We start from the raw sequence: 72,089 nt of genomic DNA, 5'->3' as shown, positions 1-72,089 counted from the left end.
TTTGTGTTCTGTGAAATCATCTCACAGAGTTACAGCTTTCCCCTCAAGAAGCCTTTCGCTAAGACAGTTCCTGTGGAATTGGCAACGTAATATTTAGAAGCCCATATAGGGCTATGGTGAAAAAGGAAATATCCTCAGATGAAATCTGGAAAGAAGCTTTCTGAGAAACTGCTTAGTGTTCTGTTAATTCATCTCACAGAGTTACATCTGTATTTCGTGGATCTCTTTGCTAGCCTTATTTCTGTGGAATCTGAGAACAGATATTTCTGATCCCTTTGGAGACTATAGGGCCAAAGGAAATATCCTCCGATAACAAAGAGAAAGAAGTTTTCTGAGAAACTTCTTTGTGTTCTGTGAAATCATCTCACAGAGTTACAGCTTTCCCCTCAAGAAGCCTTTCGCTAAGACAGTTCCTGTGGAATTGGCAACGTAATATTTGGAAGCCCATAGAGGGCTATGGTGAAAAAGGAAATATCCACAGATGAAATCTGGAAAGAAGCTTTCTGAGAAACTGCTTAGTGTTCTGTTAATTCATCTCACAGAGTTACATCTGTATTTCGTGGATCTCTTTGCTAGCCTTATTTCTGTGGAATCTGAGAACTGATATTTCGGTTCCTTTGGAGACTATAGGGCCAAAGGAAATATCCTCCGATAACAAAGAGAAAGAAGCTTTCTGAGAAACTTCTTTGTGTTCTGTGAAATCATCTCACAGAGTTACAGCTTTCCCCTCAAGAAGCCTTTCGCTAAGACAGTTCTTGTGGAATTGGCAAAGTGATATTTGGAAGCCCATAGAGGGCTATGGTGAAAAGGGAAATATCCTCAGATGAAATCTGGAAAGAAGCTTTCTGAGAAACTTCTTAGTGTTCTGTTAATTCATCACACAGAGTTACATCTGTATTTCGTGGATCTCTTTGCTAGCCTTATTTCTGTGGAATCTGAGAACAGATATTTCGGATCCCTTTGGAGACTATAGGGCCAAAGGAAATATCCTCCGATAACAAAGAGAAAGAAGCTTTCTGAGAAACTTCTTTGTGTTCTTTGAAATCATCTCACAGAGTTACAGCTTTCCCCTCAAGAAGCCTTTCGCTAAGACAGTTCTTGTGGAATTGACAAAGTGATATTTGTAAGCCCTTAAAGGGCTGTGGTGAAAAAGGAAATATCCTCAGATGAAATCTGGAAAGAAGCTTTCTGAGAAACTGCTTAGTGTTCTGTTAATTCATCTCACAGGGTTACATCTGTATTTCGTGGATATCTTTGCTAGCCTTATTTCTGTGGAATCTGAGAACAGATATTTCGGATCCCTTTGAAGACTATAGTGCCAAAGGAAATATCCTCCGATAACAAAGAACAAAGAAGCTTTCTGAGAAACTTCTTTGTGTTCAGTGAAATCATCTCACAGAGTTACAGCTTTCCCCTCAGGAAGCCTTTCGCTAAGACAGTTCCTGTGGAATTGGCAACGTAATATTTGGAAGCACATAGAGGGCTATGGTGAAAAAGGAAATATCCTCAGATGAAATCTGGAAAAAAGTTTTCTGAGAAACTGCTTAGTGTTCTGTTAATTCATCTCACAGAGTTACATCTGTATTTCGTGGATCTCTTTGCTAGCCTTATTTCTGTGGAATCTGAGAACAAATATTTCGGATCCCTTTGGAGACTATAGGGCCAAAGGAAATATCCTCCGATAACAAAGAGAAAGAAGCTTTCTGAGAAACTTCTTTGTGTTCTGTGAAATCATCTCACAGAGTTACAGCTTTCCCCTCAAGGAGCCTTTCGCTAAGACAGTTCCTGTGGAATTGGCAAAGTGATATTTGGAAGCCCATAGAGGGCTATGGTGAAAAAGGAAATATCCTCAGATGAAATCTGGAAAGAAGCTTTCTGAGAAACTGCTTAGTGTTCTGTTAATTCATCTCACAGAGTTACATCTGTATTTCGTCGATCCCTTTGCTAGCCTTATTTCTGTGGAATCTGAGAACAGATATTTCGGATCCCTTTGGAGACTATAGGGCCAAAGGTAATATCCTCCGATAACAAAGAGAATGAAGCTTTCTGAGAAACTTCTTTGTGTTCTGTGAAATCATCTCACAGAGTTACAGCTTTCCCCTCAAGAAGCCTTTCGCTAAGACAGTTCCTGTGGAATTGGCAACGTAATATTTAGAAGCCCATAGAGGGCTATGGTGAAAAAGGAAATATCCTCAGATGAAATCTGGAAAGAAGCTTTCTGAGAAACTGCTTAGTGTTCTGTTAATTCATCTCACAGAGTTACATCTGTATTTCGTGGATCTCTTTGCTAGCCTTATTACTGTGGAATCTGAGAACAGATATTTCTGATCCCTTTGGAGACTATAGGGCCAAAGGAAATATCCTCCGATAACAAAGAGAAAGAAGTTTTCTGAGAAACTTCTTTGTGTTCTGTGAAATCATCTCACAGAGTTACAGCTTTCCCCTCAAGAAGCCTTTCGCTAAGACAGTTCCTGTGGAATTGGCAACGTAATATTTGGAAGCCCATAGAGGGCTATGGTGAAAAAGGAAATATCCACAGATGAAATCTGGAAAGAAGCTTTCTGAGAAACTGCTTAGTGTTCTGTTAATTCCTCTCACAGAGTTACATCTGTATTTCGTGGATCTCTTTGCTAGCCTTATTTCTGTGGAATCTGAGAACAGATAATTCGGATCCCTTTGGTGACTGTAGGGCCAAAGGAAATATCCTCCGATAACAAAGAGAAAGAAGCTTTCTGAGAAACTTCTTTGTGTTCTGTGAAATCATCTCACAGAGTTACAGCTTTCCCCTCAAGAAGCCTTTCGCTAAGACAGTTCTTGTGGAATTGGCAAAGTGATATTTGGAAGCCCATAGAGGGCTATGGTGAAAAAGGAAATATCCTCAGATGAAATCTGGAAAGAAGCTTTCTGAGAAACTGCTTAGTGTTCTGTTAATTCATCTCACAGAGTTGCATCTGTATTTCGTGGATCTCTTTGCTAGCCTTATTTCTGTGGAATCTGAGAACAGATATTTCTGATCCCTTTGGAGACTATAGGGCCAAAGGAAATATCCTCCGATAACAAAGAGAAAGAAGCTTTCTGAGAATCTTCTTTGTGTTCTGTGAAATCATCTCACAGAGTTACAGCTTTCCCCTCAAGAAGCCTTTCGCTAAGACAGTTCTTGTGGAATTGACAAAGTGATATTTGTAAGCCCTTAGAGGGCTGTGGTGAAAAAGGAAATATCCTCAGATGAAATCTGGAAAGAAGCTTTCTGAGAAACTGCTTAGTGTTCTGTTAATTCATCTCACAGGGTTACATCTGTATTTCGTGGATCTCTTTGCTAGCCTTATTTCTGTGGAATCTGAGAACAGATATTTCGGATCCCTTTGAAGACTATAGTGCCAAAGGAAATATCCTCCGATAACAAAGAGAAAGAAGCTTTCTGAGAAACTTCTTGGTGTTCTGTGAAATCATCTCACAGAGTTACAGCTTTCCCCTCAAGAAGCCTTTCGCTAAGACAGTTCCTGTGGAATTGGCAACGTAATATTTGGAAGCACATAGACGGCTATGGTGAAAAAGGAAATATCCTCAGATGAAATCTGGAAAGAAGCTTTCTGAGAAACTGCTTAGTGTTCTGTTAATTCATCTCACAGAGTTACATCTGTATTTCGTGGGTCTCTTTGCTAGCCTTATTTCTGTGGAATCTGAGAACAAATATTTTGGATCCCTTTGGAGACTATAGGGCCAAAGGAAATATCCTCCGATAACAAAGAGAAAGAAGCTTTCTGAGAAACTTCTTTGTGTTCTGTGAAATCATCTCAGAGAGTTACAGCTTTCCCCTCAAGAAGCCTTTCGCTAAGACAGTTCTTGTGGAATTGGCAAAGTGATATTTGGAAGCCCATAGAGGGCTATGGTGAAAAAGGAAATATCCTCAGATGAAATCTGGAAAGAAGCTTTCTGAGAAACTGCTTAGTGTTCTGTTAATTCATCTCACAGAGTTACATCTGTATTTCGTGGATCCCTTTGCTAGCCTTATTTCTGTGGAATCTGAGAACAAATATTTCGGATCCCTTTGGAGACTATAGGGCCAAAGGAAATATCCTCCGATAACAAAGAGAAAGAAGCTTTCTGAGAAACTTCTTTGTGTTCTGTGAAATCATCTCACAGAGTTACAGCTTTCCCCTCAAGAAGCCTTTCGCTAAGACAGTTCTTGTGGAATTGGCAAAGTGATATTTGGAAGCCCATAGAGGGCTATGGTGAAAAAGGAAATATCCTCAGATGAAATCTGGAAAGAAGCTTTCTGAGAAACTGCTTAGTGTTCTGTTAATTCATCTCACAGAGTTACATCTGTATTTCGTCGATCCCTTTGCTAGCCTTATTTCTGTGGAATCTGAGAACAGATATTTCGGATCCCTTTGGAGACTATAGGGCCAAAGGTAATATCCTCCGATAACAAAGAGAATGAAGCTTTCTGAGAAACTTCTTTGTGTTCTGTGAAATCATCTCACAGAGTTACAGCTTTCCCCTCAAGAAGCCTTTCGCTAAGACAGTTCCTGTGGAATTGGCAACGTAATATTTAGAAGCCCATATAGGGCTATGGTGAAAAAGGAAATATCCTCAGATGAAATCTGGAAAGAAGCTTTCTGAGAAACTGCTTAGTGTTCTGTTAATTCATCTCACAGAGTTACATCTGTATTTCGTGGATCTCTTTGCTAGCCTTATTTCTGTGGAATCTGAGAACAGATATTTCTGATCCCTTTGGAGACTATAGGGCCAAAGGAAATATCCTCCGATAACAAAGAGAAAGAAGTTTTCTGAGAAACTTCTTTGTGTTCTGTGAAATCATCTCACAGAGTTACAGCTTTCCCCTCAAGAAGCCTTTCGCTAAGACAGTTCCTGTGGAATTGGCAACGTAATATTTGGAAGCCCATAGAGGGCTATGGTGAAAAAGGAAATATCCACAGATGAAATCTGGAAAGAAGCTTTCTGAGAAACTGCTTAGTGTTCTGTTAATTCATCTCACAGAGTTACATCTGTATTTCGTGGATCTCTTTGCTAGCCTTATTTCTGTGGAATCTGAGAACTGATATTTCGGTTCCTTTGGAGACTATAGGGCCAAAGGAAATATCCTCCGATAACAAAGAGAAAGAAGCTTTCTGAGAAACTTCTTTGTGTTCTGTGAAATCATCTCACAGAGTTACAGCTTTCCCCTCAAGAAGCCTTTCGCTAAGACAGTTCTTGTGGAATTGGCAAAGTGATATTTGGAAGCCCATAGAGGGCTATGGTGAAAAGGGAAATATCCTCAGATGAAATCTGGAAAGAAGCTTTCTGAGAAACTTCTTAGTGTTCTGTTAATTCATCACACAGAGTTACATCTGTATTTCGTGGATCTCTTTGCTAGCCTTATTTCTGTGGAATCTGAGAACAGATATTTCGGATCCCTTTGGAGACTATAGGGCCAAAGGAAATATCCTCCGATAACAAAGAGAAAGAAGCTTTCTGAGAAACTTCTTTGTGTTCTGTGAAATCATCTCACAGAGTTACAGCTTTCCCCTCAAGAAGCCTTTCGCTAAGACAGTTCTTGTGGAATTGACAAAGTGATATTTGTAAGCCCTTAGAGGGCTGTGGTGAAAAAGGAAATATCCTCAGATGAAATCTGGAAAGAAGCTTTCTGAGAAACTGCTTAGTGTTCTGTTAATTCATCTCACAGGGTTACATCTGTATTTCGTGGATATCTTTGCTAGCCTTATTTCTGTGGAATCTGAGAACAGATATTTCGGATCCCTTTGAAGACTATCGTGCCAAAGGAAATATCCTCCGATAACAAAGAGAAAGAAGCTTTCTGAGAAACTTCTTGGTGTTCTGTGAAATCATCTCACAGAGTTACAGCTTTCCCCTCAAGAAGTCTTTCGCTAAGACAGTTCCTGTGGAATTGGTAACGTAATATTTGGAAGCACATAGAGAGCTATGGTGAAAAAGGAAATATCCTCAGATGAAATCTGTAAAGAAGTTTTCTGAGAAACTGCTTAGTGTTCTGTTAATTCATCTCACAGGGTTACATCTGTATTTCGTGGATCTCTTTGCTAGCCTTATTTCTGTGGAATCTGAGAACAAATATTTCGGATCCCTTTGGAGACTATAGGGCCAAAGGAAATATCCTCCGATAACAAAGAGAAAGAAGCTTTCTGAGAAACTTCTTTGTGTTCTGTGAAATCATCTCACAGAGTTACAGCTTTCCCCTCAAGAAGCCTTTCGCTAAGACAGTTCTTGTGGAATTGGCAAAGTGATATTTGGAAGCCCATAGAGGGCTATGGTGAAAAAGGAAATATCCTCAGATGAAATCTGGAAAGAAGCTTTCTGAGAAACTGCTTAGTGTTCTGTTAATTCATCTCACAGAGTTACATCTGTATTTCGTGGATCCCTTTGCTAGCCTTATTTCTGTGGAATCTGAGAACAGATATTTCGGATCCCTTTGGAGACTATAGGGCCAAAGGTAATATCCTCCGATAACAAAGAGAATGAAGCTTTCTGAGAAACTTCTTTGTGTTCTGTGAAATCATCTCACAGAGTTACAGCTTTCCCCTCAAGAAGCCTTTCGCTAAGACAGTTCCTGTGGAATTGGCAACGTAATATTTAGAAGCCCATAGAGGGCTATGGTGAAAAAGGAAATATCCTCAGATGAAATCTGGAAAGAAGCTTTCTGAGAAACTGCTTAGTGTTCTGTTAATTCATCTCACAGAGTTACATCTGTATTTCGTGGATCTCTTTGCTAGCCTTATTTCTGTGGAATCTGAGAACAGATAATTCGGTTCCCTTTGGAGGCTATAGGGCCAAAGGAAATATCCTCCGATAACAAAGAGAAAGAAGCTTTCTGAGAAACTTCTTTGTGTTTTGTGAAATCATCTCACAGAGATACAGCTTTCCCCTCAAGAAGCCTTTCGCTAAGACAGTTCTTGTGGAATTGGCAAAGTGATATTTGGAAGCCCATAGAGGGCTATGGTGAAAAAGGAAATATCCTCAGATGAAATCTGGAAAGAAGTTTTCTGAGAAACTGCTTAGTGTTCTGTTAATTCATCTCACAGAGTTACATCTGTATTTCGTGGATCTCTTTGCTAGCCTTATTTCTGTGGAATCTGAGAACAGATATTTCTGATCCCTTTGGAGACTATAGGGCCAAAGGAAATATCCTCCGATAACAAAGAGAAAGAAGCTTTCTGAGAAACTTCTTTGTGTTCTGTGAAATCATCTCACAGAGTTACAGCTTTCCCCTCAAGAAGCCTTTCGCTAAGACAGTTCCTGTGGAATTGGCAACGTAATATTTGGAAGCCCATAGAGGGCTATGGTGAAAAAGGAAATATCCACAGATGAAATCTGGAAAGAAGCTTTCTGAGAAACTGCTTAGTGTTCTGTTAATTCATCTCACAGAGTTACATCTGTATTTCGTGGATCTCTTTGCTAGCCTTATTTCTGTGGAATCTGAGAACTGATATTTCGGTTCCTTTGGAGACTATAGGGCCAAAGGAAATATCCTCCGATAACAAAGAGAAAGAAGCTTTCTGAGAAACTTCTTTGTGTTCTGTGAAATCATCTCATAGAGTTACAGCTTTCCCCTCAAGAAGCCTTTCGCTAAGACAGTTCTTGTGGATTTGGCAAAGTGATATTTGGAAGCCCATAGAGGGGTATGGTGAAAAAGGAAATATCCTCAGATGAAATCTGGAAAGAAGCTTTCTGAGAAACTGCTTAGTGTTCTGTTAATTCATCTCACAGAGTTACATCTGTATTTCGTGGATCTCTTTGCTAGCCTTATTTCTGTGGAATCTGAGAACAGATAATTCGGATCCCTTTGGAGACTATAGGGGCAAAGGAAATATCCTCCGATAACAAAGAGAAAGAAGCTTTCTGAGAAACTTCTTTGTGTTCTGTGAAATCATCTCACAGAGTTACAGCTTTCCCCTCAAGAAGCCTTTCGCTAAGACAGTTCTTGTGGAATTGGCAAAGTGATATTTGGAAGCCCATAGAGAGCTATGGTGAAAAAGGAAATATCCTCAGATGAAATCTGGAAAGAAGCTTTCTGAGAAACTGCTTAGTGTTCTGTTAATTCATCACACAGAGTTACATCTGTATTTCGTGGATCTCTTTGCTAGCCTTATTTCTGTGGAATCTGAGAACAGATATTTCGGATCCCTTTGGAGACTATAGGGCCAAAGGAAATATCCTCCGATAACAAAGAGAAAGAAGCTTTCTGAGAAACTTCTTTGTGTTCTGTGAAATCATCTCACAGAGTTACAGCTTTCCCCTCAAGAAGCCTTTCGCTAAGACAGTTCTTGTGGAATTGACAAAGTGATATTTGTAAGCCCTTAGAGGGCTGTGGTGAAAAAGGAAATATCCTCAGATGAAATCTGGAAAGAAGCTTTCTGAGAAACTGCTTAGTGTTCTGTTAATTCATCTCACAGGGTTACATCTGTATTTCGTGGATATCTTTGCTAGCCTTATTTCTGTGGAATCTGAGAACTGATATTTCGGATCCCTTTGAAGACTATCGTGCCAAAGGAAATATCCTCCGATAACAAAGAGAAAGAAGCTTTCTGAGAAACTTCTTGGTGTTCTGTGAAATCATCTCACAGAGTTACAGCTTTCCCCTCAAGAAGTCTTTCGCTAAGACAGTTCCTGTGGAATTGGCAACGTAATATTTGGAAGCACATAGAGGGCTATGGTGAAAAAGGAAATATCCTCAGATGAAATCTGGAAAGAAGCTTTCTGAGAAACTGCTTAGTGTTCTGTTAATTCATCTCACAGAGTTACATCTGTATTTCGTGGATCTCTTTGCTAGCCTTATTTCTGTGGAATCTGAGAACAAATATTTCAGATCCCTTTGGAGACTATAGGGCCAAAGGAAATATCCTCCGATAACAAAGAGAAAGAAGCTTTCTGAGAAACTTCTTTGTGTTCTGTGAAATCATCTCACAGAGTTACAGCTTTCCCCTCAAGAAGCCTTTCGCTAAGACAGTTCTTGTGGAATTGGCAAAGTGATATTTGGAAGCCCATAGAGGGCTATGGTGAAAAAGGAAATATCCTCAGATGAAATCTGGAAAGAAGCTTTCTGAGAAACTGCTTAGTGTTCTGTTAATTCATCTCACAGAGTTACATCTGTATTTCGTGGATCCCTTTGCTAGCCTTATTTCTGTGGAATCTGAGAACAGATATTTCGGATCCCTTTGGAGACTATAGGGCCAAAGGTAATATCCTCCGATAACAAAGAGAATGAAGCTTTCTGAGAAACTTCTTTGTGTTCTGTGAAATCATCTCACAGAGTTACAGCTTTCCCCTCAAGAAGCCTTTCGCTAAGACAGTTCTTGTGGAATTGGCAAAGTGATATTTGGAAGCCCATAGAGGGCTATGTTGAAAAAGGAAATATCCTCAGATGAAATCTGGAAAGAAGCTTTCTGAGAAACTGCTTAGTGTTCTGTTAATTCATCTCACAGAGTTACATCTGTATTTCGTGGATCCCTTTGCTAGCCTTATTTCTGTGGAATCTGAGAACAGATATTTCGGATCCCTTTGGAGACTATAGGGCCAAAGGTAATATCCTCCGACAACAAAGAGAATGAAGCTTTCTGAGAAACTTCTTTGTGTTCTGTGAAATCATCTCACAGAGTTACAGCTTTCCCCTCAAGAAGCCTTTCGCTAAGACAGTTCCTGTGGAATTGGCAACGTAATATTTAGAAGCCCATAGAGGGCTATGGTGAAAAAGGAAATATCCTCAGATGAAATCTGGAAAGAAGCTTTCTGAGAAACTGCTTAGTGTTCTGTTAATTCATCTCACAGAGTTACATCTGTATTTCGTGGATCTCTTTGCTAGCCTTATTTCTGTGGAATCTGAGAACAGATAATTCGGTTCCCTTTGGAGGCTATAGGGCCAAAGGAAATATCCTCCGATAACAAAGAGAAAGAAGCTTTCTGAGAAACTTCTTTGTGTTTTGTGAAATCATCTCACAGAGATACAGCTTTCCCCTCAAGAAGCCTTTCGCTAAGACAGTTCTTGTGGAATTGGCAAAGTGATATTTGGAAGCCCATAGACGGCTATGGTGAAAAAGGAAATATCCTCAGATGAAATCTGGAAAGAAGCTTTCTGAGAAACTGCTTAGTGTTCTGTTAATTCATCTCACAGAGTTACATCTGTATTTCGTGGATCTCTTTGCTAGCCTTATTTCTGTGGAATCTGAGAACAGATAATTCGGATCCCTTTGGAGACTATAGGGCCAAAGGAAATATCCTCCGATAACAAAGAGAAAGAAGCTTTCTGAGAAACTTCTTTGTGTTCTGTGAAATCATCTCACAGAGTTACAGCTTTCCCCTCAAGAAGCCTTTCGCTAAGACAGTTCTTGTGGAATTGGCAAAGTGATATTTGGAAGCCCATAGAGGGCTATGGTGAAAAAGGAAATATCCTCAGATGAAATCTGGAAAGAAGCTTTCTCAGAAACTGCTTAGTGTTCTGTTAATTCATCACACAGAGTTACATCTGTATTTCGTGGATCTCTTTGCTAGCCTTATTTCTGTGGAATCTGAGAACAGATATTTCGGATCCCTTTGGAGACTACAGGGCCAAAGGAAATATCCTCCGATAACAAAGAGAAAGAAGCTTTCTGAGAAACTGCTTTGTGTTCTGTGAAATCATCTCACAGAGTTACAGCTTTCCCCTCAAGAAGCCTTTCGCTAAGACAGTTCTTGTGGAATTGACAAAGTGATATTTGTAAGCCCTTAGAGGGCTGTGGTGAAAAAGGAAATATCCTCAGATGAAATCTGGAAAGAAGCTTTCTGAGAAACTGCTTAGTGTTCTGTTAATTCATCTCTCAGGGTTACATCTGTATTTCGTGGATATCTTTGCTAGCCTTATTTCTGTGGAATCTGAGAACAGATATTTCGGATCCCTTTGAAGACTATAGTGCCAAAGGAAATATCCTCCGATAACAAAGAACAAAGAAGCTTTCTGAGAAACTTCTTTGTGTTCAGTGAAATCATCTCACAGAGTTACAGCTTTCCCCTCAGGAAGCCTTTCGCTAAGACAGTTCCTGTGGAATTGGCAACGTAATATTTGGAAGCACATAGAGGGCTATGGTGAAAAAGGAAATATCCTCAGATGAAATCTGGAAAAAAGTTTTCTGAGAAACTGCTTAGTGTTCTGTTAATTCATCTCACAGAGTTACATCTGTATTTCGTGGATCTCTTTGCTAGCCTTATTTCTGTGGAATCTGAGAACAAATATTTCGGATCCCTTTGGAGACTATAGGGCCAAAGGAAATATCCTCCGATAACAAAGAGAAAGAAGCTTTCTGAGAAACTTCTTTGTGTTCTGTGAAATCATCTCACAGAGTTACAGCTTTCCCCTCAAGGAGCCTTTCGCTAAGACAGTTCCTGTGGAATTGGCAAAGTGATATTTGGAAGCCCATAGAGGGCTATGGTGAAAAAGGAAATATCCTCAGATGAAATCTGGAAAGAAGCTTTCTGAGAAACTGCTTAGTGTTCTGTTAATTCATCTCACAGAGTTACATCTGTATTTCGTCGATCCCTTTGCTAGCCTTATTTCTGTGGAATCTGAGAACAGATATTTCGGATCCCTTTGGAGACTATAGGGCCAAAGGTAATATCCTCCGATAACAAAGAGAATGAAGCTTTCTGAGAAACTTCTTTGTGTTCTGTGAAATCATCTCACAGAGTTACAGCTTTCCCCTCAAGAAGCCTTTCGCTAAGACAGTTCCTGTGGAATTGGCAACGTAATATTTAGAAGCCCATAGAGGGCTATGGTGAAAAAGGAAATATCCTCAGATGAAATCTGGAAAGAAGCTTTCTGAGAAACTGCTTAGTGTTCTGTTAATTCATCTCACAGAGTTACATCTGTATTTCGTGGATCTCTTTGCTAGCCTTATTACTGTGGAATCTGAGAACAGATATTTCTGATCCCTTTGGAGACTATAGGGCCAAAGGAAATATCCTCCGATAACAAAGAGAAAGAAGTTTTCTGAGAAACTTCTTTGTGTTCTGTGAAATCATCTCACAGAGTTACAGCTTTCCCCTCAAGAAGCCTTTCGCTAAGACAGTTCCTGTGGAATTGGCAACGTAATATTTGGAAGCCCATAGAGGGCTATGGTGAAAAAGGAAATATCCACAGATGAAATCTGGAAAGAAGCTTTCTGAGAAACTGCTTAGTGTTCTGTTAATTCCTCTCACAGAGTTACATCTGTATTTCGTGGATCTCTTTGCTAGCCTTATTTCTGTGGAATCTGAGAACAGATAATTCGGATCCCTTTGGAGACTGTAGGGCCAAAGGAAATATCCTCCGATAACAAAGAGAAAGAAGCTTTCTGAGAAACTTCTTTGTGTTCTGTGAAATCATCTCACAGAGTTACAGCTTTCCCCTCAAGAAGCCTTTCGCTAAGACAGTTCTTGTGGAATTGGCAAAGTGATATTTGGAAGCCCATAGAGGGCTATGGTGAAAAAGGAAATATCCTCAGATGAAATCTGGAAAGAAGCTTTCTGAGAAACTGCTTAGTGTTCTGTTAATTCATCTCACAGAGTTGCATCTGTATTTCGTGGATCTCTTTGCTAGCCTTATTTCTGTGGAATCTGAGAACAGATATTTCTGATCCCTTTGGAGACTATAGGGCCAAAGGAAATATCCTCCGATAACAAAGAGAAAGAAGCTTTCTGAGAAACTTCTTTGTGTTCTGTGAAATCATCTCACAGAGTTACAGCTTTCCCCTCAAGAAGCCTTTCGCTAAGACAGTTCTTGTGGAATTGACAAAGTGATATTTGTAAGCCCTTAGAGGGCTGTGGTGAAAAAGGAAATATCCTCAGATGAAATCTGGAAAGAAGCTTTCTGAGAAACTGCTTAGTGTTCTGTTAATTCATCTCACAGGGTTACATCTGTATTTCGTGGATCTCTTTGCTAGCCTTATTTCTGTGGAATCTGAGAACAGATATTTCGGATCCCTTTGAAGACTATAGTGCCAAAGGAAATATCCTCCGATAACAAAGAGAAAGAAGCTTTCTGAGAAACTTCTTGGTGTTCTGTGAAATCATCTCACAGAGTTACAGCTTTCCCCTCAAGAAGCCTTTCGCTAAGACAGTTCCTGTGGAATTGGCAACGTAATATTTGGAAGCACATAGAGGGCTATGGTGAAAAAGGAAATATCCTCAGATGAAATCTGGAAAGAAGCTTTCTGAGAAACTGCTTAGTGTTCTGTTAATTCATCTCACAGAGTTACATCTGTATTTCGTGGGTCTCTTTGCTAGCCTTATTTCTGTGGAATCTGAGAACAAATATTTTGGATCCCTTTGGAGACTATAGGGCCAAAGGAAATATCCTCCGATAACAAAGAGAAAGAAGCTTTCTGAGAAACTTCTTTGTGTTCTGTGAAATCATCTCAGAGAGTTACAGCTTTCCCCTCAAGAAGCCTTTCGCTAAGACAGTTCTTGTGGAATTGGCAAAGTGATATTTGGAAGCCCATAGAGGGCTATGGTGAAAAAGGAAATATCCTCAGATGAAATCTGGAAAGAAGCTTTCTGAGAAACTGCTTAGTGTTCTGTTAATTCATCTCACAGAGTTACATCTGTATTTCGTACATCTCTTTGCTAGCCTTATTTCTGTGGAATCTGAGAACAGATATTTCGGATCCCTTTGGAGACTATAGGGCCAAAGGTAATATCCTCCGATAACAAAGAGAAAGAAGCTTTCTGAGAAACTTCTTTGTGTTCTGTGAAACATCTCACAGAGTTACAGCTTTCCCCTCAAGAAGCCTTTCGCTAAGACAGTTCTTGTGGAATTGGCAAAATGATATTTGGAAGCCCATAGAGGGCTATGGTGAAAAAGGAATTATCCTCAGATGGTATCTGGAAAGAAGCTTTCTGAGAAACTGCTTAGTGTTCTGTTAATTCATCACACAGAGTTACATCTGTATTTCGTGGATCTCTTTGCTAGCCTTATTTCTGTGGAATCTGAGAACAGATGTTTCGGATCCCTTTGGAGACTATAGGGCCAAAGGAAATATCCTCCGATAACAAAGAGAAAGAAGCTTTCTGAGAAACTTCTTTGTGTTCTGTGAAATCATCTCACAGAGTTACAGCTTTCCCCTCAAGAAGCCTTTCGCTAAGAGAGTTCTTGTGGAATTGACAAAGTGATATTTGTAAGCCCTTAGACGGCTGTGGTGAAAAAGGAAATATCCTCAGATGAAATCTGGAAAGAAGCTTTCTGAGAAACTGCTTAGTGTTCTGTTAATTCATCTCACAGAGTTACATCTGTATTTCGTGGATCTCTTTGCTAGCCTTATTTCTGTGGAATCTGAGAACAGATATTTCGGATCCCTTTGGAGACTATAGGGCCAAAGGAAATATCCTCCGATAACAAAGAGAAAGAAGCTTTCAGAGAAACTTCTTTGTGTTCTGTGAAATCATCTCACAGAGTTACAGCTTTTCCCTCAAGAAGCCTTTCGATTAGACAGTTCCTGTGGAATTGGCAACGTAATATTTGGAAGCCCATAGAGGGCTATGGTGAAAAAGGAAATATCCTCAGATGAAATCTGGAAAGAAGTTTTCTGAGAAACTGCTTAGTGTTCTGTTAATTCATCTCACAGAGTTACATCTGTATTTCGTGGATCTCTTTGCAAGCCTTATTTCTGTGGAATCTGAGAACAGATATTTCGGTTCCTTTGGAGACTATAGGGCCAAAGGAAATATCCTCCGATAACAAAGAGAAAGAAGCTTTCTGCGAAACTTCTTTGTGTTCTGTGAAATCATCTCACAGAGTTACAGCTTTCCCCTCAAGAAGCCTTTCGCTAAGACAGTTCTTGTGGATTTGGCCAAGTGATATTTGGAAGCCCATAGAGGGCTATGGTGAAAAAGGAAATATCCTCAGATGAAATCTGGAAAGAAGCTTTCTGAGAAACTGCTTAGTGTTCTGTTAATTCATCTCACAGAGTTACATCTGTATTTCGTGGATCTCTTTGCTAGGCTTATTTCTGTGGAATCTGAGAACAGATATTTCGGATGCCTTTGGAGACTATAGGGCCAAAGGAAATATCCTCCGATAACAAAGAGAAAGAAGCTTTCTGAGAAACTTCTTTGTGTTCTGTGAAATCATCCCACAGATTTACAGCTTTTCCCTCAAGAAGCCTTTCGCTAAGACAGTTCTTGTGGAATTGGCAAAGTGATATTTGGAAGCCCATAGAGGGCTATGGTGAAAAAGGAAATATCCTCAGATGAAATCTGGAAAGAAGCTTTCTGAGAAACTGCTTAGTGTTCTGTTAATTCATCTCACAGAGTTACATCTGTATTTCGTACATCTCTTTGCTAGCCTTATTTCTGTGGAATCTGAGAACAGATATTTCGGATCCCTTTGGAGACTATAGGGCCAAAGGAAATATCCTCCGATAACAAAGAGAAAGAAGCTTTCTGCGAAACTTCTTTGTGTTCTGTGAAATCATCTCACAGAGTTACAGCTTTCCCCTCAAGAAGCCTTTCGCTAAGACAGTTCTTGTGGATTTGGCCAAGTGATATTTGGAAGCCCATAGAGGGCTATGGTGAAAAAGGAAATATCCTCAGATGAAATCTGGAAAGAAGCTTTCTGAGAAACTGCTTAGTGTTCTGTTAATTCATCTCACAGAGTTACATCTGTATTTCGTGGATCTCTTTGCTAGCCTTATTTCTGTGGAATCTTAGAACAGATATTTCGGATCACTGTGGAGACTATATGGCCAAAGGAAATATACTCCGATAACAAAGAGAAAGAAGCTTTCTGAGAAACTTCTTTGTGTTCTGTGAAATCATCTCACAGAGTTACAGCTTTCCCCTCAAGAAGCCTTTCGCTAAGAGAGTTCTTGTGGAATTGACAAGGTGATATTTGTAAGCCCTTAGAGGGCTATGGTGAAAAAGGAAATATCCTCAGATGAAATCTGGAAAGAAGCTTTCTGAGAAACTGCTTAGTGTTCTGTTAATTCACCTCACAGAGTTACATCTGTATTTCGTGTATCTCTTTGCTAGCCTTATTTCTGTGGAATCTGAGAACAGATATTTCGGATCCCTTTGAAGATTATAGGGCCAAAGGAAATATCCTCCGATAACAAAGAGAAAGAAGCTTTCTGAGAAACTTCTTGGTGTTCGGTGAAATCATCTCACAGAGTTACAGCTTTCCCCTCAAGAAGCCTTTCGCTAAGACAGTTCCTGTGGAATTGGCAACGGAATATTTGGAAGCCCATACAGGGCTATGGTGAAAAAGGAAATATCCTCAGTTGAAATCTGGAAAGAAGTTTTCTGAGAAACTGCTTAGTGTTCTGTTAATTCATCTCACAGAGTTACATCGATATTTCGTCGATCTCTTTGCTAGCCTTATTTCTGTGGAATCTGAGAACAGATATTTCCGTTCCCTTTGGAGACTATAGGGCCAAAGGAAATATCCTCCGATAACAAAGAGAAGGAAGCTTTCTGAGAAACTTCTTTGTGTTCTGTGAAATCATCTCACAGAGTTACAGCTTTCCCCTCAAGAAGCCTTTCGCTAAGACAGTTCTTGTGGATTTGGCAAAGTGATATTTGGAAGCCCATAGAGGGCTATGGTGAAAAAGGAAATATCCTCAGATGAAATCTGGAAAGAAGCTTTCTGAGAAACTGCTTAGTGTTCAGTTAATTCATCTCACAGAGTTACATCTGTATTTCGTGGATCTCTTTGCTAGCCTTATTTCTGTGGAATCTGAGAACAGATATTTCGGATCCCTTTGGAGACTATAGGGCCAAAGGTAATATCCTCCGATAACAAAGAGAAAGAAGCTTTCTGAGAAACTTCTTTGTGTTCTGTGAAACATCTCACAGAGTTACAGCTTTCCCCTCAAGAAGCCTTTCGCTAAGACAGTTCTTGTGGAATTGGCAAAATGATATTTGGAAGCCCATAGAGGGCTATGGTGAAAAAGGAATTATCCTCAGATGGTATCTGGAAAGAAGCTTTCTGAGAAACTGCTTAGTGTTCTGTTAATTCATCACACAGAGTTACATCTGTATTTCGTGGATCTCTTTGCTAGCCTTATTTCTGTGGAATCTGAGAACAGATGTTTCGGATCCCTTTGGAGACTATAGGGCCAAAGGAAATATCCTCCGATAACAAAGAGAAAGAAGCTTTCTGAGAAACTTCTTTGTGTTCTGTGAAATCATCTCACAGAGTTACAGCTTTCCCCTCAAGAAGCCTTTCGCTAAGACAGTTCCTGTGGAATTGGCAACGGAATATTTGGAAGCCCATACAGGGCTATGGTGAAAAAGGAAATATCCTCAGTTGAAATCTGGAAAGAAGTTTTCTGAGAAACTGCTTAGTGTTCTGTTAATTCATCTCACAGAGTTACATCGATATTTCGTCGATCTCTTTGCTAGCCTTATTTCTGTGGAATCTGAGAACAGATATTTCCGTTCCCTTTGGAGACTATAGGGCCAAAGGAAATATCCTCCGATAACAAAGAGAAGGAAGCTTTCTGAGAAACTTCTTTGTGTTCTGTGAAATCATCTCACAGAGTTACAGCTTTCCCCTCAAGAAGCCTTTCGCTAAGACAGTTCTTGTGGATTTGGCAAAGTGATATTTGGAAGCCCATAGAGGTCTATGGTGAAAAAGGAAATATCCTCAGATGAAATCTGGAAAGAAGCTTTCTGAGAAACTGCTTAGTGTTCAGTTAATTCATCTCACAGAGTTACATCTGTATTTCGTGGATCTCTTTGCTAGCCTTATTTCTGTGGAATCTGAGAACAGATATTTCGGATCCCTTTGGAGACTATAGGGCCAAAGGTAATATCCTCCGATAACAAAGAGAAAGAAGCTTTCTGAGAAACTTCTTTGTGTTCTGTGAAACATCTCACAGAGTTACAGCTTTCCCCTCAAGAAGCCTTTCGCTAAGACAGTTCTTGTGGAATTGGCAAAATGATATTTGGAAGCCCATAGAGGGCTATGGTGAAAAAGGAATTATCCTCAGATGGTATCTGGAAAGAAGCTTTCTGAGAAACTGCTTAGTGTTCTGTTAATTCATCACACAGAGTTACATCTGTATTTCGTGGATCTCTTTGCTAGCCTTATTTCTGTGGAATCTGAGAACAGATGTTTCGGATCCCTTTGGAGACTATAGGGCCAAAGGAAATATCCTCCGATAACAAAGAGAAAGAAGCTTTCTGAGAAACTTCTTTGTGTTCTGTGAAATCATCTCACAGAGTTACAGCTTTCCCCTCAAGAAGCCTTTCGCTAAGAGAGTTCTTGTGGAATTGACAAAGTGATATTTGTAAGCCCTTAGACGGCTGTGGTGAAAAAGGAAATATCCTCAGATGAAATCTGGAAAGAAGCTTTCTGAGAAACTGCTTAGTGTTCTGTTAATTCATCTCACAGAGTTACATCTGTATTTCGTGGATCTCTTTGCTAGCCTTATTTCTGTGGAATCTGAGAACAGATATTTCGGATCCCTTTGGAGACTATAGGGCCAAAGGAAATATCCTCCGATAACAAAGAGAAAGAAGCTTTCAGAGAAACTTCGTTGTGTTCTGTGAAATCATCTCACAGAGTTACAGCTTTTCCCTCAAGAAGCCTTTCGATTAGACAGTTCCTGTGGAATTGGCAACGTAATATTTGGAAGCCCATAGAGGGCTATGGTGAAAAAGGAAATATCCTCAGATGAAATCTGGAAAGAAGTTTTCTGAGAAACTGCTTAGTGTTCTGTTAATTCATCTCACAGAGTTACATCTGTATTTCGTGGATCTCTTTGCAAGCCTTATTTCTGTGGAATCTGAGAACAGATATTTCGGTTCCTTTGGAGACTATAGGGCCAAAGGAAATATCCTCCGATAACAAAGAGAAAGAAGCTTTCTGCGAAACTTCTTTGTGTTCTGTGAAATCATCTCACAGAGTTACAGCTTTCCCCTCAAGAAGCCTTTCGCTAAGACAGTTCTTGTGGATTTGGCCAAGTGATATTTGGAAGCCCATAGAGGGCTATGGTGAAAAAGGAAATATCCTCAGATGAAATCTGGAAAGAAGCTTTCTGAGAAACTGCTTAGTGTTCTGTTAATTCATCTCACAGAGTTACATCTGTATTTCGTGGATCTCTTTGCTAGGCTTATTTCTGTGGAATCTGAGAACAGATATTTCGGATACCTTTGGAGACTATAGGGCCAAAGGAAATATCCTCCGATAACAAAGAGAAAGAAGCTTTCTGAGAAACTTCTTTGTGTTCTGTGAAATCATCTCACAGAGTTACAGCTTTCCCCTCAAGAAGCCTTTCGCTAAGACAGTTCTTGTGGAATTGACAAAGTGATATTTGTAAGCCCTTAGAGGGCTGTGGTGAAAAAGGAAATATCCTCAGATGAAATCTGGAAAGAAGCTTTCTGAGAAACTGCTTAGTGTTCTGTTAATTCATCTCACAGGGTTACATCTGTATTTCGTGGATCTCTTTGCTAGCCTTATTTCTGTGGAATCTGAGAACAGATATTTCGGATCCCTTTGAAGACTATAGTGCCAAAGGAAATATCCTCCGATAACAAAGAGAAAGAAGCTTTCTGAGAAACTTCTTGGTGTTCTGTGAAATCATCTCACAGAGTTACAGCTTTCCCCTCAAGAAGCCTTTCGCTAAGACAGTTCCTGTGGAATTGGCAACGTAATATTTGGAAGCACATAGAGGGCTATGGTGAAAAAGGAAATATCCTCAGATGAAATCTGGAAAGAAGCTTTCTGAGAAACTGCTTAGTGTTCTGTTAATTCATCTCACAGAGTTACATCTGTATTTCGTGGGTCTCTTTGCTAGCCTTATTTCTGTGGAATCTGAGAACAAATATTTTGGATCCCTTTGGAGACTATAGGGCCAAAGGAAATATCCTCCGATAACAAAGAGAAAGAAGCTTTCTGAGAAACTTCTTTGTGTTCTGTGAAATCATCTCAGAGAGTTACAGCTTTCCCCTCAAGAAGCCTTTCGCTAAGACAGTTCTTGTGGAATTGGCAAAGTGATATTTGGAAGCCCATAGAGGGCTATGGTGAAAAAGGAAATATCCTCAGATGAAATCTGGAAAGAAGCTTTCTGAGAAACTGCTTAGTGTTCTGTTAATTCATCTCACAGAGTTACATCTGTATTTCGTACATCTCTTTGCTAGCCTTATTTCTGTGGAATCTGAGAACAGATATTTCGGATCCCTTTGGAGACTATAGGGCCAAAGGTAATATCCTCCGATAACAAAGAGAAAGAAGCTTTCTGAGAAACTTCTTTGTGTTCTGTGAAACATCTCACAGAGTTACAGCTTTCCCCTCAAGAAGCCTTTCGCTAAGACAGTTCTTGTGGAATTGGCAAAATGATATTTGGAAGCCCATAGAGGGCTATGGTGAAAAAGGAATTATCCTCAGATGGTATCTGGAAAGAAGCTTTCTGAGAAACTGCTTAGTGTTCTGTTAATTCATCACACAGAGTTACATCTGTATTTCGTGGATCTCTTTGCTAGCCTTATTTCTGTGGAATCTGAGAACAGATGTTTCGGATCCCTTTGGAGACTATAGGGCCAAAGGAAATATCCTCCGATAACAAAGAGAAAGAAGCTTTCTGAGAAACTTCTTTGTGTTCTGTGAAATCATCTCACAGAGTTACAGCTTTCCCCTCAAGAAGCCTTTCGCTAAGAGAGTTCTTGTGGAATTGACAAAGTGATATTTGTAAGCCCTTAGACGGCTGTGGTGAAAAAGGAAATATCCTCAGATGAAATCTGGAAAGAAGCTTTCTGAGAAACTGCTTAGTGTTCTGTTAATTCATCTCACAGAGTTACATCTGTATTTCGTGGATCTCTTTGCTAGCCTTATTTCTGTGGAATCTGAGAACAGATATTTCGGATCCCTTTGGAGACTATAGGGCCAAAGGAAATATCCTCCGATAACAAAGAGAAAGAAGCTTTCAGAGAAACTTCTTTGTGTTCTGTGAAATCATCTCACAGAGTTACAGCTTTTCCCTCAAGAAGCCTTTCGATTAGACAGTTCCTGTGGAATTGGCAACGTAATATTTGGAAGCCCATAGAGGGCTATGGTGAAAAAGGAAATATCCTCAGATGAAATCTGGAAAGAAGTTTTCTGAGAAACTGCTTAGTGTTCTGTTAATTCATCTCACAGAGTTACATCTGTATTTCGTGGATCTCTTTGCAAGCCTTATTTCTGTGGAATCTGAGAACAGATATTTCGGTTCCTTTGGAGACTATAGGGCCAAAGGAAATATCCTCCGATAACAAAGAGAAAGAAGCTTTCTGCGAAACTTCTTTGTGTTCTGTGAAATCATCTCACAGAGTTACAGCTTTCCCCTCAAGAAGCCTTTCGCTAAGACAGTTCTTGTGGATTTGGCCAAGTGATATTTGGAAGCCCATAGAGGGCTATGGTGAAAAAGGAAATATCCTCAGATGAAATCTGGAAAGAAGCTTTCTGAGAAACTGCTTAGTGTTCTGTTAATTCATCTCACAGAGTTACATCTGTATTTCGTGGATCTCTTTGCTAGGCTTATTTCTGTGGAATCTGAGAACAGATATTTCGGATACCTTTGGAGACTATAGGGCCAAAGGAAATATCCTCCGATAACAAAGAGAAAGAAGCTTTCTGAGAAACTTCTTTGTGTTCTGTGAAATCATCCCACAGATTTACAGCTTTTCCCTCAAGAAGCCTTTCGCTAAGACAGTTCTTGTGGAATTGGCAAAGTGATATTTGGAAGCCCATAGAGGGCTATGGTGAAAAAGGAAATATCCTCAGATGAAATCTGGAAAGAAGCTTTCTGAGAAACTGCTTAGTGTTCTGTTAATTCATCTCACAGAGTTACATCTGTATTTCGTACATCTCTTTGCTAGCCTTATTTCTGTGGAATCTGAGAACAGATATTTCGGATCCCTTTGGAGACTATAGGGCCAAAGGAAATATCCTCCGATAACAAAGAGAAAGAAGCTTTCTGCGAAACTTCTTTGTGTTCTGTGAAATCATCTCACAGAGTTACAGCTTTCCCCTCAAGAAGCCTTTCGCTAAGACAGTTCTTGTGGATTTGGCCAAGTGATATTTGGAAGCCCATAGAGGGCTATGGTGAAAAAGGAAATATCCTCAGATGAAATCTGGAAAGAAGCTTTCTGAGAAACTGCTTAGTGTTCTGTTAATTCATCTCACAGAGTTACATCTGTATTTCGTGGATCTCTTTGCTAGCCTTATTTCTGTGGAATCTTAGAACAGATATTTCGGATCACTGTGGAGACTATATGGCCAAAGGAAATATACTCCGATAACAAAGAGAAAGAAGCTTTCTGAGAAACTTCTTTGTGTTCTGTGAAATCATCTCACAGAGTTACAGCTTTCCCCTCAAGAAGCCTTTCGCTAAGAGAGTTCTTGTGGAATTGACAAGGTGATATTTGTAAGCCCTTAGAGGGCTATGGTGAAAAAGGAAATATCCTCAGATGAAATCTGGAAAGAAGCTTTCTGAGAAACTGCTTAGTGTTCTGTTAATTCACCTCACAGAGTTACATCTGTATTTCGTGTATCTCTTTGCTAGCCTTATTTCTGTGGAATCTGAGAACAGATATTTCGGATCCCTTTGAAGATTATAGGGCCAAAGGAAATATCCTCCGATAACAAAGAGAAAGAAGCTTTCTGAGAAACTTCTTGGTGTTCGGTGAAATCATCTCACAGAGTTACAGCTTTCCCCTCAAGAAGCCTTTCGCTAAGACAGTTCCTGTGGAATTGGCAACGGAATATTTGGAAGCCCATACAGGGCTATGGTGAAAAAGGAAATATCCTCAGTTGAAATCTGGAAAGAAGTTTTCTGAGAAACTGCTTAGTGTTCTGTTAATTCATCTCACAGAGTTACATCGATATTTCGTCGATCTCTTTGCTAGCCTTATTTCTGTGGAATCTGAGAACAGATATTTCCGTTCCCTTTGGAGACTATAGGGCCAAAGGAAATATCCTCCGATAACAAAGAGAAGGAAGCTTTCTGAGAAACTTCTTTGTGTTCTGTGAAATCATCTCACAGAGTTACAGCTTTCCCCTCAAGAAGCCTTTCGCTAAGACAGTTCTTGTGGATTTGGCAAAGTGATATTTGGAAGCCCATAGAGGGCTATGGTGAAAAAGGAAATATCCTCAGATGAAATCTGGAAAGAAGCTTTCTGAGAAACTGCTTAGTGTTCAGTTAATTCATCTCACAGAGTTACATCTGTATTTCGTGGATCTCTTTGCTAGCCTTATTTCTGTGGAATCTGAGAACAGATATTTCGGATCCCTTTGGAGACTATAGGGCCAAAGGTAATATCCTCCGATAACAAAGAGAAAGAAGCTTTCTGAGAAACTTCTTTGTGTTCTGTGAAACATCTCACAGAGTTACAGCTTTCCCCTCAAGAAGCCTTTCGCTAAGACAGTTCTTGTGGAATTGGCAAAATGATATTTGGAAGCCCATAGAGGGCTATGGTGAAAAAGGAATTATCCTCAGATGGTATCTGGAAAGAAGCTTTCTGAGAAACTGCTTAGTGTTCTGTTAATTCATCACACAGAGTTACATCTGTATTTCGTGGATCTCTTTGCTAGCCTTATTTCTGTGGAATCTGAGAACAGATGTTTCGGATCCCTTTGGAGACTATAGGGCCAAAGGAAATATCCTCCGATAACAAAGAGAAAGAAGCTTTCTGAGAAACTTCTTTGTGTTCTGTGAAATCATCTCACAGAGTTACAGCTTTCCCCTCAAGAAGCCTTTCGCTAAGACAGTTCCTGTGGAATTGGCAACGGAATATTTGGAAGCCCATACAGGGCTATGGTGAAAAAGGAAATATCCTCAGTTGAAATCTGGAAAGAAGTTTTCTGAGAAACTGCTTAGTGTTCTGTTAATTCATCTCACAGAGTTACATCGATATTTCGTCGATCTCTTTGCTAGCCTTATTTCTGTGGAATCTGAGAACAGATATTTCCGTTCCCTTTGGAGACTATAGGGCCAAAGGAAATATCCTCCGATAACAAAGAGAAGGAAGCTTTCTGAGAAACTTCTTTGTGTTCTGTGAAATCATCTCACAGAGTTACAGCTTTCCCCTCAAGAAGCCTTTCGCTAAGACAGTTCTTGTGGATTTGGCAAAGTGATATTTGGAAGCCCATAGAGGTCTATGGTGAAAAAGGAAATATCCTCAGATGAAATCTGGAAAGAAGCTTTCTGAGAAACTGCTTAGTGTTCAGTTAATTCATCTCACAGAGTTACATCTGTATTTCGTGGATCTCTTTGCTAGCCTTATTTCTGTGGAATCTGAGAACAGATATTTCGGATCCCTTTGGAGACTATAGGGCCAAAGGTAATATCCTCCGATAACAAAGAGAAAGAAGCTTTCTGAGAAACTTCTTTGTGTTCTGTGAAACATCTCACAGAGTTACAGCTTTCCCCTCAAGAAGCCTTTCGCTAAGACAGTTCTTGTGGAATTGGCAAAATGATATTTGGAAGCCCATAGAGGGCTATGGTGAAAAAGGAATTATCCTCAGATGGTATCTGGAAAGAAGCTTTCTGAGAAACTGCTTAGTGTTCTGTTAATTCATCACACAGAGTTACATCTGTATTTCGTGGATCTCTTTGCTAGCCTTATTTCTGTGGAATCTGAGAACAGATGTTTCGGATCCCTTTGGAGACTATAGGGCCAAAGGAAATATCCTCCGATAACAAAGAGAAAGAAGCTTTCTGAGAAACTTCTTTGTGTTCTGTGAAATCATCTCACAGAGTTACAGCTTTCCCCTCAAGAAGCCTTTCGCTAAGAGAGTTCTTGTGGAATTGACAAAGTGATATTTGTAAGCCCTTAGACGGCTGTGGTGAAAAAGGAAATATCCTCAGATGAAATCTGGAAAGAAGCTTTCTGAGAAACTGCTTAGTGTTCTGTTAATTCATCTCACAGAGTTACATCTGTATTTCGTGGATCTCTTTGCTAGCCTTATTTCTGTGGAATCTGAGAACAGATATTTCGGATCCCTTTGGAGACTATAGGGCCAAAGGAAATATCCTCCGATAACAAAGAGAAAGAAGCTTTCAGAGAAACTTCTTTGTGTTCTGTGAAATCATCTCACAGAGTTACAGCTTTTCCCTCAAGAAGCCTTTCGATTAGACAGTTCCTGTGGAATTGGCAACGTAATATTTGGAAGCCCATAGAGGGCTATGGTGAAAAAGGAAATATCCTCAGATGAAATCTGGAAAGAAGTTTTCTGAGAAACTGCTTAGTGTTCTGTTAATTCATCTCACAGAGTTACATCTGTATTTCGTGGATCTCTTTGCAAGCCTTATTTCTGTGGAATCTGAGAACAGATATTTCGGTTCCTTTGGAGACTATAGGGCCAAAGGAAATATCCTCCGATAACAAAGAGAAAGAAGCTTTCTGCGAAACTTCTTTGTGTTCTGTGAAATCATCTCACAGAGTTACAGCTTTCCCCTCAAGAAGCCTTTCGCTAAGACAGTTCTTGTGGATTTGGCCAAGTGATATTTGGAAGCCCATAGAGGGCTATGGTGAAAAAGGAAATATCCTCAGATGAAATCTGGAAAGAAGCTTTCTGAGAAACTGCTTAGTGTTCTGTTAATTCATCTCACAGAGTTACATCTGTATTTCGTGGATCTCTTTGCTAGGCTTATTTCTGTGGAATCTGAGAACAGATATTTCGGATACCTTTGGAGACTATAGGGCCAAAGGAAATATCCTCCGATAACAAAGAGAAAGAAGCTTTCTGAGAAACTTCTTTGTGTTCTGTGAAATCATCCCACAGATTTACAGCTTTTCCCTCAAGAAGCCTTTCGCTAAGACAGTTCTTGTGGAATTGGCAAAGTGATATTTGGAAGCCCATAGAGGGCTATGGTGAAAAAGGAAATATCCTCAGATGAAATCTGGAAAGAAGCTTTCTGAGAAACTGCTTAGTGTTCTGTTAATTCATCTCACAGAGTTACATCTGTATTTCGTACATCTCTTTGCTAGCCTTATTTCTGTGGAATCTGAGAACAGATATTTCGGATCCCTTTGGAGACTATAGGGCCAAAGGAAATATCCTCCGATAACAAAGAGAAAGAAGCTTTCTGCGAAACTTCTTTGTGTTCTGTGAAATCATCTCACAGAGTTACAGCTTTCCCCTCAAGAAGCCTTTCGCTAAGACAGTTCTTGTGGATTTGGCCAAGTGATATTTGGAAGCCCATAGAGGGCTATGGTGAAAAAGGAAATATCCTCAGATGAAATCTGGAAAGAAGCTTTCTGAGAAACTGCTTAGTGTTCTGTTAATTCATCTCACAGAGTTACATCTGTATTTCGTGGATCTCTTTGCTAGCCTTATTTCTGTGGAATCTTAGAACAGATATTTCGGATCACTGTGGAGACTATATGGCCAAAGGAAATATACTCCGATAACAAAGAGAAAGAAGCTTTCTGAGAAACTTCTTTGTGTTCTGTGAAATCATCTCACAGAGTTACAGCTTTCCCCTCAAGAAGCCTTTCGCTAAGAGAGTTCTTGTGGAATTGACAAGGTGATATTTGTAAGCCCTTAGAGGGCTATGGTGAAAAAGGAAATATCCTCAGATGAAATCTGGAAAGAAGCTTTCTGAGAAACTGCTTAGTGTTCTGTTAATTCACCTCACAGAGTTACATCTGTATTTCGTGTATCTCTTTGCTAGCCTTATTTCTGTGGAATCTGAGAACAGATATTTCGGATCCCTTTGAAGATTATAGGGCCAAAGGAAATATCCTCCGATAACAAAGAGAAAGAAGCTTTCTGAGAAACTTCTTGGTGTTCGGTGAAATCATCTCACAGAGTTACAGCTTTCCCCTCAAGAAGCCTTTCGCTAAGACAGTTCCTGTGGAATTGGCAACGGAATATTTGGAAGCCCATACAGGGCTATGGTGAAAAAGGAAATATCCTCAGTTGAAATCTGGAAAGAAGTTTTCTGAGAAACTGCTTAGTGTTCTGTTAATTCATCTCACAGAGTTACATCGATATTTCGTCGATCTCTTTGCTAGCCTTATTTCTGTGGAATCTGAGAACAGATATTTCCGTTCCCTTTGGAGACTATAGGGCCAAAGGAAATATCCTCCGATAACAAAGAGAAGGAAGCTTTCTGAGAAACTTCTTTGTGTTCTGTGAAATCATCTCACAGAGTTACAGCTTTCCCCTCAAGAAGCCTTTCGCTAAGACAGTTCTTGTGGATTTGGCAAAGTGATATTTGGAAGCCCATAGAGGGCTATGGTGAAAAAGGAAATATCCTCAGATGAAATCTGGAAAGAAGCTTTCTGAGAAACTGCTTAGTGTTCAGTTAATTCATCTCACAGAGTTACATCTGTATTTCGTGGATCTCTTTGCTAGCCTTATTTCTATGGAATCTGAGAACAGATATTTCGGATCCCTTTGGAGACTATAGGGCCAAAGGAAATATCCTCCGATAACAAAGAGAAAGAAGCTTTCAGAGAAACTTCTTTGTGTTCAGTGAAATCATCTCACAGAGTTACAGCTTTCCCCTCAAGAAGCCTTTCGCTAAGACAGTTCCTGTGGAATTGTCAACGTAATATTTGGAAGCCCATAGAGGGCTATGGTGAAAATTGAAATATCCTCAGATGAAATCTGGAAAGAAGCCTCCTGGGAAACTGCTTAGTGTTCTGTTAATTCATCTCACAGAGTTACATCTGTATTTCGTGGATCTCTTTGCTAGCCTTATTTCTGTGGAATCTGAGAACAGATATTTCGGTTCCTTTGGAGACTATAGGGCCAAAGGAAATATCCTCAGATAACAAAGAGAAAGAAGCTTTCTGAGAAATTTCTTTGTGTTCTGTGAAATCATCTCACAGAGTTACAGCTTTCCCCTGAAGAAGCCTTTCGCTAAGACAGTTCTTGTGGAATTGGCAAAGTGATATTTGGAAGCCCATAGAGGGCTGTGGTGAAAAAGGAAATATCCTCAGATGAAATCTGGAAAGAAGCTTTCTGAGAAACTGCTTAGTGTTCTGTTAATTCATCTCACAGAGTTACATCTGTATTTCGTGGATCTCTTTGCTAGCCTTATTTCTGTGGAATCTGAGAACAGATATTTCGGATCCCTGTGGAGACTATATGGCCAAAGGAAATATACTCCGATAACAAAGAGAAAGAAGCTTTCTGAGAAACTTCTTTGTGTTCTGTGAAATCATCTCACAGAGTTACAGCTTTCCCCTCAAGAAGCCTTTCGCTAAGACAGTTCTTGTAGATTTGGCAACGTAATATTTGGAAGCCCATAGAGGGCTATGGTGAAAAAGGAAATATCCTCAGATGAAATCTGGAAAGAAGCTTTCTGAGAAACTGCTTAGTGTTCTGTTAATTCATCTCACAGAGTTACATCTGTATTTCGTGGATCTCTTTGCTAGCCTTATTTCTGTGGAATGTGAGAACAGATATTTCGGATCCCTGTGGAGACTATATGGCCAAAGGAAATATCCTCCGATAACAAAGAGAAAGAAGCTTTCTGAGAAACTTCTTTGTGTTCTGTGAAATCATCTCACAGAGTTACAGCTTTTCCCTCAAGAAGCCTTTCGCTAAGACAGTTCTTGTGGAATTGGCAAAGTGATATTTGGAAGCCCATAGAGGGCTATGGTGAAAAAGGAAATATCCTCAGATGAAATCTGGAAAGAAGCTTTCTGAGAAACTGCTTAGTGTTCTGTTAATTCATCTCACAGAGTTACATCTGTATTTCGTGGATCTCTTTGCTAGCCTTATTTCTGTGGAATCTGAGAACAAATATTTTGGATCCCTTTGGAGACTATAGGGCCAAAGGAAATATCCTCCGATAACAAAGAGAAAGAAGCTTTCTGAGAAACTTCTTTGTGTTCTGTGAAATCATCTCTGAGAGTTACAGCTTTCCCCTCAAGAAGCCTTTCGCTAAGACAGTTCTTGTGGAATTGGCAAAGTGATATTTGGAAGCCCATAGAGGGCTATGGTGAAAAAGGAAATATCCTCAGATGAAATCTGGAAAGAAGCTTTCTGAGAAACTGCTTAGCGTTCTGTTAATTCATCTCACAGAGTTACATCTGTATTTCGTACATCTCTTTGCTAGCCTTATTTCTGTGGAATCTGAGAACAGATATTTCGGATCCCTTTGGAGACTATAGGGCCAAAGGAAATATCCTCCGATAACAAAGAGAAAGAAGCTTTCTGCGAAACTTCTTTGTGTTCTGTGAAATCATCTCACAGAGTTACAGCTTTCCCCTCAAGAAGCCTTTCGCTAAGAGAGTTCTTGTGGATTTGGCCAAGTGATATTTGGAAGCCCATAGAGGGCTATGGTGAAAAAGGAAATATCCTCAGATGAAATCTGGAAAGAAGCTTTCTGAGAAACTGCTTAGTGTTCTGTTAATTCATCTCACAGAGTTACATCTGTATTTCGTGGATCTCTTTGCTAGCCTTATTTCTGTGGAAACTTAGAACAGATATTTCGGATCAATGTGGAGACTATATGGCCAAAGGAAATATACTCCGATAACAAAGAGAAAGAAGCTTTCTGAGAAACTTCTTTGTGTTCTGTGAAATCATCTCACAGAGTTACAGCTTTCCCCTCAAGAAGCCTTTCGCTAAGATAGTTCTTGTAGATTTGGCAAAGTGATATTTGGAAGCCCATAGAGGGCTATGTTGAAAAAGGAAATATCCTCAGATGAAATCTGGAAAGAAGCTTTCTGAGAAACTGCTTAGTGTTCTGTTAATTTATCTCAGAGAGTTACATCTGTATTTCGTGGATCACTTTGCTAGCCTTATTTCTGTGGAATCTGAGAACAGATATTTCGGATCCCTTTGGAGACTATAGGGCCAAAGGAAATATCCTCCGATAACAAAGAGAAAGAAGCTTTCTGAGAAACTTCTTTGTGTTCTGTGAAATCATCTCACAGAGTTACAGATTTCCCCTCAAGAAGCCTTTCGCTAAGACAGTACTTGTGGAATTGGCAAAGTGATATTTGGAAGCCCATAGAGGGCTATGGTGAAAAAGGAAATATCGTCAGATGAAATCTGGAAAGAAGCTTTCTGAGAAACTGCTTAGTGTTCTGTTAATTCATCTCACAGAGTTACATCTGTATTTCGTGGATCTCTTTCCTAGCCTTATTTCTGTGGTATCTGAGAACAGATATTTCGGATCCCTTTGGAGACTATAGGGCCAAAGGAAATATCCTACGATAACAAAGAGAAAGAAGCTTTCTGAGAAACTTCTTTGTGTTCTGTGAAATCATCTCACAGAGTTACAGCTTTCCCCTCAAGAAGCCTTTCGCTAAGAGAGTTCTTGTGGAATTGACAAAGTGATATTTGTAAGCCCTTAGAGGGCTATGGTGAAAAAGGAAATATCCTCAGATGAAATCTGGAAAGAAGCTTTCTGAGAAACTGCTTAGTGTTCTGTTAATTCATCTCACAGAGTTACATCTGTATTTCGTGTATCTCTTTGCTAGCCTTATTTCTGTGGAATCTGAGAACAGATATTTCGGATCCCTTTGAAGATTATAGGGCCAAAGGAAATATCCTCCGATAACAAAGAGAAAGAAGCTGTCTGAGAAACTTCTTGGTGTTCGCTGAAATCATCTCACAGAGTTACAGCTTTCCCCTCAAGAAGCCTTTCGCTAAGACAGTTCCTGTGGAATTGGCAACGGAATATTTGGAAGCCCATACAGGGCTATGGTGAAAAAGGAAATATCCTCAGTTGAAATCTGGAAAGAAGTTTTCTGAGAAACTGCTTAGTGTTCTGTTAATTCATCTCACAGAGTTACATCGATATTTCGTCGATCTCTTTGCTAGCCTTATTTCTGTGGAATCTGAGAACAGATATTTCCGTTCCCTTTGGAGACTATAGGGCCAAAGGAAATATCCTCCGATATCAAAGAGAAGGAAGCTTTCTGAGAAATTCTTTGTCTTCTGTGAAATCATCTCACAGAGTTACAGCTTTCCCCTCAAGAAGCCTTTCGCTAAGACAGTTCTTGTGGATTTGGCAAAGTGATATTTGGAAGCCCATAGAGGGCTATGGTGAAAAAGGAAATATCCTCAGATGAAATCTGGAAAGAAGTTTCTGAGAAACTGCTTAGTGTTCAGTTAATTCATCTCACAGAGTTACATCTGTATTTCGTGGATCTCTTTGCTAGCCTTATTTCTATGGAATCTGAGAACAGATATTTCGGATCCCTTTGGAGACTATAGGGCCAAAGGAAATATCCTCCGATAACAAAGAGAAAGAAGCTTTCAGAGAAACTTCTTTGTGTTCAGTGAAATCATCTCACAGAGTTACAGCTTTCCCCTCAAGAAGCCTTTCGCTAAGACAGTTCCTGTGGAATTGTCAACGTAATATTTGGAAGCCCATAGAGGGCTATGGTGAAAATTGAAATATCCTCAGATGAAATCTGGAAAGAAGCCTCCTGGGAAACTGCTTAGTGTTCTGTTAATTCATCTCACTGAGTTACATCTGTATTTCGTGGATCTCTTTGCTAGCCTTATTTTTGTGGAATCTGAGAACAGATATTTCGGTTCCTTTGGAGACTATAGGGCCAAAGGAAATATCCTCAGATAACAAAGAGAAAGAAGCTTTCTGAGAAACTTCTTTGTGTTCTGTGAAATCATCTCACAGAGTTACAGCTTTCCCCTGAAGAAGCCTTTCGCTAAGACAGTTCTTGTGGAATTGGCAAAGTGATATTTGGAAGCCCATAGAGGGCTATGGTGAAAAAGGAAATATCCTCAGATGAAATCTGGAAAGAAGCTTTCTGAGAAACTGCTTAGTGTTCTGTTAATTCATCTCACAGAGTTACATCTGTATTTCGTGGATCTCTTTGCTAGCCTTATTTCTGTGGAATCTGAGAACAGATATTTCGGATCCCTGTGGAGACTATATGGCCAAAGGAAATATACTCCGATAACAAAGAGAAAGAAGCTTTCTGAGAAACTTCTTTGTGTTCTGTGAAATCATCTCACAGAGTTACAGCTTTCCCCTCAAGAAGCCTTTCGCTAAGACAGTTCTTGTAGATTTGGCAAAGTGATATTTGGAAGCCCATAGAGGGCTATGGTGAAAAAGGAAATATCCTCAGATGAAATCTGGAAAGAAGCTTTCTGAGAAACTGCTTAGTGTTCTGTTAATTCATCTCACAGAGTTACATCTGTATTTCGTGGATCTCTTTGCTAGCCTTATTTCTGTGGAATCTGAGAACAGATATTTCGGATTCCTTCTGAGACTATAGGGCCAAAAAAATATCCTCCGATAACAAAGAGAAAGAAGCTTTCTTAGAAACTTCTTTGTGTTCTGTGAAATCATCTCACAGAGTTACAGCTTTCCCCTCAAGAAGCCTTTCGCTAAGACAGTTCTTGTGGAATTGGCAAAGTGATATTTGGAAGCCCATAGAGGGCTATGGTGAAAAAGGAAATATCCTCAGATGAAATCTGGAAAGAAGCTTTCTGAGAAACTGCTTAGTGTTCTGTTAATTCATCTCACAGAGTTACATCTGTATTTCGTGGATCTCTTTGCTAGCCTTATTTCTGTGGAATCTGAGAACAGATATTTCGGATCCCTGTGGAGACTATATGGCCAAAGGAAATATACTCCGATAACAAAGAGAAAGAAGCTTTCTGAGAAACTTCTTTGTGTTCTGTGAAATCACCTCACAGAGTTACAGCTTTCCCCTCCAGAAGCCTTTCGCTAAGACAGTTCTTGTAGATTTGGCAAAGTGATATTTGGAAGCCCATAGAGGGCTATGGTGAAAAAGGAAATATCCTCAGATGAAATCTGGAAAGAAGCTTTCTGAGAAACTGCTTAGTGTTCTGTTAATTCATCTCACAGAGTTACATCTGTATTTCGTGGATCTCTTTGCAAGCCTTATTTCTGTGGAATCTGAGAACAGATATTTCGGTTCCCTTTGGAGACTATATTGCCAAAGGAAATATCCTCCGATAACAAAGAGAAAGATGTTTTCTGAGAAACTTCTTTGTGTTCTGTGAAATCATCTCACAGAGTTACAGCTTTCCCCTCAAGAAGCCTTTCGCTAAGACAGTTCTTGTGGAATTCGCAAAGTGATATTTGGAAGCCCATAGAGGGCTATGGTGAAAAAGGAAATATCCTCAGATGAAATCTGGAAAGAAGCTTTCTGAGAAACTGCTTAGTGTTCTGTTAATTCATCTCACAGAGTTACATCTGTATTTCGTGGATCTCTTTGCTAGCCTTATTTCTGCGGAATCTGAGAACAGATATTTCGGATCCCTGTGGAGACTGTATGGCCAAAGGAAATATCCTCCGATAACAAAGAGAAAGAAGCTTTCTGAGAAATTTCTTTGTGTTCTGTGAAATCATCTCACAGAGTTACAGCTTTCCCCTCAATAAGCCTTTCGCTAAGACAGTTCTTGTAGATTTGGAAAAGTGATATTTGGAAGCCCATAGAGGGCTATGGTGAAAAAGGAAATATCCTCAGATGAAATCTGGAAAGAAGCTTTCTGAGAAACTGCTTAGTGTTCTGTTAATTCATCTCACAGGGTTACATCTGTATTTCGTGGATACCTTTGCTAGCATTATTTCTGTGGAATCTGAGAACAGATATTTCGGATCCCTTTGGAGACTATAGGGCCAAAGGAAATATCCTCCGATAACAAAGAGAAAGAAGCTTTCAGAGAAACTTCTTTGTGTTCAGTGAAATCATCTCACAGAGTTACAGCTTTCCCCTCAAGAAGCCTTTCGCTAAGACAGTTCCTGTGGAATTGTCAACGTAATATTTGGAAGCCCATAGAGGGCTATGGTGAAAATTGAAATATCCTCAGATGAAATCTGGAAAGAAGCTTTCTGGGAAACTGCTTAGTGTTCTGTTAATTCATCTCACAGAGTTACATCTGTATTTCGTGGATCTCTTTGCTAGCCTTATTTCTGTGGAATCTGAGAACAGATATTTCGGTTCCTTTGGAGACTATAGGGCCAAAGGAAATATCCTCCGATAACAAAGAGAAAGAAGCTTTCTGAGAAACTTCTTTGCGTTCTGTGAAATCATCTCACAGAGTTACAGCTTTCCCCTGAAGAAGCCTTTCGCTAAGACAGTTCTTGTGGAATTGGCAAAGTGATATTTGGAAGCCCATAGAGGGCTATGGTGAAAAAGGAAATATCCTCAGATGAAATCTGGAAAGAAGCTTTCTGAGAAACTGCTTAGTGTTCTGTTAATTCATCTCACAGAGTTACATCTGTATTTCGTGGATCTCTTTGCTAGCCTTATTTCTGTGGAATCTGAGAACAGATATTTCGGATCCCTGTGGAGACTATATGGCCAAAGGAAATATACTCCGATAACAAAGAGAAAGAAGCTTTCTGAGAAACTTCTTTGTGTTCTGTGAAATCATCTCACAGAGTTACAGCTTTCCCCTCAAGAAGCCTTTCGCTAAGACAGTTCTTGTAGATTTGGCAAAGTGATATTTGGAAGCCCATAGAGGGCTATGGTGAAAAAGGAAATATCCTCAGATGAAATCTGGAAAGAAGCTTTCTGAGAAACTGCTTAGTGTTCTGTTAATTCATCTCACAGAGTTACATCTGTATTTCGTGGATCTCTTTGCAAGCCTTATTTCTGTGGAATCTGAGAACAGATATTTCGGTTCCCTTTGGAGACTATATTGCCAAAGGAAATATCCTCTGATAACAAAGAAAAAGAAGTTTTCTGAGAAACTTCTTTGTGTTCTGTGAAATCATCTCACAGAGTTACAGCTATCCCCTCAAGAAGCCTTTCGCTAAGACAGTTCTTGTGGGATTCGCAAAGTGATATTTGGAAGCCCATAGAGGGCTACGGTGAAAAAGGAAATATCCTCAGATGAAATCTGGAAAGAAGCTTTCTGAGAAACTGCTTAGTGTTCTGTTAATTCATCTCACAGAGTTACATCTGTATTTCGTGGATCTCTTTGCTAGCCTTATTTCTGCGGAATCTGAGAACAGATATTTCGGATCCCTGAGGAGACTGTATGGCCAAAGGAAATATCCTCCGATAACAAAGAGAAAGAAGCTTTCCGAGAAATTTCTTTGTGTTCTGTGAAATCATCTCACAGAGTTACAGCTTTCCCCTCAATAAGCCTTTCGCTAAGACAGTTCTTGTAGATTTGGCAAAGTGATATTTGGAAGCCCATAGAGGGCTATGGTGAAAAAGGAAATATCCTCAGATGAAATCTGGAAAGAAGCTTTCTGAGAAACTGCTTAGTGTTCTGTTAATTCATCTCACAGAGTTACATCTGTAATTCGTGGATCCCTTTGCTAGCATTATTTCTGTGGAATCTGAGAACAGATATTTCGGATCCCTTTGGAGACTATATGGCCAAAGGAAATATACTCCGATAACAAAGAGAAAGTAGCTTTCAGAGAAACTTCTTTGTGTTCAGTGAAATCATCTCACAGAGTTACAGCTTTCCCCTCAAGAAGCCTTTCGCTAAGATAGTTCTTGTAGATTTGGCAAAGTGATATTTGGAAGCCCATAGAGGGCTATGGTGAAAAAGGAAATATCCTCAGATGAAATCTGGAAAGAAGCTTTCTGAGAAACTGCTTAGTGTTCTGTTAATTTATCTCAGAGAGTTACATCTGTATTTCGTGGATCACTATGCTAGCCTTATTTCTGTGGAATCTGAGAACAGATATTTCGGATCCCTTTGTAGATTATAGGGCCAAAGGAAATATCCTCCGATAACAAAGAGAAAGAAGCTTTCTGAGAAACTTCTTTGTGTTCTGTGAAATCATCTCACAGAGTTACAGATTTCCCCTCAAGAAGCCTTTCGCTAAGACAGTACTTGTGGAATTGGCAAAGTGATATTTGGAAGCCCATAGAGGGCTATGGTGAAAAAGGAAATATCGTCAGATGAAATCTGGAAAGAAGCTTTCTGAGAAACTGCTTAGTGTTCTGTTAATTCATCTCACAGAGTTACATCTGTATTTCGTGGATCTCTTTGCTAGCCTTATTTCTGTGGAATCTGAGAACAGATATTTCGGATCCCTTTGGAGACTATAGGGCCAAAGGAAATATCCTACGATAACAAAGAGAAAGAAGCTTTCTGAGAAACTTCTTTGTGTTCTGTGAAATCATCTCACAGAGTTACAGCTTTCTCCTCAAGAAGCCTTTCGCTAAGAGAGTTCTTGTGGAATTGACAAAGTGATATTTGTAAGCCCTTAGAGGGCTATGGTGAAAAAGGAAATATCCTCAGATGAAATCTGGAAAGAAGCTTTCTGAGAAACTGCTTAGTGTTCTGTTAATTCATCTCACAGAGTTACATCTGTATTTCGTGTATCTCTTTGCTAGCCTTATTTCTGTGGAATCTGAGAACAGATATTTCGGATCCCTTTGAAGATTATAGGGCCAAAGGAAATATCCTCCGATAACAAAGAGAAAGAAGCTTTCTGAGAAACTTCTTGGTGTTCGGTGAAATCATCTCACAGAGTTACAGCTTTCCCCTCAAGAAGCCTTTCGCTAAGACAGTTCCTGTGGAATTGGCAACGGAATATTTGGAAGCCCATACAGGGCTATGGTGAAAAAGGAAATATCCTCAGTTGAAATCTGGAAAGAAGTTTTCTGAGAAACTGCTTAGTGTTCTGTTAATTCATCTCACAGAGTTACATCGATATTTCGTCGATCTCTTTGCTAGCCTTATTTCTGTGGAATCTGAGAACAGATATTTCCGTTCCCTTTGGAGACTATAGGGCCAAAGGAAATATCCTCCGATAACAAAGAGAAGGAAGCTTTCTGAGAAACTTCTTTGTGTTCTGTGAAATCATCTCACAGAGTTACAGCTTTCCCCTCAAGAAGCCTTTCGATAAGACAGTTCTTGTGGATTTGGCAAAGTGATATTTGGAAGCCCATAGAGGGCTTTGGTGAAAAAGGAAATATCCTCAGATGAAATCTGGAAAGAAGCTTTCTGAGAAACTGCTTAGTGTTCAGTTAATTCATCTCACAGAGTTACATCTGTATTTCGTGGATCTCTTTGCTAGCCTTATTTCTATGGAATCTGAGAACAGATATTTCGGATCCCTTTGGAGACTATAGGGCCAAAGGAAATATCCTCCGATAACAAAGAGAAAGAAGCTTTCAGAGAAACTTCTTTGTGTTCAGTGAAATCATCTCACAGAGTTACAGCTTTCCCCTCAAGAAGCCTTTCGCTAAGACAGTTCCTGTGGAATTGTCAACGTAATATTTGGAAGCCCATAGAGGGCTATGGTGAAAATTGAAATATCCTCAGATGAAATCTGGAAAGAAGCCTCCTGGGAAACTGCTTAGTGTTCTGTTAATTCATCTCACAGAGTTACATCTGTATTTCGTGGATCTCTTTGCTAGCCTTATTTCTGTGGAATCTGAGAACAGATATTTCCGATCCCTGTGGAGACTATATGGCCAAAGGAAATATACTCCGATAACAAAGAGAAAGAAGCTTTCTGAGAAACTTCTTTGTGTTCTGTGAAATCATCTCACAGAGTTACAGCTTTCCCCTCAAGAAGCCTTTCGCTAAGACAGTTCTTGTAGATTTGGCAAAGTGATATTTGGAAGCCCATAGAGGGCTATGGTGAAAAAGGAAATATCCTCAGATGAAATCTGGAAAGAAGCTTTCTGAGAAACTGCTTAGTGTTCTGTTAATTCATCTCACAGAGTTACATCTGTATTTCGTGGATCTCTTTGCTAGCCTTATTTCTGCGGAATCTGAGAACAGATATTTCGGATCCCTGTGGAGACTGTATGGCCAAAGGAAATATCCTCCGATAACAAAGAGAAAGAAGCTTTCTGAGAAATTTCTTTGTGTTCTGTGAAATCATCTCACAGAGTTACAGCTTTCCCCTCAAGAAGCCTTTCGCTAAGACAGTTCCTGTGGAATTGGCAACGTAATATTTGGAAGCCCATAGAGGGCTATGGTGAAAAAGGAAATATCCTCAGATGAAATCTGGAAAGAAGCTTTCTGAGAAACTGCTTAGTGTTTTGTTAATTCATCTCACAGAGTTACATCTGTATTTCGTGGATCTCTTTGCTAGCCTTATTTCTGTGGAATCTAAGAACTGATATTTCGGTTCCTTTGGAGACTATAGGGCCAAAGGAAATATCCTCCGATAACAAAGAGAAAGAAGCTTTCTGAGAAACTTCTTTGTGTTCTGTGAAATCATCTCACAGAGTTACAGCTTTCCCCTCAAGAAGCCTTTCGCTAAGACAGTTCTTGTGGATTTGGCAAAGTGATATTTGGAAGCCCATAGAGGGCTATGGTGAAAAAGGAAATATCCTCAGATGAAATCTGGAAAGAAGCTTTCTGAGAAACTGCTTAGTGTTCTGTTAATTCATCTCACAGAGTTACATCTGTATTTTGTGGATCTCTTTGCTAGCCTTATTTCTGTGGAATCTGAGAACAGATATTTCGTATCCCTGTGGAGACTATATGGCCAAAGGAAATATACTCCGATAACAAAGAGAAAGAAGCTTTCTGAGAAACTTCTTTGTGTTCTGTGAAATCATCTCACAGAGTTACAGCTTTCCCCTCAAGAAGCCTTTCGCTAAGACAGTTCTTGTAGATTTGGCAAAGTGATATTTGGAAGCCCATAGAGGGCTATGGTGAAAAAGGAAATATCCTCAGATGAAATCTGGAAAGAAGCTTTCTGAGAAACTGCTTAGTGTTTTGTTAATTCATCACACAGAGTTACATCTGTATTTCGTGGATCTCTTTGCTAGCCTTATTTCTGTGGAATCTGAGAACAGATATTTCGGATCCCTTTGGAGACTATAGGGCCAAAGGAAATATCCTCCGATAACAAAGAGAAAGAAGCTTTCTGAGAAACTTCTTTGTGTTCTGTGAAATCATCTCACAGAGTTACAGCTTTCCCCTCAAGAAGCCTTTCGCTAAGAGAGTTCTTGTGGAATTGACAAAGTGATATTTGTAAGCCCTTAGAGGGCAGTGGTGAAAAAGGAAATATCCTCAGATGAAATCTGGAAAGAAGCTTTCTGAGAAACTGCTTAGTGTTCTGTTAATTCATCTCACAGGGTTACATCTGTATTTCGTGGATCTCTTTGCTAGCCTTATTTCTGTGGAATCTGAGAACAGATATTTCGGATCCCTTTGAAGACTAGAGTGCCAAAGGAAATATCCTCCGATAACAAAGAGAAAGAAGCTTTCTGAGAAACTTCTTGGTGTTCTGTGAAATCATCTCACAGAGTTACAGCTTTCCCCTCAAGAAGCCTTTCGCTAAGACAGTTCCTGTGGAATTGGCAACGTAATATTTGGAAGCACATAGAGGGCTATGGTGAAAAAGGAAATATCCTCAGATGAAATCTGGAAAGAAGTTTTCTGAGAAACTGCTTAGCGTTCTGTTAATTCATCTCACAGAGTTGCATCTGTATTTCGTGGATCTCTTTGCTAGCCTTATTTCTGTGGAATCTGAGAACAGATATTTCGGATCCCTTTGGAGACTATAGGGCCAAAGGAAATATCCTCCGATAACAAAGAGAAAGAAGCTTTCTGAGAAACTTCTTTGTGTTCTGTGAAATCATCTCACAGAGTTACAGCTTTCCCCTCAAGAAGCCTTTCGCTAAGACAGTTCTTGTGGAATTGGCAAAGTGATATTTGGAAGCCCATAGAGGGCTATGGTGAAAAAGGAAATATCCTCAGATGAAATCTCGAAAGAAGCTTTCTGAGAAACTGCTTAGTGTTCTGTTAATTCATCACACAGAGTTACATCTGTATTTCGTGGATCTCTTTGCTAGCCTTATTTCTGTGGAATATGAGAACAGATATTTCGGATCCCTTTGGAGACTATAGGGCCAAAGGAAATATCCTCCGATAACAAAGAGAAAGAAGCTTTCTGAGAAACTTCTTTGTGTTCTGTGAAATCATCTCACAGAGTTACAGCTTTCCCCTCAAGAAGCCTTTCGCTAAGACAGTTCTTGTGGAATTGACAAAGTGATATTTGTAAGCCCTTAGAGGGCTGTGGTGAAAAAGGAAATATCCTCAGATGAAATCTGGAAAGAAGCTTTCTGAGAAACGGCTTAGTGTTCTGTTAATTCATCTCACAGGGTTACATCTGTATTTCGTGGATATCTTTGCTAGCCTTATTTCTGTGGAATCTGAGAACAGATATTTCGGATCCCTTTGAAGACTATAGTGCCAAAGGAAATATCCTCCGATAACAAAGAGAAAGAAGCTTTCTAAGAAACTTCTTGGTGTTCTGTGAAATCATCTCACAGAGTTACAGCTTTCCCCTCAAGAAGCCTTTCGCTAAGACAGTTCCTGTGGAATTGGCAACGTAATATTTGGAAGCATATAGAGGGCTATGGTGAAAAAGGAAATATCCTGAGATGAAATCTGGAAAGAAGCTTTCTGAGAAACTGCTTAGTGTTCTGTTAATTCATCTCACAGAGTTACATCTGTATTTCGTGGATCTCTTTGCTAGCCTTATTTCTGTGGAATCTGAGAACAAATATTTCGGATCCCTTTGGAGACTATAGGGCCAAAGGAAATATCCTCCGATAACAAAGAGAAAGAAGCTTTCTGAGAAACTTCTTGGTGTTCTGTGAAATCACCTCACAGAGTTACAGCTTTCCCCTCAAGAAGCCTTTCGCTAAGACAGTTCCTGTGGAATTGGCAACGTAATATTTAGAAGCCCATAGAGGGCTATGGTGAAAAAGGAAATATCCTCAGATGAAATCTGGAAAGAAGCTTTCTGAGAAACTGCTTAGTGTTCTGTTAATTCATCTCACAGAGTTACATCTGTATTTCGTGGATCTCTTTGCTAGCCTTATTTCTGTGGAATCTGAGAACAGATATTTCGGTTCCCTTTGGAGGCTATAGGGCCAAAGGAAATATCCTCCGATAACAAAGAGAAAGAAGCTTTCTGAGAAACTTCTTTGTGTTCTGTGAAATCATCTCACAGAGATACAGCTTTCCCCTCAAGAAGCCTTTCGCTAAGACAGTTCTTGTGGAATTGGCAAAGTGATATTTGGAAGACCATAGAGGGCTATGGTGAAAAAGGAAATATCCTCAGATGAAATCTGGAAAGAAGCTTTCTGAGAAACTGCTTAGTGTTCTGTTAATTCATCTCACAGAGTTACATCTGTATTTCGTGGATCTCTTTGCTAGCCTTATTTCTGTGGAATCTGAGAACAGATATTTCTGATCCCTTTGGAGACTATAGGGCCAAAGGAAATATCCTCCGATAACAAAGAGAAAGAAGTTTTCTGAGAAACTTCTTTGTGTTCTGTGAAATCATCTCACAGAGTTACAGCTTTCCCCTCAAGAAGCCTTTCGCTAAGACAGTTCCTGTGGAATTGGCAACGTAATATTTGGAAGCCCATAGAGGGCTATGGTGAAAAAGGAAATATCCACAGATGAAATCTGGAAAGAAGCTTTCTGAGAAACTGCTTAGTGTTCTGTTAATTCATCTCACAGAGTTACATCTGTATTTCGTGGATCTCTTTGCTAGCCTTATTTCTGTGGAATCTGAGAACTGATATTTCGGTTCCTTTGGAGAGTATAGGGCCAAAGGAAATATCCTCCGATAACAAAGAGAAAGAAACTTTCTGAGAAACTTCTTTGTGTTCTGTGAAATCATCTCACAGAGTTACAGCTTTCCCCTCAAGAAGCCTTTCGCTAAGACAGTTCTTGTGGATTTGGCAAAGTGATATTTGGAAGCCCATAGAGGGCTATGGTGAAAAAGGAAATATCCTCAGATGAAATCTGGAAAGAAGCTTTCTGAGAAACTGCTTAGTGTTCTGTTAATTCATCTCACAGAGTTACATCTGTATTTCGTGCATCTCTTTGCTAGCCTTATTTCTGTGGAATCTGAGAACAGATATTTCGGATCCCTTTGGAGACTATAGGGCCAAAGGAAATATCCTCCGATAACAAAGAGAAAGAAACTTTCTGAGAAACTTCTTTGTGTTCTCTGAAATCATCTTACAGAGCTACAGCTTTCCCCTCAAGAAGCCTTTCGCTAAGACAGTTCTTGTGGAATTGGCAAAGTGATATTTGGAAGCCCATAGAGGGCTATGGAGAAAAAGGAAATATCCTCAGATGAAATCTGGAAAGAAGCTTTCTGAGAAACTGCTTAGTGTTCTGTTAATTCATCACACAGAGTTACATCTGTATTTCGTGGATCTCTTTGCTAGCCTTATTTCTGTGGAATCTGAGAACAGATATTTCGGATCCCTTTGGAGACTATAGGGCCAAAGGAAATATACTCCGATAACAAAGAGAAAGAAGCCGTCTGAGAAACTTCTCTGTGTTCTGTGAAATCATCTCACAGAGTTACAGCTTTCCCCTCAAGAAGCCTTTCGCTAAGAGAGTTCTTGTGGAATTGACAAAGTGATATTTGGAAGCCCTTAGAGGGCTGTGGTGAAAAAGGAAATATCCTCAGATGAAATCTGGAAAGAAGCTTTCTGAGAAACTGCTTAGTGTTCTGTTAATTCATCTCACAGGGTTACATCTGTATTTCGTGGATATCTTTGCTAGCCTTATTTCTGTGGAATCTGAGAACAGATATTTCGGATCCCTTTGAAGACTATAGGGCCAAAGGAAATATCCTCCGATAACAAAGAGAAAGAAGCTTTCTGAGAAACTTCTTTGTGTTCTGGGAAATCATCTCACAGAGATACAGCTTTCCCCTCAAGTAGCCTTTCGCTAAGACAGTTCTTGTGGAATTGGCAAAGTGATATTTGGAAGCCCATAGAGGGCTATGGTGAAAAAGGAAATATCCTCAGATGAAATCTGGAAAGAAGCTTTCTGAGAAACTGCTTAGTGTTCTGTTAATTCATCTCACAGAGTTACATCTGTATTTCGTGGATCTCTTTGCTAGCCTTATTTCTGTGGAATCTGAGAACAGATATTTCGGTCCCCTTTGGAGGCTATAGGGCCAAAGGAAATATCCTCCGATAACAAAGAGAAAGAAGCTTTCTGAGAAACTTCTTTGTGTTCTGTGAAATCATCTCACAGAGATACAGCTTTCCCCTCAAGAAGCCTTTCGCTAAGACAGTTCTTGTGGAATTGGCAAAGTGATATTTGGAAGCCCATAGAGGGCTATGGTGAAAAAGGAAGTATCCGGAGATGAAATCTGGAAAGAAGCTTTCTGAGAAACTGCTTAGTGTTCTGTTAATTCATCTCACAGAGTTACATCTGTATTTCGTGGATCTCTTTGCTAGCCTTATTTCTGTGGAATCTGAGAACAGATATTTCTGATCCCTTTGGAGACTATAGGGCCGAAGGAAATATCCTCCGATAACAAAGAGAAAGAAGCTTTCTGACAAACTTCTTTGTGTTCTGTGAAATCATCTCACAGAGTTACAGCTTTCCCCTCAAGAAGCCTTTCGCTAAGACAGTTCCTGTGGAATTGGCAACGTAATATTTGGAAGCCCATAGAGGGCTATGGTGAAAAAGGAAATATCCCCAGATGAAATCTGGAAAGAAGCTTTCTGAGAAACTGCTTAGTGTTCTGTTAATTCATCTCACAGAGTTACATCTGTATTTCGTGGATCTCTTTGCTAGCCTTATTTCTGTGGAATCTGAGAACTGATATTTCGGTTCCCTTTGGAGGCTATAGGGCCAAAGGAAATATCCTCCGATAACAAAGAGAAAGAAGCTTTCTGAGAAACTTCTTTGAGTTCTGTGAAATCATCTCACAGAGATACAGCTTTCCTCTCAAGAAGCCTTTCGCTAAGACAGTTCTTGTGGAATTGGCAAAGTGATATTTGGAAGCCCATAGAGGGCTATGGTGAAAAAGGAAATATCCTCAGATGAAATCTCGAAAGAAGCTTTCTGAGAAACTACTTAGTGTTCTGTTAATTCATCTCATAGAGTTACATCTGTATTTCGTGGATCTCTTTGCTAGGCTTATTTCTGTGGAATCTGAGAACAGATATTTCTGATCCATTTGGAGACTATAGGGCCAAAGGAAATATCCTCCGATAACAAAGAGAAAGAAGCTTTCTGAGAAACTTCTTTGTGTTCTGTGAAATCATCTCACAGAGTTACAGCTTTCCCCTCAAGAAGCCTTTCGCTAAGACAGTTCCTGTGGAATTGGCAACGTAATATTTGGAAGCCCATAGAGGGCTATGGTGAAAAAGGAAATATCCTCAGATGAAATCTGGAAAGAAGCTTTTTGAGAAACTGCTTAGTGTTCTGTTAATTCATCTCACAGAGTTACATCTGTATTTCGTGGATCTCTTTGCTAGCCTTATTTCTGTGGAATGTGAGAACTGATATTTCGGTTCCTTTGGAGACTATAGGGCCAAAGGAAATATCCTCCGATAACAAAGAGAAAGAAGCTTTCTGAGAAACTTCTTTGTGTTCTCTGAAATTAGCTCACAGAGTTACAGCTTTCCCCTCAAGAAGCCTTTCGCTAAGACAGTTCTTGTGGATTTGGCAAAGTGATATTTGGAAGCCCATAGAGGGCTATGGTGAAAAAGGAAATATCCTCAGATGAAATCTGGAAAGAAGCTTTCTGAGAAACTGCTTAGTGTTCTGTTAATTCATCTCACAGAGTTACATCTGTATTTTGTGGATCTCTTTGCTAGCCTTATTTCTGTGGAATCTGAGAACAGATATTTCGTATCCCTGTGGAGACTATATGGCCAAAGGAAATATACTCCGATAACAAAGAGAAAGAAGCTTTCTGAGAAACTTCTTTGTGTTCTGTGAAATCATCTCACAGAATTACAGCTTTCCCCTCAAGAAGCCTTTCGCTAAGACAGTTCTTGTAGATTTGGCAAAGTGATATTTGGAAGCCCATAGAGGGCTATGGTGAAAAAGGAAATATCCTCAGATGAAATCTGGAAAGAAGCTTTCTGAGAAACTGCTTAGTGTTTTGTTAATTCATCACACAGAGTTACATCTGTATTTCGTGGATCTCTTTGCTAGCCTTAGTTCTGTGGAATCTGAGAACAGATATTTCGGATCCCTTTGGAGACTATAGGGCCAAAGGAAATATCCTCCGATAACAAAGAGAAAGAAGCTTTCTGAGAAACTTCTTTGTGTTCTGTGAAATCATCTCACAGAGTTACAGCTTTCCCCTCAAGAAGCCTTTCGCTAAGAGAGTTCTTGTGGAATTGACAAAGTGATATTTGTAAGCCCTTAGAGGGCTGTGGTGAAAAAGGAAATATCCTCAGATGAAATATGGAAAGAAGCTTTCTGAGAAACTGCTTAGTGTTCTGTTAATTCATCTCACAGGGTTACATCTGTATTTCGTGGATCTCTTTGCTAGCCTTATTTCTGTGGAATCTGAGAACAGATATTTCGGATCCCTTTGAAGACTATAGTGCCAAAGGAAATATCCTCCGATAACAAAGAGAAAGAAGCTTTCTGAGAAACTTCTTTGTGTTCTGTGAAATCATCTCACAGAGTTACAGCTTTCCCCTCAAGAAGCCTTTCGCTAAGACAGTTCCTGTGGAATTGGCAACGTAATATTTGGAAGCACATAGAGGGCTATGGTGAAAAAGGAAATATCCTCAGATGAAATCTGGAAAGAAGTTTTCTGAGAAACTGCTTAGTGTTCTGTTAATTCATCTCACAGAGTTACATCTGTATTTCGTGGATCTCTTTGCTAGCCTTATTTCTGTGGAATCTGAGAACAAATATTTCGGATCCCTTTAGAGACTATAGGGCCAAAGGAAATATCCTCCGATAACAAAGAGAAAGAAGCTTTCTGAGAAACTTCTTTGTGTTCTGTGAAATCATCTCACAGAGTTACAGCTATCCCCTCAAGAAGCCTTTCGCTAAGACAGTTCTTGTGGAATTGGCAAAGTGATATTTGGAAGCCCATAGAGGGCTATGGTGAAAAAGGAAATATCCTCAGATGAAATCTGGAAAGAAGCTTTCTGAGAAACTGCTTAGTGTTCTGTTAATTCATCTCACAGAGTTACATCTGTATTTCGTGGATCCCTTTGCTAGCCTTATTTCTGTGGAATCTGAGAACAGATATTTCGGATCCATTTGGAGACTATAGGGCCAAAGGTACTATCCTCCGATAACAAAGAGAATGAAGCTTTCTGAGAAACTTCTTTGTGTTCTGTGAAATCATCTCACAGAGTTACAGCTTTCCCCTCAAGAAACCTTTCGCTAAGACAGTTCTTGTGGAATTGGCAAAGTGATATTTGGAAGCCCATAGAGGGCTATGGTGAAAAAGGAAATATCCTCAGGTGAAATCTGGAAAGAAGCTTTCTGAGAAACTGCTTAGTGTTCTGTTAATTCATCTCACAGAGTTACATCTGTATTTCGTGGATCTCTTTGCTAGCCTTATTTCTGTGGAATCTGCGAACAGATATTTCGGTTCCCTTTGGAGGCTATAGGGCCAAAGGAAATATCCTCCGATAACAAAGAGAAAGAAGCTTTCTGAGAAACTTCTTTGTGTTTTGTGAAATCATCTCACAGAGATACAGCTTTCCCCTCAAGAAGCCTTTCGCTAAGACAGTTCTTGTGGAATTGGCAAAGTGATATTTGGAAGCCCTTAGAGGGCTAAGGTGAAAAAGGAAATATCCTCAGATGAAATCTGGAAAGAAGCTTTCTGAGAAACTGCTTAGTGTTCTGTTAATTCATCTCACAGAGTTACATCTGTATTTCGTGGATCTCTTTGCTAGCCTTATTTCTGTGGAATCTGAGAACAGATATTTCGGATCCCTTTGGAGACTATAGGGCCAAAGGAAATATCCTACGATAACAAAGAGAAAGAAGCTTTCTGAGAAACTTCTTTGTGTTCTGTGAAATCTTCTCACAGAGTTACAGCTTTCACCTCAAGAAGCCTTTCGCTAAGACAGTTCCTGTGGAATTGGCAACGTAATATTTGGAAGCCCATAGAGGGCTATGGTGAAAAAGGAAATATCCACAGATGAAATCTGGAAAGAAGCTTTCTGAGAAACTCCTTAGTGTTCTGTTAATTCATCTCACAGAGTTACATCTGTATTTCGTGGATCTCTTTGCTAGCCTTATTTCTGTGGAATCTGAGAACTGATATTTCGGTTCCTTTGGAGACTATAGGGCCAAAGGAAATATCCTCCGATAACAAAGAGAAAGAAGCTTTCTGAGAAACTTCTTTGTGTTCCGTGAAATCATCTCAGAGAGTTATAGCTTTCCCCTCAAGAAGCCATTCGCTAAGACAGTTCTTGTGGATTTGGCAAAGTGATATTTGGAAGCCCATAGAGGGCTATGGTGAAAAAGGAAATATCCTCAGATGAAATCTGGAAAGAAGCTTTCTGAGAAACTGCTTAGTGTTCTGGTAATTCATCTCACAGAGTTACATCTGTATTTCGTGGATCTCTTTGCTAGCCTTATTTCTGTGGAATGTGAGAACAGATATTTCGGATCCCTTTGGAGACTATAGGGCCAAAGGAAATATCCTCCGATAACAAAGAAAAAGAAGCTTTCTGAGAAACTTCTTTGTGTTCTGTGAAATCATCTCACAGAGCTACAGCTTTCCCCTCAAGAAGCCTTTCGCTAAGACAGTTCTTGTGGAATTGGCAAAGTGATATTTGGAACCCCTAGAGGGCTATGGTGAAAAAGGAAATATCCTCAGATGAAATCTGGAAAGAAGCTTTCTGAGAAACTGCTTAGTGTTCTGTTAATTCATCACACAGAGTTACATCTGTATTTCGTGGATCTCTTTGCTAGCCTTATTTCTGTGGAATCTGAGAACAGATATTTCGGATCCCTTTGGAGACTATAGGGCCAAAGGATATATCCTCCGATAACAAAGAGAAAGAAGCTTTCTGAGAAACTTCTTTGTGTTCTGTGACATCATCTCACAGAGTTACAGCTTTCCCCTCAAGAAGCCTTTCGCTAAGAAAGTTCTTGTGGAATTGACAAAGTGATATTTGTAAGCCCTTAGAGGGCTGTGGTGAAAAAGGAAATATCCTCAGATGAAATATGGAAAGAAGCTTTCTGAGAAACTGCTTAGTGTTCTGTTAATTCATCTCACAGGGTTACATCTGTATTTCGTGGATCTCTTTGCTAGCCTTATTTCTGTGGAATCTGAGAACAGATATTTCGGATCCCTTTGAAGACTATAGTGCCAAAGGAAATATCCTCCGATAACAAAGAGAAAGAAGCTTTCTGAGAAACTTCTTGGTGTTCTGTGAAATCATCTCACAGAGTTACAGCTTTCCCCTCAAGAAGCCTTTCGCTAAGACAGTTCTTGTGGAATTGACAAAGTGATATTTGTAAGCCCTTAGAGGGCTGTGGTGAAAAAGGAAATATCCTCAGATGAAATCTGGAAAGAAGCTTTCTGAGAAACTGCTTAGTGTTCTGTTAATTCATCTCACAGGGTTATATCTGTATTTCGTGGATATCTTTGCTAGCCTTATTTCTGTGGAATCTGAGAACAGATATTTCGGATCCCTTTGAAGACTATAGTGCCAAAGGAAATATTCTCCGATAACAAAGAGAAAGAAGCTTTCTGAGAAACTTCTTGGTGTTCTGTGAAATCATCTCACAGAGTTACAGCTTTCCCCTCAAGAAGCCTTTCGCTAAGACAGTTCCTGTGAAATTGGCAACGTAATATTTGGAAGCACATAGAGGGCTATGGTGAAAAAGGAAATATCCTCAGATGAAATCTGGAAAGAAGCTTTTTGAGAAACTGCTTAGTGTTCTGTTAATTCATCTCACAGAGTTACATCTGTATTTCGTGGATCTCTTTGCTAGCCTTATTTCTGTGGAATGTGAGAACTGATATTTCGGTTCCTTTGGAGACTATAGGGCCAAAGGAAATATCCTCCGATAACAAAGAGAAAGAAGCTTTCTGAGAAACTTCTTTGTGTTCTCTGAAATTAGCTCACAGAGTTACAGCTTTCCCCTCAAGAAGCCTTTCGCTAAGACAGTTCTTGTGGATTTGGCAAAGTGATATTTGGAAGCCCATAGAGGGCTATGGTGAAAAAGGAAATATCCTCAGATGAAATCTGGAAAGAAGCTTTCTGAGAAACTGCTTAGTGTTCTGTTAATTCATCTCACAGAGTTACATCTGTATTTTGTGGATCTCTTTGCTAGCCTTATTTCTGTGGAATCTGAGAACAGATATTTCGTATCCCTGTGGAGACTATATGGCCAAAGGAAATATACTCCGATAACAAAGAGAAAGAAGCTTTCTGAGAAACTTCTTTGTGTTCTGTGAAATCATCTCACAGAATTACAGCTTTCCCCTCAAGAAGCCTTTCGCTAAGACAGTTCTTGTAGATTTGGCAAAGTGATATTTGGAAGCCCATAGAGGGCTATGGTGAAAAAGGAAATATCCTCAGATGAAATCTGGAAAGAAGCTTTCTGAGAAACTGCTTAGTGTTTTGTTAATTCATCACACAGAGTTACATCTGTATTTCGTGGATCTCTTTGCTAGCCTTAGTTCTGTGGAATCTGAGAACAGATATTTCGGATCCCTTTGGAGACTATAGGGCCAAAGGAAATATCCTCCGATAACAAAGAGAAAGAAGCTTTCTGAGAAACTTCTTTGTGTTCTGTGAAATCATCTCACAGAGTTACAGCTTTCCCCTCAAGAAGCCTTTCGCTAAGAGAGTTCTTGTGGAATTGACAAAGTGATATTTGTAAGCCCTTAGAGGGCTGTGGTGAAAAAGGAAATATCCTCAGATGAAATATGGAAAGAAGCTTTCTGAGAAACTGCTTAGTGTTCTGTTAATTCATCTCACAGGGTTACATCTGTATTTCGTGGATCTCTTTGCTAGCCTTATTTCTGTGGAATCTGAGAACAGATATTTCGGATCCCTTTGAAGACTATAGTGCCAAAGGAAATATCCTCCGATAACAAAGAGAAAGAAGCTTTCTGAGAAACTTCTTTGTGTTCTGTGAAATCATCTCACAGAGTTACAGCTTTCCCCTCAAGAAGCCTTTCGCTAAGACAGTTCCTGTGGAATTGGCAACGTAATATTTGGAAGCACATAGAGGGCTATGGTGAAAAAGGAAATATCCTCAGATGAAATCTGGAAAGAAGTTTTCTGAGAAACTGCTTAGTGTTCTGTTAATTCATCTCACAGAGTTACATCTGTATTTCGTGGATCTCTTTGCTAGCCTTATTTCTGTGGAATCTGAGAACAAATATTTCGGATCCCTTTAGAGACTATAGGGCCAAAGGAAATATCCTCCGATAACAAAGAGAAAGAAGCTTTCTGAGAAACTTCTTTGTGTTCTGTGAAATCATCTCACAGAGTTACAGCTATCCCCTCAAGAAGCCTTTCGCTAAGACAGTTCTTGTGGAATTGGCAAAGTGATATTTGGAAGCCCATAGAGGGCTATGGTGAAAAAGGAAATATCCTCAGATGAAATCTGGAAAGAAGCTTTCTGAGAAACTGCTTAGTGTTCTGTTAATTCATCTCACAGAGTTACATCTGTATTTCGTGGATCCCTTTGCTAGCCTTATTTCTGTGGAATCTGAGAACAGATATTTCGGATCCATTTGGAGACTATAGGGCCAAAGGTACTATCCTCCGATAACAAAGAGAATGAAGCTTTCTGAGAAACTTCTTTGTGTTCTGTGAAATCATCTCACAGAGTTACAGCTTTCCCCTCAAGAAACCTTTCGCTAAGACAGTTCTTGTGGAATTGGCAAAGTGATATTTGGAAGCCCATAGAGGGCTATGGTGAAAAAGGAAATATCCTCAGGTGAAATCTGGAAAGAAGCTTTCTGAGAAACTGCTTAGTGTTCTGTTAATTCATCTCACAGAGTTACATCTGTATTTCGTGGATCTCTTTGCTAGCCTTATTTCTGTGGAATCTGCGAACAGATATTTCGGTTCCCTTTGGAGGCTATAGGGCCAAAGGAAATATCCTCCGATAACAAAGAGAAAGAAGCTTTCTGAGAAACTTCTTTGTGTTTTGTGAAATCATCTCACAGAGATACAGCTTTCCCCTCAAGAAGCCTTTCGCTAAGACAGTTCTTGTGGAATTGGCAAAGTGATATTTGGAAGCCCTTAGAGGGCTAAGGTGAAAAAGGAAATATCCTCAGATGAAATCTGGAAAGAAGCTTTCTGAGAAACTGCTTAGTGTTCTGTTAATTCATCTCACAGAGTTACATCTGTATTTCGTGGATCTCTTTGCTAGCCTTATTTCTGTGGAATCTGAGAACAGATATTTCGGATCCCTTTGGAGACTATAGGGCCAAAGGAAATATCCTACGATAACAAAGAGAAAGAAGCTTTCTGAGAAACTTCTTTGTGTTCTGTGAAATCTTCTCACAGAGTTACAGCTTTCACCTCAAGAAGCCTTTCGCTAAGACAGTTCCTGTGGAATTGGCAACGTAATATTTGGAAGCCCATAGAGGGCTATGGTGAAAAAGGAAATATCCACAGATGAAATCTGGAAAGAAGCTTTCTGAGAAACTCCTTAGTGTTCTGTTAATTCATCTCACAGAGTTACATCTGTATTTCGTGGATCTCTTTGCTAGCCTTATTTCTGTGGAATCTGAGAACTGATATTTCGGTTCCTTTGGAGACTATAGGGCCAAAGGAAATATCCTCCGATAACAAAGAGAAAGAAGCTTTCTGAGAAACTTCTTTGTGTTCCGTGAAATCATCTCAGAGAGTTATAGCTTTCCCCTCAAGAAGCCATTCGCTAAGACAGTTCTTGTGGATTTGGCAAAGTGATATTTGGAAGCCCATAGAGGGCTATGGTGAAAAAGGAAATATCCTCAGATGAAATCTGGAAAGAAGCTTTCTGAGAAACTGCTTAGTGTTCTGGTAATTCATCTCACAGAGTTACATCTGTATTTCGTGGATCTCTTTGCTAGCCTTATTTCTGTGGAATGTGAGAACAGATATTTCGGATCCCTTTGGAGACTATAGGGCCAAAGGAAATATCCTCCGATAACAAAGAAAAAGAAGCTTTCTGAGAAACTTCTTTGTGTTCTGTGAAATCATCTCACAGAGCTACAGCTTTCCCCTCAAGAAGCCTTTCGCTAAGACAGTTCTTGTGGAATTGGCAAAGTGATATTTGGAACCCCTAGAGGGCTATGGTGAAAAAGGAAATATCCTCAGATGAAATCTGGAAAGAAGCTTTCTGAGAAACTGCTTAGTGTTCTGTTAATTCATCACACAGAGTTACATCTGTATTTCGTGGATCTCTTTGCTAGCCTTATTTCTGTGGAATCTGAGAACAGATATTTCGGATCCCTTTGGAGACTATAGGGCCAAAGGATATATCCTCCGATAACAAAGAGAAAGAAGCTTTCTGAGAAACTTCTTTGTGTTCTGTGACATCATCTCACAGAGTTACAGCTTTCCCCTCAAGAAGCCTTTCGCTAAGAAAGTTCTTGTGGAATTGACAAAGTGATATTTGTAAGCCCTTAGAGGGCTGTGGTGAAAAAGGAAATATCCTCAGATGAAATATGGAAAGAAGCTTTCTGAGAAACTGCTTAGTGTTCTGTTAATTCATCTCACAGGGTTACATCTGTATTTCGTGGATCTCTTTGCTAGCCTTATTTCTGTGGAATCTGAGAACAGATATTTCGGATCCCTTTGAAGACTATAGTGCCAAAGGAAATATCCTCCGATAACAAAGAGAAAGAAGCTTTCTGAGAAACTTCTTGGTGTTCTGTGAAATCATCTCACAGAGTTACAGCTTTCCCCTCAAGAAGCCTTTCGCTAAGACAGTTCTTGTGGAATTGACAAAGTGATATTTGTAAGCCCTTAGAGGGCTGTGGTGAAAAAGGAAATATCCTCAGATGAAATCTGGAAAGAAGCTTTCTGAGAAACTGCTTAGTGTTCTGTTAATTCATCTCACAGGGTTATATCTGTATTTCGTGGATATCTTTGCTAGCCTTATTTCTGTGGAATCTGAGAACAGATATTTCGGATCCCTTTGAAGACTATAGTGCCAAAGGAAATATTCTCCGATAACAAAGAGAAAGAAGCTTTCTGAGAAACTTCTTGGTGTTCTGTGAAATCATCTCACAGAGTTACAGCTTTCCCCTCAAGAAGCCTTTCGCTAAGACAGTTCCTGTGAAATTGGCAACGTAATATTTGGAAGCACATAGAGGGCTATGGTGAAAAAGGAAATATCCTCAGATGAAATCTGGAAAGAAGCTTTCTGAGAAACTGCTTAGTGTTCTGTTAATTCATCACACAGAGTTACATCTGTATTTCGTGGATCTCTTTGCTAGCCTTATTTCTGTGGAATCTGAGAACAGATATTTCGGATCCCTTTGGAGACTATAGGGCCAAAGGATATATCCTCCGATAACAAAGAGAAAGAAGCTTTCTGAGAAACTTCTTTGTGTTCTGTGACATCATCTCACAGAGTTACAGCTTTCCCCTCAAGAAGCCTTTCGCTAAGAAAGTTCTTGTGGAATTGACAAAGTGATATTTGTAAGCCCTTAGAGGGCTGTGGTGAAAAAGGAAATATCCTCAGATGAAATATGGAAAGAAGCTTTCTGAGAAACTGCTTAGTGTTCTGTTAATTCATCTCACAGGGTTACATCTGTATTTCGTGGATCTCTTTGCTAGCCTTATTTCTGTGGAATCTGAGAACAGATATTTCGGATCCCTTTGAAGACTATAGTGCCAAAGGAAATATCCTCCGATAACAAAGAGAAAGAAGCTTTCTGAGAAACTTCTTGGTGTTCTGTGAAATCATCTCACAGAGTTACAGCTTTCCCCTCAAGAAGCCTTTCGCTAAGACAGTTCTTGTGGAATTGACAAAGTGATATTTGTAAGCCCTTAGAGGGCTGTGGTGAAAAAGGAAATATCCTCAGATGAAATATGGAAAGAAGCTTTCTGAGAAACTGCTTAGTGTTCTGTTAATTCATCTCACAGGGTTACATCTGTATTTCGTGGATCTCTTTGCTAGCCTTATTTCTGTGGAATCTGAGAACAGATATTTCGGATCCCTTTGAAGACTATAGTGCCAAAGGAAATATTCTCCGATAACAAAGAGAAAGAAGCTTTCTGAGAAACTTCTTGGTGTTCTGTGAAATCATCTCACAGAGTTACAGCTTTCCCCTCAAGAAGCCTTTCGCTAAGACAGTTCCTGTGGAATTGGCAACGTAATATTTGGAAGCACATAGAGGGCTATGGTGAAAAAGGAAATATCCTCAGATGAAATCTGGAAAGAAGTTTTCTGAGAAACTGCTTAGTGTTTTGTTAATTCATCTCACAGAGTTACATCTGTATTTCGTGGATTTCTTTGCTAGCCTTATTTCTGTGGAATCTGAGAACAAATATTTCGGATCCCTTTGGAGACTATAGTGCCAAAGGAAATATCCTCCGATAACAAAGAGAAAGAAGCTTTCTGAGAAACTTCTTTGTGTTCTGTGAAATCATCTCACAGAGTTACAGCTTTCCCCTCAAGAAGCCTTTCACTAAGACAGTTCTTGTGGAATTGGCAAAGTGATATTTGGAAGCCCATAGAGGGCTATGGTGAAAAAGGAAATATCCTCAGATGAAATCTGGAAAGAAGCTTTCTGAGAAACTGCTTAGTGTTCTGTTAATTCATCTCACAGAGTTACATCTGTATTTCGTCGATCCCTTTGCTAGCCTTATTTCTGTGGAATCTGAGAACAGATATTTCGGATCCCTTTGGAGACTATAGGGCCAAAGGTAATATCCTCCGATAACAAAGAGAATGAAGCTTTCTGAGAAACTTCTTTGTGTTCTGTGAAATCATCTCACAGAGTTACAGCTTTCCCCTCAAGAAGCCTTTCGCTAAGACAGTTCCTGTGGAATTGGCAACGTAATATTAAGAAGCCCAAAGAGGGCTATGGTGAAGCAGGAAATATCCTCAGATGAAATCTGGAAAGAAGCTTTCTGAGAAACTGCTTAGTGTTCTGTTAATTCATCTCACAGAGTTACATCTGTATTTCGTGGATCTCTTTGCTAGCCTTATTTCTGTGGAATCTGAGAACAGATATTTCGGTTCCCTTTGGAGGCTATAGGGCCAAAGGAAATATCCTCCGATAACAAAGAGAAAGAAGCTTTCTGAGAAACTTCTTTGTGTTCTGTGAAATCATCTCACAGAGATACAGCTTTCCCCTCAAGAAGCCTTTCGCTAAGACAGTTCTTGTGGAATTGGCAAAGTGATATTTGGAAGCCCATAGAGGGCTATGGTGAAAAAGGAAATATCCTCAGATGAAATCTGGAAAGAAGCTTTCTGAGAAACTGCTTAGTGTTCTGTTAATTCATCGCACAGAGTTACATCTGTATTTCGTGGATCTCTTTGCTAGCCTTATTTCTGTGGAATCTGAGAACAGATATTTCGGATCCCTTTGGAGACTATAGGGCCAAAGAAAATATCCTCCGATAACAAAGAGAAAGAAGCTTTCTGAGAAACTTCTTTGTGTTCTGTGAAATCATCTCACAGAGTTACAGCTTGCCCCTCAAGAAGCCTTTCGCTAAGACAGTTCCTGTGGAATTGGCAACGTAATATTTGGAAGCCCATAGAGGGCTATGGTGAAAAAGGAAATATCCACAGATGAAATCTGGAAAGAAGCTTTCTGAGAAACTGCTTAGTGTTCTGTTAATTCATCTCACAGAGTTACATCTGTATTTCGTGGATCTCTTTGCTAGCCTTATTTCTGTGGAATCTGAGAACTGATATTTCGGTTCCTTTGGAGACTATAGGGCCAAAGGAAATATCCTCCGATAACAAAGAGAAAGAAGCTTTCTGAGAAACTTCTTTGTGTTCTGTGAAATCATCTCACAGAGTTACAGCTTTCCCCTCAAGAAGCCTTTCGCTAAGACAGTTCTTGTGGATTTGGCAAAGTGATATTTGGAAGCCCATAGAGGGCTATGGTGAAAAAGGAAATATCCTCAGATGAAATCTGGAAAGAAGCTTTCTGAGAAACTGCTTAGTGTTCTGTTAATTCATCACACAGAGTTACATCTGTATTTCGTGGATCTCTTTGCTAGCCTTATTTCTGTGGAATCTGAGAACAGATATTTCGGATCCCTTTGGAGACTATAGGGCCAAAGGAAATATCCTCCGATAACAAAGAGAAAGAAGCTTTCTGAGAAACTTCTTTGTGTTCTGTGAAATCATCTCACAGAGTTACAGCTTTCCCCTCAAGAAGCCTTTCGCTAAGAGAGTTCTTGTGGAATTGACAAAGTGATATTTGGAAGCCCTTAGAGGGCTGTGGTGAAAAAGAAAATATCCTCAGATGAAATCTGGAAAGAAGCTTTCTGAGAAACTGCTTAGTGTTCTGTTAATTCATCTCACAGGGTTACATCTGTATTTCGTGGATATCTTTGCTAGCCTTATTTCTGTGGAATCTGAGAACAGATATTTCGGATCCCTTTGAAGACTATAGGGCCAAAGGAAATATCCTCCGATAACAAAGAGAAAGAAGCTTTCTGAGAAACTTCTTGGTGTTCTGTGAAATCATCTAACAGAGTTACAGCTTTCCCCTCAAGAAGCCTTTCGCTAAGACAGTTCCTGTGGAATTGGCAACGTAATATTTGGAAGCACATAGAGGGCTATGGTGAAAAAGGAAATATCCTCAGATGAAATCTGGAAAGAAGTTTTCTGAGAAACTGCTTAGTGTTCTGTTAATTCATCTCACAGAGTTACATCTGTATTTCGTGGATCTCTTTGCTAGCCTTATTTCTGTGGAATCTGAGAACAGATATTTCGGATCCCTTTGGAGACTATAGGGCCAAAGGTAATATCCTCCGATAACAAAGAGAATGAAGCTTTCTGAGAAACTTCTTTGTGTTCTGTGAAATCATCTCACAGAGTTACAGCTTTCCCCTCAAGAAGCCTTTCGCTAAGACAGTTCCTGTGGAATTGGCAACGTAATATTTAGAAGCCCATAGAGGGCTATGGTGAAAAAGGAAATATCCTCAGATGAAATCTGGAAAGAAGCTTTCTGAGAAACTGCTTAGTGTTCTGTTAATTCATCTCGCAGAGTTACATCTGTATTTCGTGGATCTCTTTGCTAGCCTTATTTCTGTGGAATCTGAGAACAGATATTTCGGTTCCCTTTGGAGGCTATAGGGCCAAAGGAAATATCCTCCGATAACAAAGAGAAAGAAGCTTTCTGAGAAACTTCTTTGTGTTCTGGGAAATCATCTCACAGAGATACAGCTTTCCCCTCAAGAAGCCTTTCGCTAAGACAGTTCTTGTGGAATTGGCAAAGTGATATTTGGAAGCCCATAGAGGGCTATGGTGAAAAAGGAAATATCCTCAGATGAAATCTGGAAAGAAGCTTTCTGAGAAACTGCTTAGTGTTCTGTTAATTCATCTCACAGAGTTACATCTGTATTTCGTGGATCTCTTTGCTAGCCTTATTTCTGTGGAATCTGAGAACAGATATTTCGGTCCCCTTTGGAGGCTATAGGGCCAAAGGAAATATCCTCCGATAACAAAGAGAAAGAAACTTTCTGAGAAACTTCTTTGTGTTCTGTGACATCATCTCACAGAGTTACAGCTTTCCCCTCAAGAAGCCTTTCGCTAAGAAAGTTCTTGTGGAATTGACAAAGTGATATTTGTAAGCCCTTAGAGGGCTGTGGTGAAAAAGGAAATATCCTCAGATGAAATATGGAAAGAAGCTTTCTGAGAAACTGCTTAGTGTTCTGTTAATTCATCTCACAGGGTTACGTCTGTATTTCGTGGATCTCTTTGCTAGCCTTATTTCTGTGGAATCTGAGAACAGATATTTCGGATCCCTTTGAAGACTATAGTGCCAAAGGAAATATCCTCCGATAACAAAGAGAAAGAAGCTTTCTGAGAAACTTCTTGGTGTTCTGTGAAATCATCTCACAGAGTTACAGCTTTCCCCTCAAGAAGCCTTTCGCTAAGACAGTTCCTGTGGAATTGGCAACGTAATATTTGGAAGCACATAGAGGGCTATGGTGAAAAAGGAAATATCCTCAGATGAAATCTGGAAAGAAGTTTTCTGAGAAACTGCTTAGTGTTCTGTTAATTCATCTCACAGAGTTGCATCTGTATTTCGTGGATCTCTTTGCTAGCCTTATTTCTGTGGAATCTGAGAACAGATATTTCGGATCCCTTTGGAGACTATAGGGCCAAAGGAAATATCCTCCGATAACAAAGAGAAAGAAGCTTTCTGAGAAACTTCTCTGTGTTCTGTGAAATCATCTCACAGAGTTACAGCTTTCCCCTCAAGAAGCCTTTCGCTAAGACAGTTCTTGTGGAATTGACAAAGTGATATTTGGAAGCCCATAGAGGGCTATGGTGAAAAAGGAAATATCCTCAGATGAAATCTGGAAAGAAGCTTTCTGAGAAACTGCTTAGTGTTCTGTTAATTCATCACACAGAGTTACATCTGTATTTCGTGGATCTCTTTGCTAGCCTTATTTCTGTGGAATCTGAGAACAGATATTTCGGATCCCTTTGGAGACTATATGGCCAAAGGAAATATCCTCCGATAACAAAGAGAAAGAAGCTTTCTGAGAAACTTCTTTGTGTTCTGTGAAATCATCTCACAGAGTTACAGCTTTCCCCTCAAGAAGCCTTTCACTAAGACAGTTCTTGTGGAATTGGCAAAGTGATATTTGGAAGCCCATAGAGGGCTATGGTGAAAAAGGAAATATCCTCAGATGAAATCTGGAAAGAAGCTTTCTGAGAAACTGCTTAGTGTTCTGTTAATTCATCTCACAGTGTTACATCTGTATTTCGTCGATCCCTTTGCTAGCCTTATTTCTGTGGAATCTGAGAACAGATATTTCGGATCCCTTTGGAGACTATAGGGCCAAAGGTAATATCCTCCGATAACAAAGAGAATGAAGCTTTCTGAGAAACTTCTTTGTGTTCTGTGAAATCATCTCACAGAGTTACAGCTTTCCCCTGAAGAATCCTTTCGCTAAGACAGTTCCTGTGGAATTGGCAACGTAATATTAAGAAGCCCAAAGAGGGCTATGGTGAAAAAGGAAATATCCTCAGATGAAATCTGGAAAGAAGCTTTCTGAGAAACTGCTTAGTGTTCTGTTAATTCATCTCACAGAGTTACATCTGTATTTCGTGGATCTCTTTGCTAGCCTTATTTCTGTGGAATCTGAGAACAGATATTTCGGTTCCCTTTGGAGGCTATAGGGCCAAAGGAAATATCCTCCGATAACAAAGAGAAAGAAGCTTTCTGAGAAACTTCTTTGTGTTCTGTGAAATCATCTCACAGAGTTACAGCTTTCCCCTCAAGAAGCCTTTCGCTAAGAGAGTTCTTGTGGAATTGACAAAGTGATATTTGGAAGCCCTTAGAGGGCTGTGGTGAAAAAGAAAATATCCTCAGATGAAATCTGGAAAGAAGCTTTCTGAGAAACTGCTTAGTGTTCTGTTAATTCATCTCACAGGGTTACATCTGTATTTCGTGGATATCTTTGCTAGCCTTATTTCTGTGGAATCTGAGAACAGATATTTCGGATCCCTTTGAAGACTATAGGGCCAAAGGAAATATCCTCCGATAACAAAGAGAAAGAAGCTTTCTGAGAAACTTCTTGGTGTTCTGTGAAATCATCTAACAGAGTTACAGCTTTCCCCTCAAGAAGCCTTTCGCTAAGACAGTTCCTGTGGAATTGGCAACGTAATATTTGGAAGCACCTAGAGGGCTATGGTGAAAAAGGAAATATCCTCAGATGAAATCTGGAAAGAAGTTTTCTGAGAAACTGCTTAGTGTTCTGTTAATTCATCTCACAGAGTTACATCTGTATTTCGTGGATCTCTTTGCTAGCCTTATTTCTGTGGAATCTGAGAACAGATATTTCGGATCCCTTTGGAGACTATAGGGCCAAAGGTAATATCCTCCGATAACAAAGAAAATGAAGCTTTCTGAGAAACTTCTTTGTGTTCTGCGAAATCATCTCACAGAGTTACAGCTTTCCCCTCAAGAAGCCTTTCGCTAAGACAGTTCCTGTGGAATTGGCAACGTAATATTTAGAAGCCCATAGAGGGCTATGGTGAAAAAGGAAATATCCTCAGATGAAATCTGGAAAGAAGCTTTCTGAGAAACTGCTTAGTGTTCTGTTAATTCATCTCGCAGAGTTACATCTGTATTTCGTGGATCTCTTTGCTAGCCTTATTTCTGTGGAATCTGAGAACAGATATTTCGGTTCCCTTTGGAGGCTATAGGGCCAAAGGAAATATCCTCCGATAACAAAGAGAAAGAAGCTTTCTGAGAAACTTCTTTGTGTTCTGGGAAATCATCTCACAGAGATACAGCTTTCCCCTCAAGAAGCCTTTCGCTAAGACAGTTCTTGTGGAATTGGCAAAGTGATATTTGGAAGCCCATAGAGGGCTATGGTGAAAAAGGAAATATCCTCAGATGAAATCTGGAAAGAAGCTTTCTGAGAAACTGCTTAGTGTTCTGTTAATTCATCTCACAGAGTTACATCTGTATTTCGTGGATCTCTTTGCTAGCCTTATTTCTCTGGAATCTGAGAACAGATATTTCGTTCCCCTTTGGAGGCTATAGGGCCAAAGGAAATATCCTCCGATAACAAAGAGAAAGAAGCTTTCTGAGAAACTTCTTTGTGTTCTGTGAAATCATCTCACAGAGATACAGCTTTCCCCTCAAGAAGCCTTTCGCTAAGACAGTTCTTGTGGAATTGGCAAAGTGATATTTGGAAGCCCTTAGAGGGCTATGGTGAAAAAGGAAGTATCCGGAGATGAAATCTGGAAAGAAGCTTTCTGAGAAACTGCTTAGTGTTCTGTTAATTCATCTCACAGAGTTACATCTGTATTTCGTGGATCTCTTTGCTAGCCTTATTTCTGTGGAATCTGAGAACAGATATTTCTGATCCCTTTGGAGACTATAGGGCCAAAGGAAATATCCTCCGATAACAAAGAGAAAGAAGCTTTCTGACAAACTTCTTTGTGTTCTGTGAAATCATCTCACAGAGTTACAGCTTTCCCCTCAAGAAGCCTTTCGCTAAGACAGTTCCTGTGGAATTGGCAACGTAATATTTGGAAGCCCATAGAGGGCTACGGTGAAAAAGGAAATATCCTCAGATGAAATCTGGAAAGAAGCTTTCTGAGAAACTGCTTAGTGTTCTGTTAATTCATCTCACAGAGTTACATCTGTATTTCGTGGATCTCTTTGCTAGCCTTATTTCTGTGGAATCTGAGAACTGATATTTCGGTTCCCTTTGGAGGCTATAGGGCCAAAGGAAATATCCTCCGATAACAAAGAGAAAGAAGCTTTCTGAGAAACTTCTTTGTGTTCTGTGAAATCATCTCACAGAGATACAGCTTTCTACTCAAGAAGCCTTTCGCTAAGACAGTTCTTGTGGAATTGGCAAAGTGATATTTGGAAGCCCATAGAGGGCTGTGGTGAAAAAGGAAATATCCTCAGATGAAATCTGGAAAGAAGCTTTCTGAGAAACTACTTAGTGTTCTGTTAATTCATCTCACAGAGTTACATCTGTATTTCGTGGATCTCTTTGCTAGCCTTATTTCTGTGGAATCTGAGAACAGATATTTCTGATCCCTTTGGAGACTATAGGGCCAAAGGAAATATCCTCCGATAACAAAGAGAAAGAAGCTTTCTGACAAACTTCTTTGTGTTCTGTGAAATCATCTCACAGAGTTACAGCTTTCCCCTCAAGAAGCCTTTCGCTAAGACAGTTCCTGTGGAATTGGCAACGTAATATTTGGAAGCCCATAGAGGGCTATGGTGAAAAAGGAAATATCCTCAGATGAAATCTGGAAAGAAGCTTTCTGAGAAACTGCTTAGTGTTCTGTTAATTCAGCTCACAGAGTTACATCTGTATTTCGTGGATCTCTTTGCTAGCCTTATTTCTGTGGAATCTGAGAACTGATATTTCGGTTCCTTTGGAGACTATAGGGCCAAAGGAAATATCCTCCGATAACAAAGAGAAAGAAGCTTACTGAGAAACTTCTTTGTGTTCTGTGAAATCATCTCACAGAGTTACAGCTTTCCCCTCAAGAAGCCTTTCGCTAAGACAGTTCTTGTGGATTTGGCAAAGTGATATTTGGAAGCCCATAGAGGGCTATGGTGAAAAAGGAAATATCCTCAGATGAAATCTGGAAAGAAGCTTTCTGAGAAACTGCTTAGTGTTCTGTTAATTCATCTCACAGAGTTACATCTGTATTTTGTGGATCTCTTTGCTAGCCTTATTTCTGTGGAATCTGAGAACAGATATTTCGTATCCCTGTGGAGACTATATGGCCAAAGGAAATATACTCCGATAACAAAGAGAAAGAAGCTTTCTGAGAAACTTCTTTGTGTTCTGTGAAATCATCTCACAGAGTTACAGCTTTCCCCTCAAGAAGCCTTTCGCTAAGACAGTTCTTGTAGATTTGGCAAAGTGATATTTGGAAGCCCATAGAGGGCTATGGTGAAAAAGGAAATATCCTCAGATGAAATCTGGAAAGAAGCTTTCTGAGAAACTGCTTAGTGTTTTGTTAATTCATCACACAGAGTTACATCTGTATTTCGTGGATCTCTTTGCTAGCCTTATTTCTGTGGAATCTGAGAACAGATATTTCGGATCCCTTTGGAGACTATAGGGCCAAAGGAAATATCCTCCGATAACAAAGAGAAAGAAGCTTTCTGAGAAACTTCTTTGTGTTCTGTGAAACATCTCACAGAGTTACAGCTTTCCCCTCAAGAAGCCTTTCGCTAAGACAGTTCTTGTGGAATTGGCAAAGTGATATTTGGAAGCCCATAGAGGGCTATGGTGAAAAAGGAAATATCCTCAGATGAAATCTGGAAAGAAGCTTTCTCAGAAACTGCTTAGTGTTCTGTCAATTCATCACACAGAGTTACATCTGTATTTCGTGGATCTCTTTGCTAGCCTTATTTCTGTGGAATCTGAGAACAGATATTTCGGATCCCTTTGGAGACTATAGGGCCAAAGGAAATATCCTCCGATAACAAAGAGAAAGAAGCTTTCTGAGAAACTTCTTTGTGTTCTGTGAAATCATCTCACAGAGTTACAGCTTTCCCCTCAAGAAGCCTTTCGCTAAGACAGTTCTTGTGGAATTGACAAAGTGATATTTGTAAGCCCTTAGGGGGCTGTGGTGAAAAAGGAAATATCCTCAGATGAAATCTGGAAAGAAGCTTTCTGAGAAACTGCTTAGTGTTCTGTTAATTCATCTCACAGGGTTACATCTGTATTTCGTGGATATCTTTGCTAGCCTTATTTCTGTGGAATCTGAGAACAGATATTTCGGATCCCTTTGAAGACTATAGTGCCAAAGGAAATATCCTCCGATAACAAAGAGAAAGAAGCTTTCTGAGAAACTTCTTGGTGTTCTGTGAAATCATCTCACAGAGTTACAGCTTTCCCCTCAAGAAGCCTTTCGCTAAGACAGTTCCTGTGGAATTGGCAACGTAATATTTGGAAGCACATAGAGGGCTATGGTGAAAAAGGAAATATCCTCAGATGAAATCTGGAAAGAAGTTTTCTGAGAAACTGCTTAGTGTTCTGTTAATTCATCTCACAGAGTTACATCTGTATTTCGTGGATCTCTTTGCTAGCCTTATTTCTGTGGAATCTGAGAACAAATATTTCGGATCCCTTTGGAGACTATAGGGCCAAAGGAAATATCCTCCGATAACAAAGAGAAAGAAGCTTTCTGAGAAACTTCTTTGTGTTCTGTGAAATCATCTCACAGAGTTACAGCTTTCCCCTCAAGAAGCCTTTCGCTAAGACAGTTCTTGTGGAATTGGCAAAGTGATATTTGGAAGCCCATAGAGGGCTATGGTGAAAAAGGAAATATCCTCAGATGAAATCTGGAAAGAAGCTTTCTGAGAAAGTGCTTAGTGTTCTGTTAATTCATCTCACAGAGTTACATCTGTATTTCGTCGATCCCTTTGCTAGCCTTATTTCTGTGGAATCTGAGAACAGATATTTCGGATCCCTTTGGAGACTATAGGGCCAAAGGTAATATCCTCCGATAACAAAGAGAATGAAGCTTTCTGAGAAACTTCTTTGTGTTCTGTGAAATCATCCCACAGAGTTACAGCTTTCCCCTCAAGAAGCCTTTCGCTAAGACAGTTCCTGTGGAATTGGCAACGTAATATTTAGAAGCCCATAGAGGGCTATGGTGAAAAAGGAAATATCCTCAGATGAAATCTGGAAAGAAGCTTTCTGAGAAACTGCTTAGTGTTCTGTTAATTCATCTCACAGAGTTACATCTGTATTTCGTGGATCTCTTTGCTAGCCTTATTTCTGTGGAATCTGAGAACAGATATTTCTGATCCCTTTGGAGACTATAGGGCCAAAGGAAACATCCTCCGATAACAAAGAGAAAGAAGTTTTCTGAGAAACTTCTTTGTGTTCTGTGAAATCATCTCACAGAGTTACAGCTTTCCCCTCAAGAAGCCTTTCGCTAAGAAAGTTCCTGTGGAATTGGCAACGTAATATTTGGAAGCCCATAGAGGGCTATGGTGAAAAAGGAAATATCCACAGATGAAATCTGGAAAGAAGCTTTCTGAGAAACTGCTTAGTGTTCTGTTAATTCCTCTCACAGAGTTACATCTGTATTTCGTGGATCTCTTTGCTAGCCTTATTTCTGTGGAATCTGAGAACTGATATTTCGGTTCCTTTGGAGACTATAGGGCCAAAGGAAATATCCTCCGATAACAAAGAGAAAGAAGCTTTCTGAGAAACTTCTTTGTGTTCTGTGAAATCATCTCACAGAGTTACAGCTTTCCCCTCAAGAAGCCTTTCGCTAAGACAGTTCTTGTGGATTTGGCAAAGTGATATTTGGAAGCCCATAGAGGGCTATGGTGAAAAAGGAAATATCCTCAGATGAAATCTGGAAAGAAGCTTTCTGAGAAACTGCTTAGTGTTCTGTTAATTCATCTCACAGAGTTACATCTGTATTTCGTGGATCTCTTTCCTAGCCTTATTTCTGTGGAATCTGAGAACAGATAATTCGGATCCCTTTGGAGACTATAGGGCCAAAGGAAATATCCTCCGATAACAAAGAGAAAGAAGCTTTCTGAGAAACTTCTTTGTGTTCTGTGAAATCATCTCACAGAGTTACAGCTTTCCCCTCAAGAAGCCTTTCGCTAAGACAGTTCTTGTGGAATTGGCAAAGTGATATTTGGAAGCCCATAGAGGGCTATGGTGAAAAAGGAAATATCCTCAGATGAAATCTGGAAAGAAGCTTTCTGAGAAACTGCTTAGTGTTCTGTTAATTCATCACACAGAGTTACATCTGTATTTCGTGGATCTCTTTGCTAGCCTTATTTCTGTGGAATCTGAGAACAGATATTTCGGATCCCTTTGGAGACTATAGGGCCAAAGGAAATATCCTCCGATAACAAAGAGAAAGAAGCTTTCTGAGAAACTTCTTTGTGTTCTGTGAAATCATCTCACAGAGTTACAGCTTTCCCCTCAAGAAGCCTTTCGCTAAGACAGTTCTTGTGGAATTGACAAAGTGATATTTGTAAGCCCTTAGAGGGCTGTGGTGAAAAAGGAAATATCCTCAGATGAAATCTGGAAAGAAGCTTTCTGAGAAACTGCTTAGTGTTCTGTTAATTCATCTCACAGGGTTACATCTGTATTTCGTGGATATCTTTGCTAGCCTTATTTCTGTGGAATCTGAGAACAGATATTTCGGATCCCTTTGAAGACTATAGTGCCAAAGGAAATATCCTCCGATAACAAAGAGAAAGAAGCTTTCTGAGAAACTTCTTGGTGTTCTGTGAAATCATCTCACAGAGTTACAGCTTTCCCCTCAAGAAGCCTTTCGCTAAGACAGTTCCTGTGGAATTGGCAACGTAATATTTGGAAGCACATAGAGGGCTATGGTGAAAAAGGAAATATCCTCAGATGAAATCTGGAAAGAAGTTTTCTGAGAAACTGCTTAGTGTTCTGTTAATTCATCTCACAGAGTTACATCTGTATTTCGTGGATCTCTTTGCTAGCCTTATTTCTGTGGAATCTGAGAACAAATATTTCGGATCCCTTTGGAGACTATAGGGCCAAAGGAAATATCCTCCGATAACAAAGAGAAAGAAGCTTTCTGAGAAACTTCTTTGTGTTCTGTGAAATCATCTCACAGAGTTACAGCTTTCCCCTCAAGAAGCCTTTCGCTAAGACAGTTCTTGTGGAATTGGCAAAGTGATATTTGGAAGCCCATAGAGGGCTATGGTGAAAAAGGAAATATCCTCAGATGAAATCTGGAAAGAAGCTTTCTGAGAAACTGCTTAGTGTTCTGTTAATTCATCTCACAGAGTTACATCTGTATTTCGTGGATCCCTTTGCTAGCCTTATTTCTGTGGAATCTGAGAACAGATATTTCGGATCCCTTTGGAGACTATAGGGCCAAAGGAAATATCCTCCGATAACAAAGAGAAAGAAGCTTTCTGAGAAACTTCTTTGTGTTCTGTGAAATCATCTCACAGAGTTACAGCTTTCTCCTCAAGAAGCCTTTCGCTAAGACAGTTCTTGTGGAATTGGCAAAGTGATATTTGGAAGCCCATAGAGGGCTATGGTGAAAAAGGAAATATCCTCAGATGAAATCTGGAAAGAAGCTTTCTGAGAAACTGCTTAGTGTTCTGTTAATTCATCTCACAGAGTTACATCAGTATTTCGTGGATCCCTTTTCTAGCCTTATTTCTGTGGAATCTGAGAACAGATATTTCGGATCCCTTTGGAGACTATAGGGCCAAAGGTAATATCCTCCGATAACAAAGAGAATGAAGCTTTCTGAGAAACTTCTTTGTGTTTTGTGAAATCATCTCACAGAATTACAGCTTTCCCCTCAAGAAGCCTTTCGCTAAGACAGTTCCTGTGGAATTGGCAACGTAATATTTAGAAGCCCATAGAGGGCTATGGTGAAAAAGGAAATATCCTCAGATGAAATCTGGAAAGAAGCTTTCTGAGAAACTGCTTAGTGTTCTGTTAATTCATCTCACAGAGTTGCATCTGTATTTCGTGGATCTCTTTGCTAGCCTTATTTCTGTGGAATCTGAGAACAGATATTTCGGATCCCTTTGGAGACTATAGGGCCAAAGGAAATATCCTCCGATAACAAAGAGAAAGAAGCTTTCTGAGAAACTTCTTTGTGTTCTGTGAAATCATCTCACAGAGTTACAGCTTTCCCCTCAAGAAGCCTTTCGCTAAGAAAGTTCCTGTGGAATTGGCAACGTAATATTTGGAAGCCCATAGAGGGCTATGGTGAAAAAGGAAATATCCACAGATGAAATCTGGAAAGAAGCTTTCTGAGAAACTGCTTAGTGTTCTGTTAATTCCTCTCACAGAGTTACATCTGTATTTCGTGGATCTCTTTGCTAGCCTTATTTCTGTGGAATCTGAGAACTGATATTTCGGTCCCTTTGGAGACTATAGGGCCAAAGGAAATATCCTCCGATAACAAAGAGAAAGAAGCTTTCTGAGAAACTTCTTTGTGTTCTGTGAAATCATCTCACAGAGTTACAGCTTTCCCCTCAAGAAGCCTTTCGCTAAGACAGTTCTTGTGGATTTGGCAAAGTGATATTTGGAAGCCCATAGAGGGCTATGGTGAAAAAGGAAATATCCTCAGATGAAATCTGGAAAGAAGCTTTCTGAGAAACTGCTTAGTGTTCTGTTAATTCATCTCACAGAGTTACATCTGTATTTCGTGGATCTCTTTCCTAGCCTTATTTCTGTGGAATCTGAGAACAGATAATTCGGATCCCTTTGGAGACTATAGGGCCAAAGGAAATATCCTCCGATAACAAAGAGAAAGAAGCTTTCTGAGAAACTTCTTTGTGTTCTGTGAAATCATCTCACAGAGTTACAGCTTTCCCCTCAAGAAGCCTTTCGCTAAGACAGTTCTTGTGGAATTGGCAAAGTGATATTTGGAAGCCCATAGAGGGCTATGGTGAAAAAGGAAATATCCTCAGATGAAATCTGGAAAGAAGCTTTCTGAGAAACTGCTTAGTGTTCTGTTAATTCATCACACAGAGTTACATCTGTATTTCGTGGATCTCTTTGCTAGCCTTATTTCTGTGGAATCTGAGAACAGATATTTCGGATCCCTTTGGAGACTATAGGGCCAAAGGAAATATCCTCCGATAACAAAGAGAAAGAAGCTTTCTGAGAAACTTCTTTGTGTTCTGTGAAATCATCTCACAGAGTTACAGCTTTCCCCTCAAGAAGCCTTTCGCTAAGACAGTTCTTGTGGAATTGACAAAGTGATATTTGTAAGCCCTTAGAGGGCTGTGGTGAAAAAGGAAATATCCTCAGATGAAATCTGGAAAGAAGCTTTCTGAGAAACTGCTTAGTGTTCTGTTAATTCATCTCACAGGGTTACATCTGTATTTCGTGGATATCTTTGCTAGCCTTATTTCTGTGGAATCTGAGAACAGATATTTCGGATCCCTTTGAAGACTATAGTGCCAAAGGAAATATCCTCCGATAACAAAGAGAAAGAAGCTTTCTGAGAAACTTCTTGGTGTTCTGTGAAATCATCTCACAGAGTTACAGCTTTCCCCTCAAGAAGCCTTTCGCTAAGACAGTTCCTGTGGAATTGGCAACGTAATATTTGGAAGCACATAGAGGGCTATGGTGAAAAAGGAAATATCCTCAGATGAAATCTGGAAAGAAGTTTTCTGAGAAACTGCTTAGTGTTCTGTTAATTCATCTCACAGAGTTACATCTGTATTTCGTGGATCTCTTTGCTAGCCTTATTTCTGTGGAATCTGAGAACAAATATTTCGGATCCCTTTGGAGACTATAGGGCCAAAGGAAATATCCTCCGATAACAAAGAGAAAGAAGCTTTCTGAGAAACTTCTTTGTGTTCTGTGAAATCATCTCACAGAGTTACAGCTTTCCCCTCAAGAAGCCTTTCGCTAAGACAGTTCTTGTGGAATTGGCAAAGTGATATTTGGAAGCCCATAGAGGGCTATGGTGAAAAAGGAAATATCCTCAGATGAAATCTGGAAAGAAGCTTTCTGAGAAACTGCTTAGTGTTCTGTTAATTCATCTCACAGAGTTACATCTGTATTTCGTGGATCCCTTTGCTAGCCTTATTTCTGTGGAATCTGAGAACAGATATTTCGGATCCCTTTGGAGACTATAGGGCCAAAGGAAATATCCTCCGATAACAAAGAGAAAGAAGCTTTCTGAGAAACTTCTTTGTGTTCTGTGAAATCATCTCACAGAGTTACAGCTTTCTCCTCAAGAAGCCTTTCGCTAAGACAGTTCTTGTGGAATTGGCAAAGTGATATTTGGAAGCCCATAGAGGGCTATGGTGAAAAAGGAAATATCCTCAGATGAAATCTGGAAAGAAGCTTTCTGAGAAACTGCTTAGTGTTCTGTTAATTCATCTCACAGAGTTACATCAGTATTTCGTGGATCCCTTTTCTAGCCTTATTTCTGTGGAATCTGAGAACAGATATTTCGGATCCCTTTGGAGACTATAGGGCCAAAGGTAATATCCTCCGATAACAAAGAGAATGAAGCTTTCTGAGAAACTTCTTTGTGTTTTGTGAAATCATCTCACAGAATTACAGCTTTCCCCTCAAGAAGCCTTTCGCTAAGACAGTTCCTGTGGAATTGGCAACGTAATATTTAGAAGCCCATAGAGGGCTATGGTGAAAAAGGAAATATCCTCAGATGAAATCTGGAAAGAAGCTTTCTGAGAAACTGCTTAGTGTTCTGTTAATTCATCTCACAGAGTTGCATCTGTATTTCGTGGATCTCTTTGCTAGCCTTATTTCTGTGGAATCTGAGAACAGATATTTCGGATCCCTTTGGAGACTATAGGGCCAAAGGAAATATCCTCCGATAACAAAGAGAAAGAAGCTTTCTGAGAAACTTCTTTGTGTTCTGTGAAATCATCTCACAGAGTTACAGCTTTCCCCTCAAGAAGCCTTTCGCTAAGACAGTTCCTGTGGAATTGGCAACGTAATATTTAGAAGCCCATAGAGGGCTATGGTGAAAAAGGAAATATCCTCAGATGAAATCTGGAAAGAAGCTTTCTGAGAAACTGCTTAGTGTTCTGTTAATTCATCTCACAGAGTTACATCTGTATTTCGTGGATCTCTTTGCTAGCCTTATTTCTGTGGAATCTGAGAACAGATATTTCTGATCCCTTTGGAGACTATAGGGCCAAAGGAAATATCCTCCGATAACAAAGAGAAAGAAGTTTTCTGAGAAACTTCTTTGTGTTCTGTGAAATCATCTCACAGAGTTACAGCTTTCCCCTCAAGAAGCCTTTCGCTAAGACAGTTCCTGTTGAATTGGCAACGTAATATTTGGAAGCCCATAGAGGGCTATGGTGAAAAAGGAAATATCCACAGATGAAATCTGGAAAGAAGCTTTCTGAGAAACTGCTTAGTGTTCTGTTAATTCATCTCACAGAGTTACATCTGTATTTCGTGGATCTCTTTGCTAGCCTTATTTCTGTGGAATCTGAGAACTGATATTTCGGTTCCTTTGGAGACTATAGGGCCAAAGGAAATATCCTCCGATAACAAAGAGAAAGAAGCTTTCTGAGAAACTTCTTTGTGTTCTGTGAAATCATCTCACAGAGTTACAGCTTTCCCCTCAAGAAGCCTTTCGCTAAGACAGTTCTTGTGGATTTGGCAAAGTGATATTTGGAAGCCCATAGAGGGCTATGGTGAAAAAGGAAATATCCTCAGATGAAATCTGGAAAGAAGCTTTCTGAGAAACTGCTTAGTGTTCTGTTAATTCATCTCACAGAGTTACATCTGTATTTCGTGGATCTCTTTGCTAGCCTTATTTCTGTGGAATCTGAGAACAGATAATTCGGATCCCTTTGGAGACTATAGGGCCAAAGGAAATATCCTCCGATAACAAAGAGAAAGAAGCTTTCTGAGAAACTTCTTTGTGTTCTGTGAAATCATCTCACAGAGTTACAGCTTTCCCCTCAAGAAGCCTTTCGCTAAGACAGTTCTTGTGGAATTGGCAAAGTGATATTTGGAAGCCCATAGAGGGCTATGGTGAAAAAGGAAATATCCTCAGATGAAATCTCGAAAGAAGCTTTCTGAGAAACTGCTTAGTGTTCTGTTAATTCATCACACAGAGTTACATCTGTATTTCGTGGATCTCTTTGCTAGCCTTATTTCTGTGGAATCTGAGAACAGATATTTCGGATCCCTTTGGAGACTATAGGGCCAAAGGAAATATCCTCCGATAACAAAGAGAAAGAAGCTTTCTGAGAAACTTCTTCGTGTTCTGTGAAATCATCTCACAGAGTTACAGCTTTCCCCTCAAGAAGCCTTTCGCTAAGACAGTTCTTGTGGAATTGACAAAGTGATATTTGTAAGTCCTTAGAGGGCTGTGGTGAAAAAGGAAATATCCTCAGATGAAATCTGGAAAGAAGATTTCTGAGAAACTGCTTAGTGTTCTGTTAATTCATCTCACAGGGTTACATCTGTATTTCGTGGATATCTTTGCTAGCCTTATTTCTGTGGAATCTGAGAACAAATATTTCGGATCCCTTTGGAGGCTATAGGGCCAAAGTAAATATCCTCCGATAACAAAGAGAAAGAAGCTTTCTGAGAAACTTCTTTGTGTTCTGTGAAATCATCTCACAGAGTTACAGCTTTCCCCTCAAGAAGCCTTTCGCTAAGACAGTTCTTGTGGAATTGGCAAAGTGATATTTGGAAGCCCGTAGAGGGCTATGGTGAAAAAGGAAATATCCTCAGATGAAATCTGGAAAGAAGCTTTCTGAGAAACTGCTTAGTGTTCTGTTAATTCATCTCACAGAGTTACATCTGTATTTCGTCGATCCCTTTGCTAGCCTTATTTCTGTGGAATCTGAGAAGAGATATTTCGGATCCCTTTGGAGACTATAGGGCCAAAGGTAATATCCTCCGATAACAAAGAGAATGAAGCTTTCTGAGAAACTTCTTTGTGTTCTGTGAAATCATCTCACAGAGTTACAGCTTTCCCCTCAAGAAGCCTTTCGCTAAGACAGTTCCTGTGGAATTGGCAACGTAATATTTAGAAGCCCATAGAGGGCTATGGTGAAAAAGGAAATATCCTCAGATGAAATCTGGAAAGAAGCTTTCTGAGAAACTGCTTAGTGTTCTGTTAATTCATCTCACAGAGTTACATCTGTATTTCGTGGATCTCTTTGCTAGCCTTATTTCTGTGGAATCTGAGAACAGATATTTCTGATCCCTTTGGAGACTATAGGGCCAAAGGAAATATCCTCCGATAACAAAGAGAAAGAAGTTTTCTGAGAAACTTCTTTGTGTTCTGTGAAATCATCTCACAGAGTTACAGCTTTCCCCTCAAGAAGCCTTTCGCTAAGACAGTTCCTGTGGAATTGGCAACGTAA

This window comes from Macaca nemestrina, chromosome 18, assembly GCF_043159975.1.
Source record: "Macaca nemestrina isolate mMacNem1 chromosome 18, mMacNem.hap1, whole genome shotgun sequence".
NCBI lineage: Eukaryota > Metazoa > Chordata > Mammalia > Primates > Cercopithecidae > Macaca > Macaca nemestrina.
The sequence above is the reverse complement of the archived record's forward strand: the minus strand, read 5'-3'. Positions refer to the sequence as shown.